The 72089-nt window shown below is 46.3% G+C and overlaps 1 long non-coding RNA gene across 2 annotated transcripts; it reads right to left on the reverse strand.

Moving 5' to 3' along the window:
• Positions 1-25803: 25803 nt before the first annotated feature.
• On the reverse strand, positions 25804-32046 carry LOC125525872. 2 transcript variants are annotated; one of them, XR_007291459.1, is made up of 4 exons: positions 31504-32046; positions 26441-30518; positions 26191-26348; positions 25804-26101 (listed from the first exon to the last, which is right to left on the reverse strand). It is a non-coding gene; the product is annotated as an uncharacterized LOC125525872 (long non-coding RNA). The 2 variants fall into 2 exon arrangements; XR_007291458.1 differs by having other exon boundaries at positions 26191-30518.
• Positions 32047-72089: the final 40043 nt, after the last annotated feature.

The raw sequence follows: 72089 nt of genomic DNA on the forward strand, positions 1-72089 counted from the left end.
GCCTTTGTTGGGCATGTCGAGAACGGTCTATATGTGATTAATTTTTCGGAGCGACCCACTAAGACCGCGACATGCCTAATGGCTAAAGTTGATGTAGGATGGCTTTGGCATCGCCGTCTAGCTCATGTCAACATGAGATCTTTGCAAAGTCTCCTCAAGGGGGACCATGTCCGTGGACTAACGAATGTTAGTTTTGCTAAAGATCGTGCTTGCAATGCTTGTACCGAAGGCTCACCCTCCCACGACTATCATTTACTCAAAGAGGCCTTTGGAGCTCCTTCACATGGATCTCTTTAGACCTCCATCCTTCGATAGTCTTGGGGGTAGGAAGTATTGCTTGGTGATTGTGGATGACTACTCAAGATACACTTGGGTGTATTTCTTCAAGAGGAAGAGCGAGACCCAACAAACCGTCATTGACTTTGCAAATGAAGCACAACGTCAACACAATGCAAAGATCTTGACAATAAGAAGTGACAACAGCACCGAGTTCAAGAACTACACCTTGGATGAGTTTCTTAGTGATGCGGGGATCAAGCATCAATATTCCCCACCTTACACCCCTCAACAAAACGGTGCTGCAGAGAGGAAGAACCGGACGTTGATGGATGCGGCAAGGACCATGATGGCGGAGTTCAAGTCTCCGTACAACTTTTGGGCCGAAGCCATCAACACCGCGTGTCATGCATCCAATCGGCTCTACCTCCGCAAGGGCTTGAACAAGACTCCATATGAGATACTCACCGGTAACAAGCCCAACCTCAAGTACTTTCGGGTGTTTGGGTGTAAGTGTTTCATTCTCAAGAAAGGTGTTCGGTTGTCTAAATTTGAGGCTAGAGCTTATGAGGGCATATTTGTTGGTTATGCTACAAACTCTCATGCTTACCGTGTCCTCAATAAATCCACGGGACTTATTGAGGAGACATGTAACGTGGAGTTTGATGAGAAGAACGACTCCCAAGTGGAGCAAAGTGGCACTTGTGATGTAGGTGATGAAATTCCTCCTCAAGCCATAAGAAGAATGGGTGTTGGCTTTATCCTATCCATTGAGGAACCCCTTGTGGCCGAAGGAGAAGGACAAAACTCCACTCAAGTGGAGCCATCACCAACCCAAGGCCCACATGCTTCAGAAGAACAACATGAAGACCCTCATCCTCAAGAACATGACCAAGGGCAAGATCATGCTCAAGACGGTGTTGACACATCAAGTGATGCCCAAGGTCAAGTTCTCTCCTCCGAGCAAGTTCAAGAACAAGAACAAGCTCAAGACGACGCTCAAGATGATCAAGTGACCACTCCTCGTCTCACCCCCGAGGAGGAATTGGAGCGTCGTGCCGCCAAGGTTGCTTCCAAGCTCTCCACCAAGGATCATCTCATGACGAATGTGCTTGGAAGCTTAAGAAAGGGGGTAAGCACTCGTAGACAATTAGCAAATTATTGTGAGCATCACGCGTTTGTCTCCTGTGTCGAACCCCACAAGGTCTATGAGGTGCTAGAAGATCCGGATTGGCTCAATGCCATGCATGAAGAACTCAACAACTTCGAGCGCAACAAAGTGTGGAGATTGGTGCCAAGACCGACGGGGAACCACAATGTCATTGGAACCAAGTGGATATTTAAGAACAAGGAAGATGCCCATGGGATTATCATTCGCAACAAGGCTCGTTTGGTAGCACAAGGCTACTCCCAAGTCGAGGGTATCGACTATGGTGAAACCTTTGCTCCCGTTGCTCGTCTTGAATCTATTCGCATGTTGATTGCTTATGCTTCTCATCATAACTTTAAGTTACAACAAATGGATGTGAAGAGTGCTTTTCTTAATGGTCCCATTAATGAATTGGTTTATGTCAAGCAACCCCCCGGGTTCAAGGATCCCTACTTTCCCGATCATGTGTATCAAATCGATAAGGCACTCTATGGCCTTAAACAAGCCCCACGTGCGTGGTATGACCACCTTACCAGTTGTTACAAGACCGTGGTTTTGAAGTTGGGCTAATCGACCCCACTCTTTTTACTAAGAAGGTCAAAGGGGAGTTGTTTGTGTGCCAATTATATGTTGATGATATCATCTTTGGTTCCCCTAACAAAGCTTTCAATGAGGAATTTGCCGCTCTCATGACCTCAAAGTTCGAGATGTCTTCCATGGGAGAGTTGAAGTTCTTTCTAGGGTTCAAAGTGAAGCAAAGAAGAGAAGGAACCTTCATCAATCAAGCCAAATATACTCAAGACATGCTCAAAATATTCAAGCTAAGTGATGTCAAGCCGACTTCCACTCCAATGCCCACCAAGTGCCAACTTGACATAGATCCCAATGGTAAAGCGGTGGATCAAAAGGTATATCGCTCCATGATAGGCTCCTTGCTTTACCTTTGTGCATCTAGACCGGATATCAAGTTGAGTGTGGGAATTTGTGCACGGTTTCAAGCCGCACCTAAGGAAATTCACTATGTGGCGGTCAAACGAATCTTTTGATATTTGGCTCATACCCCAAACTTTGGCTTATGGTACCCAAGAGGACCAAACTTCAAGCTTGTAGGGTATTCGGATTCCGATTGGGCGGGAGACAAAGTGGATAGGAAGTCCACTTCCGGAGGGTGCCAATTCCTTGGTTGCTCTTTGGTAAGTTGGTCTTCCAAAAAGCAAAGTTGTGTGTCTCTCTTGTCCACCGAAGCGGAGTATGTGGCGGCCGGTAGTTGTTGTGCACAACTCTTATGGATGAGGCAAACTTTAAAGGATTACGGTGTCATTTGTGACAAAGTGCCTCTTTGGTGTGACAATGAAAGTGCCATCAAGATCTCTCTCAACCCGGTGCAACACTTCAAGACGAAGCATATCGAGATCCGGTATCACTTCATCCGGGATCGCATTAGGCGAGGAGAGATCAAGCTCAACTATGTCAACACTCATGATAACCTTGCAGATATTTTCACGAAGCCCTTGGATGAAGCAAGATTTCGCGAGTTAAGGCATGAGCTAAATATTATTGATTCGAGCAATGTTGCTTGAACCCTTGCACACCCCACCATACTCAACGTGTTGTCTTGTTTAGATGTAGGCATGGACATAGGGGGAGTGTTGTTCTCTCAATGAACTCTCTCTCCCCCCATTATGCATAAATTGATCAAGTCTTTCACATTAGCCATGTTTGATGGTACTTGTGCTTCAAAGACGAGTTTTGGTCATGGACCCAAGGATAATTCTTCGCGGCGCCATACCAATTGACTCAAACATAGGTGGCTAAGGTCACCGCCCTCTCTTTGGAGAGGTGGTGTCTCATGGTTGTTTCGTTTTGTCGTGTGCCTTTCTGCCTTTGTGTGTGGTGTGGTATTGTGGTGTCGTGTTGCCTCGGAGTGTTTGTGCAAAGACCCCATTTTTCGTGTGCTTGAAATGTGCATCTTCTTGAGCCCATGATACTACCGCGGCTTGCCATGGTACTACCGCTTTGAGAGGCATGGTACTACCGTGCCATAGCACGGTACTACCGCTCAGGTGCGGTACTTCGGAAGTACCGCGCCGAGCGGTACTACCGCGATGGGGCACGGTATTACCGCGCCGTCGAGGGAGCGTGGGGGTTATGACTCAGGCAGGGGAGTTCCAACTCCCCATACCCATTCACTTGTCTCTCTCCCCACGTCTCTCTCTCTCTTGCTCAAGAACGGCGCCGGAGGCCCTCGCCGGATCGCCATCTTCGGCCACTCTACTCGGATTCCGACCGGTGGGATCGTTCCCCACCACTTCCTCTTGCCATGGACCAAGGTTTTTCCCCAAATCCCTCTTTTTCTTGGTTGTTCTCTCGCTTCTAGGTTTTTGGGGAGATGCTTGTTGTTCTTGAGATTTTAGGCCAAATCTATGCAAGAGTAGGATGTAGGAGAGTCGTGTTGCGTAGGAATCATACTTGATATGTTGTCTTGTGGTAGATTTGTCCAACCGTAGTACCGCCGCGGTTTCGCAGGCTTTTCTCAGATTTGAACTTGTTCGGATCTGACGCGGTGCGGTACTACCGTGTCTCATGTGCGGTACTACCGCTCGTGCGGTACTACCTCCCGTCAGGTGCGGTACTACCGCGCTAGCTCGTGCGGTACTACCGCTCATCAGACGCGGTACTACCACGCTAGCTGAGGCACTAAGCTCGTACTACCGCTCCTAGACCTGGTACTACCGTGACCTTACACGGTACTACCGTGTCTAAGAGCGGTACTACTATCTTAGTTCCGCAACACTTGGCAGTACTACCGTAGGGGTCAAATATCTCTCTAGGCAATTATCTTGTGTGCTTTCTGCATGTTTCTTTTGCTTTGTTGTGGTCTTTGCATTGATCCCTCTTGTTTGTCGTGGGTGTTTTGCGTCTTGTGTCTCAGGTGGTGGCTCTCGCCGTTCCAATCCCAGTCGTGACACTGGCTCCAAGCGTCTGCGCAACCCCCAAGATGAAGCCCCAGAGGGCTCCAATGCCCCCAAGCGCAATGTCAAGACCACTGCCAGCAAGCAAAAGGAACCTGCTAAGGGCATGGACGAGATTTCAGTCTCTGAGTATGTCGAACGCCGGAGGATCAATCCCTATGTGAATCCTCGGGCTATCCTCAGAGGCACCGAGTTGTTCTGGACCAAGCAACAGGCTCTCATCTATCTGGATGTGATCAAGAGCAAGCAGAATACCTTCGTGGATGTCAAGTGGATAGACATGCATCACATGCGGAAGGACAAGTTTCGTGACTATTTTAGAGAGGCTCTGGACTTGGTGGAGCAGTTTGCTATTGAGCTGGTGATCTCCTTTCACCTTGACTATGACCCTGAGCTTATCTGTCAGTTCTTTGCCTCAGTGTACTTTCATCCCGGGGATGAGCGGAGGATGACCTGGATGACCAACGGCCGTCAGCTGTCTGCTATATGGAAAGAGTTCATGGATCTGCTTCACATTCCTGATGACGGGCTTCACACCCCCGTTGGTGTTCGCCCCCACGCCAACTCTGAGTCTGCCAACAAGAACCAGCTTCAGCCTTTCCTTGTTGAGAAGGTGCTCCCCAATGGCAAGTCAACTTGGGTGTTGAGCTCCTTTCTGGATATCATGCATCACATCTTCCGCAACACTCTGTTCCCACGCATTGGCGACAAGGACAAGATCCATGCCTATCTAGTGGACATGTTGCTCCTGTGTGCAGAAGGCACGTTCATCTCAGACTCAGCCACTTGATGTCTCACACATCATGTGGTGTGAGCTTCGGTTTGCGGTGTTCACTCGCAAGGTACCTATCTATGGATCGTACCTGTTTCTGCTGCTCTCCACCACTTGGGAGAAGATGTACCCTGGTGATGAGTTCCTTGCTCCAGACTGGATTCGCCATGAGTCCATCAGCCTCCGCATCAAGCCCAACTGGGCCAACACCACTACCCGTGTTGAGGCCTCTTCTGCTAGGAGGGCTGCTAGTGAGGAGGAGGCTGCTGCTGAGAATATTGCCGAGGACCTTGCTGCTAGGTCCACCACACCTTCCTCTGAGCCTTCATGGGCCAAGAAGTTAAAGGACAAAATGAAGACTCTCTTCTGCATGCAGGCAAAGGGACAGTACAGGGCTCATGTGACAGACAAGGAGAGTCGCCGCCGTGACAATAAGGTTATGAGGCTCTTTGGATAGGATGTGTCTGGCGGGTCTGAGGACGTCATCACACCTGAGGCTGCCTGAATGTCAAAGCAGGGATACAAGTGGACCAGTTTAGAGGAAGACATCGAGGAGACCGTCCCCGCCGCTGAGTCTGACGAGGAGCATGAGGAGCAGTGGGACGACTTCTCTGCCTGAGCCACCCCGTGTGTAGGTGTCCTCTTTGCCTTTTTGGCGTCTCAATGCCAAAGGGGGAGAGAGAGTAGGGATTTGCGTCGTGTCGTGCTTGGTGTGTTTGTTTGCTTTGTCGTTTGGACCTCGTTTGCCTTGTTTTCTTTTGTTTGGTTTGTGCCTTTGAGACCTATCCTACATATGGTGTAAGACATATGCACTCTATTTATCTTAGTTAACTTATATTTGGGCTATCTTGTCTAGTGATAGATATGCCTTATCTCTATAATATAGGGGGAGCTTTGATCCTAGTATGTGTGTCGTGTAGTCCAAAGCACTCATCTAGGTGGCACACATCTAGGGGGAGCCCGTCTATATTCTAGAGAGGAGGGGTTTGCGGTTACTTAATATTATTTCCCTTGTGCAAATCCAGTATTGTCATCAATCCACCAAAAAGGGGGAGATTGTAAGGGCATATTTATCCCTAAGGTGTTTTGGTGATTTATCACAACGCGTTTGCGGACTAATCGTGTGCCTTGAGTATCCCAGACATTTCATCGCTAGGCACAAGACGGTTGGGTTTCTCTCGAAAACTGTTGAAGACGGCGTCTTTTCTACGTTTCTTTTTGGTGGATTTGAGTCGTAGGAAAGCCGTACTATTAAGAGGGGGTCCGCGTTGGAAAGGTTTGGGTGGAATCATCACGTACACATCTCCTTCTTGTCCCCTCCTTTTCCCTTGGAGCTTCCTCCACTTTCTCGCCTCCCTGGTTCTGGCTGCTGAGTTGGGTCGCGGTACTACTGCTCCAGGAGAGCGGTAGTACTATAGGCACCAGCGGTAGTACCGTGCTGCGGCGCGGTAGTACCGCAGGTGCCCACAGTAGTACCGCTCCCCTGGAGCTGAACTACCGCTGCCCACCAGGCTAGTACCGCTCCTTCGCGGTAGTAGGGGCGGATGTAATTTTTTACATCCACACCTACTGCGGTAGTACCGCTTTCGCTCCGCGGTAGTACCGCGCTATGCTGTCAGGCAGTAGTACCGCCCCTCGGCAGTACTACTGTGTCGGGTTTTTGCTTCTTCCGCTTCTTTGCGGAAGTAGGCACGGATGTTTCCTCCCCCCTGGCTAGGGGATTTCTGCCTTGCGGTAGTACCGCATGGAGGCGCGGTAGTACCGCGCTTGCGGAAGTACTGCCCTCAGCTCCTGCGCGTCAGATCTGACTTTGCTGTCGCTGGGGTTGCGGCAGTACTGCAGGCCAGTACGGTAGTACCGCATGGTCGTGCGGTAGTACCGCTTGGTAGCAAGCGGTAGTACCGCGCAACCCTACGGTAGTACTGCTGGCCTGGCGCGGTAGTACCGTTGGCCGCGGGCTGGTTGGTGGGTAACGGTTGGATCTTTGTCCTACACTATATAAGGGGTCCCCTTCTTCCCCATTGACCTATCTCTTCGAACCCTAAGCTCCATTTTCACCCCGATCTCACTCCCTAGCCAATCAAACTTATTGATTTGTTTGGGAATGGTTGAGAAGGCCTCGATCCACACTTCCACCAAGAGAAATTTGATTCCCCCCACTAATACCTTGCGGATCTTGTTACTCTTGGGTGTTTGAGCATCCTAGACGGTTGAGGTCACCGCGAAGCCATAGTCCATTGTGGTGAAGCTTCGTGGTGTCGTTGGGAGCCTCCAATTGAGTTGTGGAGATTGCCCCAACCTTGTTTGTAAAGGTTCGGTCGCCTCCTCCAAGGGCACCAATAGTGGAATCACGGCATCTCGCATTGTGTGAGGGCGTGAGGAGAATACGGTGGCCCTAGTGGCTTCTTGGGGAGCATTGTGCCTCCACGCCGCTCCAACGGAGACGTACTTCCTCTCAAAGGGAAGGAACTTCGGCAACACATCCTCGTCTCCACCATCTCCACTCTTGGTTATCTCGTGCCTTTACTTGTGCAAGCTTATTTGTTTCATATCACTTGCTTGCTTGTGTTCCTATCCTTGTTGCATCATATAGGTTGCTCACCTAGTTGCATATCTAGACAACCTACTTTGATGCAAAGTTTAAATTGTTAAAGAAAAGCTAAAAATTGTTAGTTGCCTATTCGCCCCCCCCCCCCTCTAGTCAACCATATCGATCCTTTCACATGTACATTATTTTGGACTTATTTCACACAAGAAGATAGCACATATATAATAATATGACAGGTTCATAGAACACAGAAGATAGCACATTTCACAGAACTTTCACCACGACAAATTCTTGCATACAAACGACAACAAGTTCACAGATTTTTCATCACGGCAAATTCATGCATACATAAGACACCAAGTGCATACATAAGACACCAAATTCAAGACAACCTTAAAAGTTTTTACCACAACACCAAGTTCATGCATACAAACGCCACCTAGTTCATACACTTCCAAACAAGAAGCTCACTTCCTCCTTCCTCTCTTCACGAGTGCTGCAAGTGTAGGCTCCTCCTCTTCGCTAGCCTCCTCCTCCTCTTCGTTGTATGCCTCCTCCTCCGCCTCAATGTTGGCCTTATATCTTTGCATTCCTGTTGGGATAAGCTGATGAGGATACTCCGGACTATGGAATTGTGTGTTCCATGTATTCTTTCTACCTTTCTTGCCTGGTGTCTTAGCTATGGCTTTGCCTTTCCTAGAGTGAGTATTGCCTTGTGTCGGTTGTGTAACCTGTGATGGTTGTGGAGCATCAACACCATACTCATGATCCTCTTGATGTGTTGCATCATACTCATGCTCCTCATGATGTGTTGGCTCCTCTTGATGTGTTGGCTCCTCTTCATGGACCTCCTCCTCCATGTCCTCATCGTTCTAGATATAACGCCGTCTATTAGCTTTGGCGGCGCGGGTACCAGGTGCATACACGTCACTGGACTGAGCACCATGGCAAGAAAGCATTGCTGCCATCTTATGGAACCGCTTCTTGAACTTCTGCAACAACACAAAATATGCTATGAGATGCAAATAAATAATCCGCAAAAAGAAACTTTTATAATATATTGGTCACACCTCCATCGTGCTACTAAGAGTCCTCTCAGATAATACACCACCAGGTGGATGACTCAGTGCAACATTGGCATCGTTGACGCATAGAACCAACTCTATGCCCTGCAATTCATGAACACACCAAACTTATGTATTTGAAAGAAGACAACATGATACAAGTTTGTTAGAATAGGTCAAATAGACTACCATTTCGTCATGCATCGGTGCATAGTCAACGTGAGCCCCTCTGGTGTCTCTCACAGCCGTGTTGAAGGTATGATAACCTTCTGCAGTCTCCAGGTCTTCAGACACCAACTCCGACCACTCCTCGTGAGTCCAACCAGACTTTAGCTTTAACCGGTAACGATCCGCATACCACACTTGATACTTCTGATATGCTGACTGATTGTGAGGTCTATTCTCTGATTGCACTAACGTGTCTCTTTGATTCCAAGTTTCTATCCACGCACGGTGTTTGTTTGCCCAATCCGATATATCCTGATTGTTCCTTCGATCGAACCTACAAATGATGCACGGGACAAAGCATTAGCAAACATAGACTTATTCAATGCTCTACTACATACTCAAGGCATGCTTGCTCACCGATGCAGAGATAGCATTTCCTCGTTGCTCTCCTCAATTGGAATACCTTGTCCTCTTCCAAATTGTCTTGCCACACGGTCTACAAAGTGCCACTCGACTGCGAAGAAGCATATCATTGGGCACCTCGCCCGCCAAAGATGGCTATCACGCGTGCACATCTCATTAAGATCATAGTCACGATTTTCCATATAAGGCAACCAATGTACCTACAAAACAAAGAGATACATTGTTAGATACAAGTTTCATTCTTGACTAAATTTGGTCTCATCGAACTTCTCTATACCTGCTCAGCAGTCAAGGTGTCCAGCTCGTTCATATAGCACTTGTATCGCACATGCGAGCTTCCTGTGTACACTGTCACTTGTTCCCAATAGTAAGCAAGCGTAGGGTGCCGATATGGATCATCATCATGCAGCCCGTCTGGATTACCCCGTGGGTTTGCCATGTTGGGGTTCTTGATATCGGGCCGTCCAACCGGGATCCGCTCCCACATCCACACGGATAGGCTTCAAACAAACCCAGCCAATGAGGATGTATCTCCCTTCCTGCGACACGCCAAGTCAAGCTGCAATCAAACAAACATGTTAGATATGGAGGCGCATGACAAATGCAAGTTAAATGCTTGCAAATATCTCTTACCTGACGATACAAATATGCTAGTGCGGCCGAACCCCAGCTATACTAGGTATCCCAGTTATTGAGTAGCTCCAGGAACATCCAGAGGGCCGAGTTCCCGGTTGCATCTGAGAAGACTACCTTGGTTAGTACATATCAAAGATAGGCCCGCGCGTACTGCTGCACAACCACGTCATTAGCACCCTGAGGACATGGATTGGTGTTTCCTCTAACCGCTTTTAGCCAAGAATGCCCCACTCTCGCGGTATTGGCCTTGCCTTCCTTAGGGGCGTCGGGCTGAACACCAATTAAAATGCCAGTCCATTCTCGCCAATTAACGGTACTGACACGACCGGTAACAGCTTGTCCGTTGATAGAAAGGCCGCTTATCATAGCCATGTCCTCAAGGGTCATTGTCATCTCCCCAAATGGAAGGTGGAACGAGTGAGTCTCCGGCCTCCAACGATCCACAAGTGCGGTCAGCGCCGCGTGGTTCACCGGCGGAGTGCGTCGCTTAAACTGCAACACGAATGGGAGAAGACCCAATCTCCGAATGTAAGGCTCGTACCGCGGGTCGTAAGTAAAGTCATCAGCGGAATGACCCCTCATGCGCATAGCAACTACAAGCTGCAAATAAAGTGATGTTTTAATCAATACAAGAACACAAATGAGAAACAACGAAAATTGATAAGTCTTGCTTCTTACATGTCCGTTCTCAATGGCACGAGCACGATGCTCCTTATCCCACTCATCGATTAATCCGTCATACCAAGGTCCATCACCATCCGCCATCCTACAAAACAAATCACAAACATCTATAAATACATGAACAATATCAAACAATACAATTTTCTTCTCCAAGTTATGCCATATGAACACACCATTCTTCTCAAACATAACCACATCATTTTTTTTCTTCTTCATATGCACACATAATTCTTCTCAAACATACCAACATCATCTCAATCAAATAAATTTGTCAAATAATATGGTGTCGCATATGCAAATACATATCATCTACAGTACCAAATTTCACCATGTCTTTTGCAAATAAAGTATGCCAACAATAGGATTATCTACACATAGAGACATCATATTTAAATTCAACTGTATTGTTATACCACATACACATATCATCTATCAAACCAAATTATCAAACAAGTCTTTTACATACAAAAATCATGTATTCATCACCCCTCTTAGTTCAAAAAAAATTCTTATGGACAACATATGCACAAAACGGAATTGATTTTGCCTACATGTTCAATTACACATCATCTACTGCCTACCAAATCATCTATCAACTGCAAACAATTTCCTAAAACAAAGAAACCATCTACTCATCTAACATCACCTAGTGTTGAATAAATTGGAGAGGACTCAACCCAAATAAATTGGAGGAGACGGGGGAGAATACCTCAAGGATGCTTAGGGGGCCCAGATCCACGAACTAGAGTGGAGGATGGAGTAGATCAGGTGAGGATTTGGTATGAGGGAGAAGAGGGGCGAAGGAGAGAAGCCCTCTGTTCGTGCGCCGCCCAAGAGGAAAAGAGATGGGTGGGTGGGCTCGGCCTGCGGGGGTTATCCACTTACCAGGGCCAGACGCCAGGGTCCTTGGCGTCTGGCCCCTTTGCCACGTCAGCAGGTCAACGGGCAGGCGGGCAGTGCGGGCTAGGGGCCAGATGTCAGGGTTCCTAGCGTCTGGTTCGCAATGGATGTTGGCGTTACCCAAAGAGATCAAAATTGAATTTATTTTTTTGAAACGAGGTCAAATCGAGATTTTGTTAGCCTTTTAGATCAGAATATTAATTTTGTCCCCCGACGCCCATGGGTATAGATAGACTATATTGAAAATACGACCATCATCGTATATAGGTACCTCGAGGGCTCCGTCTCGTGCTAGTCTGCCATTCTCCACCTCCAGTTCCTGCCACCTACCAACAACCTCGAGGGCTCCGTCTCACGCTCATCTGCCATTCATTCTCGATCTCCCCAGTTGCTACCATCTACTGCTCTAGCGACATGTCCAACGCTCTTGCGTCCTCCATCGGTGCCAGCGGCGGCGTGACCGCGTCGGCCATCGTTGCCCCGGTCGTCGGGTCCGGCTCGCACATCCTCCGCATCGACGGCTACTCCTGCACAAAGGGGATCGGCAACGGCACACACATCGCGTCCGAGACGTTCGTATGCATCTTTCTGAAGCTTGTTGACGTCGATGCCGATAAAGTGGAAGCCAAATACACGATTAGTCTGCTCGACCATGATGGGAATCCAAGGCCGCAATACGTCCGTGCGGGCCAGAATACCTTTTCGGGCAGAGACACTTCGACGCCGGGGGTTGGTCTCATCGAGAGGAGCGAGCTTGAAGGATGCGGTTACCTCAAGGACGACGCTTTCGTTATCAGGTGCGATATCATCGTGGTAAAGGATATCTTCACCAAGGCCATCCCGGTCTCCGAAGTTTTCCGTCCCGTCATGAAACGGGAGATGTGAAACGGCCGACGAGGGGATGGATTTTGTTCTTGAAGTCGCCGGAGATCAGGACTCGCTTGTCCATGCTTGCGCGCGTGCCATCTGATGAGTGCCGATGCTGAGTACCTTTCATGACTACCAATGTTTTTCTTGCCGTGATTACGACCTACCAGTGCCAAGTTCATTGCGATCTTCGTCTGTTATGGCGTCTCCAATGCTTTGCATTTGCTATAGTTGCTTGTGAGTCCTTTATATGAATCATCCTGTCCTGTGCTGGAGACGTTTGTAAACAAGGTGGCTTTATAGACTCACGCAGATTGCGCACTCTGTGGTGCAGCCATCCTAAACTGCTTAAATACCGGACAGAAACATTCTAAAAGAGGTTGTGATCCTTCATGAAATGCTTCATGAGATTCACGCGAAAAAACTAGACGGAGTTGTTTTCAAAGTGGATTTCGAGAGAGCGTACGATAAAGTCAAATGACCATTTCTTCAACAGGCCTTGCGTATGAAAAGTTTTGATCAGGACTGGCGACATCAGGTAGAATTTTTCACGCAAAAAGAGAGTGTTGGAATAAAGTGAATGATGACATAGGTCACTATTTCCAGACACATAAGGGCCTGAGACAAGGAGATCCGATATCATCTATTCTGTTCAACATAGTAGTTGACATATTGGCGATTCTAATAAGAAGGGCTAAGGATGCTGATCAGGTAGGTAGCCTGGTTCCTCATCTAGTTGATGGAGGTGTGTCTATCCTACAGTACGCCAATGATACTATCATCTTTATAGAGCATGACTTGGCAAAAACGAGAAACATGAAGTAGGTGTTATGCTTATTCGAACAATTGACCGGGTTAAAGATTAATTTTCATAAAAGTGAATTGTTCTGTTTTGGAAGAGCCAATGAGGAACAAGACGCTTACAAGCAATTGTTCGGGTGCGAATTGGGGGCTTTACCTTTTACGTATTTGGGTATACCAATTCACCATCGTAAGCTGACAAATATAGAATGGAAGTGCATCGAGGATCGATTTGAGAAAGAAACTGAGCTGCTGGAAGGGCAAGCTGATGTCATACGGAGGCCGATTAATTCTTATTAATTCGGTTCTCACGAGTATGCCCATGTTTCTCTTGTCCTTTTTCGAGATACCAGTTGGAGTTCAGAAAAGGCTGAATTTCTATCGATCCCGCTTCTTCTGGCAGAGTGGTGAACTGAAGCGAAAATACAGACTCGCCAAATGGGATATTATTTGTAGATCGAAAGACCAAGGGGGTCTGGATATTGAAAATCTTGAGGTAAAGAACAGATGCCTTCTTAGTAAGTGATTGTATAAGTTATCTGTTGAGACGAAGGTCACATGGGCGTAGATTCTACGTAGTAAGTACCTTCATTTAGGGGCGGAGCTGGACCCAAGGCCCAGGCCCGGGGCGTGGAATTCTTACTAGGCTATTATATATGTATGTTTTTTTATAGGCCCGGGGTGCAGCCCAGTAAATTGAAGGAGGCCCAAAGCGTCATGGGCTGTCTCACGTATGAGGAAACCTCCAACTCGGGCACGCACACAACAGGAGAGTAGGAGACCTCGCCCCCCACGAGCCACGATCTAATATAATAACTAACCTAAAGAAAAAAGTCTAACTCGCACATGACATGAGACGCCGGCCTGATGGGCCGTCTCACCTGAAACTGACGGACGCACGCACGACACGATTCTGTCAGGAGAAACCAGCGCTCGCGCGGCCGCCGCGGACCTAACTCCTACCGACGCACTCAAGATCAATCTCCAGACTCCAGACTCCAGCACTAGGCAGGCCACCGGCGCCGCCGTCCGTCGCCGTCCCGGCCACTGATGGACCGCCCTCCTGTGCGTCGTTTGTCCAATCTTCCGCATGGCGCACCTGGCTGCTTGCTGTCGCACCTTGGTATTGTTTTTGATGCTTTCCCAATTTCCCCTGATGCTTCCACTTCTATCGTGTTCCACAATGTCAGCGTATAAACTAGTCCCAACTTTGCAATAATGTGTGTATATGCGTGTATCCAGTCATATACCAAGGGTATTGTTGAACTCAATTTGATGTAATTGTCAATTTCATTTCATATATTGTAGAAAAACAAGATGAAGAGATTTCATATTGAGTGAGATGTATTTGCAAGTATTGATGATGATGATATTGTATATCAATTTGTATCATCTAGGTCTCGCAAAGGGCTTTTACCTCGTCGAAGTGGTAAGTTTTTATACTTGTAACAATGATAATTGTTTCACTTGACGTCGTTTATGCCTTCTCTTATGAAAATTTTCTTTTGATGTCTTGAAAGTGTTGGCTCTTCTTCCTCCGATGATGAGATTATGTGAGGTACTGGTGAAGCAAACCGGAGGCGTTGGCTCTTCTTTTGATTTGGTACTCTTTTTTTATCACATACCGTTTTTTGTAGTTTTTGACATGTTTTTAATTTTTTCATTGTATTGTTGGGCATTGAGTTTCAATTCTAAATTTATCGTGCAATTGAGCCATATTTTGTATGGGGTATCTTTTGTGGTAGCTAAGTGACTTATGGACGTTTAGTTTTTCCTTGCGGCGATTTTTTCTTGGGCCCGGGGCTTGCTCCAATCCTGGCTCCGCCACTGCCTTCATTTCAAAACTTTGTCCCAGGTGACAGTGAGGCCGACAGACTCGCCTTTCTGGAAAGGACTGATGAGAATTAAATCAGTTTTTTCAATAGGACAAAGTTTATAGTCGGAAATGGTACCACTACGAGGTTCTGGGAGGATACATGGCTAGGAGAAGCACCACTCGCGCTTCAATATCCTTCCCTTTATAGCATTGTTCAATGAAGAGACGCTTACATTGCGACAGTACTTCATTTCATCCCTCTCAATATTCACTTCGGGAGGACGCTAGCCGAAAACCATTGGGAAGCTTAGCTCCATCTTGTGGGTAGTCTGATGGATGTTCAGCTTTCTCAACGGCCCGATCAGTTGTGCTGGAAGCTTACTACGACCGGGGAGGACGATTAAATCCATGTATCTGGATGTTATCAATTCTAACTCCATTCCTACTTCGAAACATGTTTGGCAAGTCAAAGTATCTTTGAAAGTTAAAGTGTTTATGTGATTTGTACATAAACAAGTCATTTTTAACTAAGAACAACCTGGTAAAACGCAATTGGACGGGACCTACAAGATGTAGTTTTTGTGATCGGGTTGAATTCATCAAACACCTCTTTCTTGACTGCCCGTTGGCAAAAAAAATTATAGCCGACGGATCACATAGCCTTTAACATTACTCCTCCGAATACTGTCAGCACGTTATTTGGGATGTGGCTTGACGGGATAGATTTCGAAACAGCGAGACACATTCGCATAGGAGTATGTGCTTTATTTTGGGCAGTCTGGAACTGTAGAAATGATTTGGCATTTAACAGAACAGTAAATATTCATTTTTTGCAGGTTATCTTCCGAGACACTGCGTTGATCCGTATATGGTCGCTATTCACTCCGACGGAGGTCAGGAAGCGTTTGGTTACTGGATCTATCTGATGAGAGATGGTTGCACGGGCTATTTTCAACCGGTTTGGATGACGGTCATGTAATAGGATAGACAATTAGTTTTCCTATCTTTTTTATGCCAGCCGGTTTTGGCTTTACTTTTTTCGTCTGCTCTTTGTGAGCATTTTTTGTTCTTTTGTTTCAGACATCAAGACTTGTGTTGAACCTATTTGATTATTAATCTAGTTGGCCGTATGCATCGTTCTGATGCAAAGGCCGGGAAGCTCCCCCTTTTCGGAAAAAATGCCCCATTTCTGCATCCCGATCCATGCATAAACTTTTCTCTTTTTGGCTTTCCATATGTCATACGTGATAGCCAACGAAGTAGCGTCCAACCATGGATGGATCTTGAATATCCGATTCTGCAATAGGTGAAGGAGATAATAGGAGCACAACTCCGCTGATGGATCGATCAATGCCTCGGGTCTTCCCCGCCGCACCGCCGCAAAGAGGATAGGCGGGGAGAGCTTTATTCCATCTTTAAAGAGCCGCCATCGTCTCGCGTTCCTAAGTAGGACTCAAACCATAAATAAATAAATTAAAAACAAGTAGCAACCCAATTGGTTGACTTCAAAAGGTTCATGAATTTTTGGATTTTTTTATAAAAATTAAAAAGTTTATAAAATTTGAAGTTAAAAAAATTAAATAAGTTCAACAAATTTTAAAATAAATCATGAATTCTAAAAAGTTTACAAATTTTAATTTTTCAAAAAGTTCATGAACTAGGAAAGTTCCACAAACTTGAAGAAAAGAAAGAAAAAACAGATAAAGGAGAAAAAGGAAAATTATTTTAAAAATACAAAAAATCAAACAAAAAACGCAAAACCCTGCCTAGTTTTTTTTTGAGAAATCTCGTCACTTTATTATATAATAACAATGTTCATGGGTACACGGCGTTGGTCATGGGGAGTTCCCAACCAAACATGCCTACCAACTCCTAAATTATAAGCGAATTTGGCGAGATTATGAGCCTCGAAATTATGATTTCTACACTCGAAAACATAAACAACCGAATTGAAAAAACTTCTCCGAAGTGATATTTCATGTACAATGGCCGAGTGCGCCCCACCGGATCCTTCATTTATATCCTGTACCACTCCTTTGCAATCCGAGGCAATCATCATGTTTGTCACCTGAAGATCCTCTGCTAGTGCAAGAGCCTCCCTACATGCAAGTGTCTCCAGGGTTGTCAGATGTGTTATGCCATGATAAACAGCCGCTGAGGAGCCCAAATATGCTCCCGTGTGGTCTCGACACACCACTGAAACAGCCCCGCCACGTCTGTGGCGCCCAACAGCCCCGCCACGTCTGTGGCGCCCAACAGCCCCGTCCACATTGATCTTCATAACACCCACCGGTGATGGACGCCAGTTAGCTCTTCCTTGCGGTACTGCTGCATGTACTTGCCTCTCCTTTGGCTTCTCCAACTGCTACACCAGTTAGCTCTTCCTTGCGGTACTGCTGCATGTACTTGCCTCTCCTTTGGCTTCTCCAACTGCTACAGCTCATTGATGTACGAGGCGACAAACGAACTAGTTTGAAGTGGAGATTGAAAAATGCCTTCATGGATTGCCTCTTCTGGCGTACCAAATCGCCCACAACGTCACAATCATTCTGGTGAAAGACTGCTTATCAAGAACCTCATGCAGCCTAAACAGCCAGTTCTTAGCACTAGGCTCCTCGATCGCCGCCATGCGTGACACCAGGCCCGGTTCAGATAAAGCCCAGGTGTAGCGGGCTAACGTGCATGACACAAGGGCGTGCCGCCATGAATCAGGAGACCCGCAAAGCGGGCATGCATCACGTGCTGCCATATTCCTCTTGTTTAAAACATCCGTCGTTGGAAGAGAATGCCGGGCTAGTCGCCATAGAAAAATTCTGACCTTCGAAGGCACCGTCATGGCCCAAAGAGAGGACCAGTCCCGCTCTTCTCTATCATTGCTTGATGACCCACTCCTTCCTTCAAGCCAGTTTTCCCGAGAGATCTTTGTGTTGATCATAAACTTGTAGGCCGAGCTCACCATAAAGATTCCCTTCTTCTCCGGATGCCATGCCCAAAAATCCTCAATATTGCTAGTACATACCGGAATCCGCAGAATTGCCTCCGCATCAGTTGGCAAGAACACCGTTCGGACAAAAGAATATCGTTCCACGAACCTGTTGCTGGAAGGAGCAATTCCGGAACCAACTGCGGTGGGTCTTGGACCCGAGATACAATCGGCCGTAATGACCCCTCCTTGGGTATCCAGTTGTGATCCCATATGCTCGTGGTCTGACCGTTGCCAATCCTCTGGATTATACCCTGTTTAAGGATATCGCGCCCTTCCAGGATAGCTCGCCAGATTTGAGAAGGACGTGAACCCAGCTCTGTCGTGAGGAACTCCATATTTGGATAGTAAGACGCTTTGAGGATCCTTGCGCTCAACGAGGTAGGATCATGCATCACCCTCCATGCCTGTCTAGCTAATAGTGCCAGATTAAAAAGCTCAAGGTCTTTGAAACCCATACCTCCCAAGTATTTTGGCCTTACCTCCCAAGATATCCAAGCCGGTTTTCGTTGCCCCTCTTTGCAGCCCCACCAGAACTTGCGGATGATAGAATTTATATGTTCACATAGACCTCTGGGGAGCTTAAAACATGACATGGAATACACCGGAATGGCTTGTGCAACCGACTTGATTAGTACCTCCTTACCTCCAGCTGATAAGCACTTACCCATCCATCCTTTCACCTTATCCCACACCCTTTCACTCAAGTGTTTGAAGGTGCCGCAAAACCCTGCCTAGTAAACCGATAGGAACCATCGCACCAGTAGGCGGTGATAATGGGCCCGGTTGGCCAAGACCTCCTAATGGGAGAGCAATTAACTGAAGGTTAGCCCTTGTAGGGGACATCTAGGGGCCAGTTTCAGTTGCCCAGGAGCACGTCAATGGGTGCATCCACCGGCCGCCACATGTCATGTGTTTGGCGCTCTATTTGGATCTTGTTTTTTTATTATTGTACATGTTTTTGTGTTTTAGATAGACATTTTTGGGTTTATTCCTTTTTTCGGTTTTCCCATGGTCAAGATTTTTTTTGTGCAGATGTATTTTCATTGAAAATTTGTGCTTCCACGAAAAGCATAGATTTGCTTCGCATGAAGGCACATATTTTTTGTGCTTCTCGTCGAAGCATAGATTTGCTTCCGCTTGAAACACAACTGTGCTTCTCGGAATAGGAAAATATCTATGATTTCATAAGAAGCACAGATTTGCTTCCGCGAAGGAAAAAATGTGCTTCTCGGAAAAAACTGTGCTTCCAGAAGAAGCATATATTTTCTTCCACGAGTTATGCTTCTTGTAAAGAAAAAAGTATGTGCTTCCACAAGAATTACATATTTGCTTCTGAGGAAGTACAATTTTTTTGCTCCCATAAGAAGCACACGTGCTTCCACAAGAAGCACATGTTTTCTTCTGCGAGAAGCACAGCTGTACATCTCGAAAAGTAAAAAACAGTAATAAAAATACCGTAATCGTGCTTTCAGCTTTGTTTTTTTCTTCGGTTTCTTCATCATTCATTCTTTTATTGTTTGTCTTTTTTCTCGATTTCTGTTTTTGAGAAAAAAAGTTCATTCAAACCTATTTTCATGGGAGCTAGTTTCATAGATCTTACGCAAGAAATCCAATGATGAAAACAGTTCGGTACTAATTTGGATGCACGGTTCAAAAGGTAAAATTTAATAAACAAATAGAAAGAAAGAAAAACCTCCCAGATTGTGACAAGTGAGGCACATACAGTGCCTGACTTGTCAGCGCTTTAGAAGGTGGAATTGGCTTTTGCAAGGGATAACCCTTAACTGGGGATGTCGTCCTAATTGGCGCACTTAGCGCCCGAAATATTGCTGGCGCTCACGCGCCCCAGCGGGCCGCGGCCCAGCCAGCTCATTCCCTCGCTAGCTAACGTGGATTTCGTTCGCCCGCTCGCTCATCGCCAGCGGGTAGCATACTAGAGCACACACAAAAAAATTGATTCTTTATAGATTAAAATTCATGACTTATAAAAACGTTTATGGACTCTAGATAATATCATAAAAAATATAAAAAACTTTATGAATTAAAAAAACACTCACGATCTAAAAAAACCTTCATGAATTTGAAAAACTTCATGATTTGTTTTTTAAAATTCCATGACTATGAGAAATTAAAAAAAATTGAACTTGAAAAAAGTTCACAATTTTAAAAATTCCACGAACTTGAGAATAATTTTTTTTAAATCATTAATTTGAAATAAGTACATAAAATATAATAATAAGTCCGTGAATTCGAGATTTTTTAAAAAAATTGTAAAAACTTCAGGAACATCAGAAAATCAACTAATTGAAATAAAAATTTCACGAATTTAAAACTTAACCGTTGTTTTTTTTAAGTTCAAGTGTAGCAGAAAATTGACCAATTGAACTGACTTTAGAAAAGTTAAAAAAATAATAAAAGTTCACGAATTTGAAAAAATGTCACAAAAATTTGAAATAAAGTTCACTAATTGCATAATATTGCCAATATTAAAAACTTGCGAATTTGGAAAACATCACAATTTCATTTGTTAATAAAATAAAAGCATATTGTTTTTGAAAAAAAGTAAAATAAAGAAAATAGAAAATTTAAAGAAAAGAAAAACAAAAAACAAAATAAATATAAAGAAAAAAGAAAAACAATAAAATCAATGTGGAAAACCCACAAAAAACTGAGCTTGCCAAATTGGCTAAATAGGATTCGGCTTAGCTCACCAAATCATCAGGCACCAATAGAGCAAAATCACTAATTAAGGATTACTTTTTGCAAAGATCACTCCCAACTTTCAGGTTGCGACAAGTGGCGCATATTTTTTTTCCATAGATTTGTTTATTAAAAACACTTTATCTCTTAAACCGTGCGTCTAAATCTCGAACGGTTTTCACCATTAGATTTCTCGCGCTGAGATTTTCAAAACTAAATCCCATGTTGATAGATTTTGATGAACTTTTTCTCACCAGAAAACCAAACCGGGTGCACATTTTTTCTTTTCCGAAGAGGTATGACTGTGCCTCTTGCAGAAGCAAATTCGTGCTTCCACGTAAACCAAATTCATGCTGCTCGTGGAGGAAAAAAAAGAAAATAATTTTTTTTCCTTTTCCGAGAGGTACAACTATGCCTCTCGCGAAAGCAAATCCGTGCCCCATGCGAAGTAAAAAAAAACATGTTTCTTTTCTTTTCGGAGAGGCACGGCTGTGCCTCTTGTGGAAACAAATCCCTGAGAAATAAATTTGTGCCTCTCATGAAAGAAAAGAAATACGTTTTTTCTCTTTTGCGAGAGGCATGGCTATGCCTCTCACCTAAGCAAATCAGTGCCGCCCCGAAAAGTAAATCATGCCTCTCGTGAAAGGAAAAAAAATAAAACATGTTTTTTGGGCAAATTTTTTGTAGTCCATAACCTAAGAAAAACCGGGGAAAATTCAAAAATCCGTAAAAAATCATCTAAAAGCTGAAAATGCGTATGAAATTTTTAGAAAATTTTTCGGAAGAAACCCCCAAAGCGCGACACGTGACGGCGGCTGAGAGCGCAGCAAGTGACGCATTCCCAACCTATCTAAAGTGACCTTTGCGGGAGCTCCCAAAGGAGTACTCCCTCACTAAGGGCACACCCCCTGCGAACGAATGGGCGGACCCACTTAGGACAATATTGGTAGTGCGGTATATTTTCTGGTCCGTTTCTTTATGTGTGTTTTTTCTGTCCGTTTATTGACGGTTTTTGTTTTTTTGTACTTTCCATTTGTATTTTCATGAACATTGTTTTTTCAAAATTACAGACTTTTTTTTAAAATCATGAACTTCTCCAAATTCATGGACATTCTTGAATTCGTGAAGTTTTTGAAATTTGTGAATTTTTCCAAATTCATAAAAAAATTCAAACCCGCTAACCGTGTTCAAATATGTGAACCTTTTCAACTTCATGAACCTTTTTCACACCCGCAAACCTTGTTCAAATCTGCAAACTTTTCAAACGTGATCTAAGAAAACTCCACTGCCCAAATCACTCCGCCAGACGCCTGCGACGTCGTGACTCGTGAGTGCTTTCTTTGATCCACGCGCTCCCCGGTTCGGTGATTCAAGGTAATTAAACACCGGCGATTCGTATGCTATGCATGCATACGCCGCCCTCACACACGCAATTCATGATTTGGCTGTACGTCTGCACGCGCGGCCGCTCCAGAGCGTCTCCTCGATCGCCGCATGCGAGCCGCCCGACTGTTCGTGAGATGCGCTTGATTAATGCAAACTACCCACACCATCGCAGGAGCATATACTCCGTATATAACAACGCCACGAGCTCCCTCACGTCTCCCAATCTCCATCTCACGTTGCTGCCACATTCTACTCCAGCTAGCACCATGTCCAAGTCCAACACTTCCGCGTCTTCGGTAGGTGCAAGCCGAGGCGGGTCGTCGGTGTCCGCGTCGGCCATCGTGGCCCCTGTTGTCGAGTCCGGGTCGCACATCCTCCGCATCGACGGCTACTCCCGCACCAAGGGGCTCGGCAAGGGCGAATTCATGGCGTCCGAGACGTTCGCGGCCGGAGGCAGTCGTTGGTGTCTGCGTTACTACCCCGACGGAACCGACCCAAATGATTCAGATTCCGATTCTGCTGGTTCAGATTCCGATTCCGATTGTATGACCATCTTATTGCATCTTGTTCGGGGTGATGCCGATAAAGTGGAAGCTAAATACACTATCAGTTTGCTCGACCAAGATGGGAACCTGGTGCCATCGTACAGTGATACGGGCCAGGACACCTTTGAAGCCGGCAGCGATGACGGTTCGTGGGGCTTTGATCTCATCAAGAGGAGCGAGCTGGAGGAATCGGTCTACCTGAAGGATGATGTTTTCTTTGTCAGGTGTGATGTCACCGTGTTCAAAGAGAAGATGTTCACCAAGGCTGTTCCGGTTTCCGAAGTTTTTCGTGCTGTCATTAGGCAAGACTGATGTGACGGCTTACCTGCGTGCGCTAGGCCTTCTTTTACCTTTCATAATAGTCTTATTATGTTGTTTCAGACCAGCCGACTATACTGTAATGTACTCTAATGCTGCTCTTGCCATGGAATTGGAAATTAGTGCAACTTACCAACTGCCGAGTCTATTCTGTGATTTTCATTCATTAGATGCCCGTTAACTCCTTGTATTAATCGACCCGCCTTCCCTTGCTTCGCAAACAAAGCTATTCGATTTGAATATTGAAACACGTCCATGTTCGGCCTTGCTCAGAGCTCTCGATAACACACGAAGAACCGTTGATCAATCATGTTAAGGAGATATAGGAGCACGGCTTATTGTTACATACGTCGTGTAGTCGGTATTAGTCTTTTTTAATTCAACAAGAAGAGGCGCCATATATTCCAGCTTCACCCACACCGTACACAAAGGTTTATTACAACATCTTGAAGATTGGATCCACGTAATCTGCTGATTATAGGGCATTGGAGTCCTCTTTGAACCGAGCTTCATGAGCTAAGCCTGTTAATTATGCTAGGCATACAAGCCTGCTGAGCACAGTTATGGGCTGCAGCATTAAGATCTTTGGAGATATGGTACACTTTGGGTGACAGTAATGTTTTAAATAGCGAGCTATGGAAAATAGCGGCGAGCCTCCAAATCAGCTATAGCGGGCTATAATGGGTTATTTGTGAAGACGATTATTTAGCGGCACCCTATTGAAAAGGCCATGGGTGACAGGGGAATAGATGTTTCAAAGAAACTAGCTAAACTGGACCTGATCCCCGAATCTCCATGTTGAGTTCTGAGATTTCTACAAGCCGCCGCTTTCGCAAGCGTCAAGTTTTCTGTGAGGAAGGAGACATGTTGTACAGAAATCAAGGATGCCAAGCTTGCTGCCACCTGAAGCGCTTTTGCCTCAGCCTGCAATGGAGAAAAAACTGATTTGCATGTCCCTGTAGTGAAGATGTCGATCTTGTGTAGTCACTATTAGTCATGCATCTTAGGCGAAGCCAAAACAATGGTACTTCCTCTGATTCCAAATTAATTGACGCAACTTTAATACAACTTTATAATAGCGGTCTTTTTTCAATGACCAAACCGAGCAACGAACTAACTCCGACTCAACGCCGGATGAAGCCATGAACTAGCTGGATCGACTCAGCGCCGGATGAACTTTCCATGATCCTTAAGAACGACTGTAATGGTCCTAGCATTTCTCCTTTTTTGGCTCTCAATATGTCATGCCTGATAGTCAATGAAGGAGCGTCCAACCATGGATGGATGTGATTCCGCAATACGTTACAGAGATAATAGAGCAGGGCCCACCACTATATCTATCACTGCCTTGGGTCTTTCCCGTCCTGAACCGATGTGCGAAAAAATAATACTCCCTCAAAATAAGTGTCTGAAGTTATACTAAAGTTGAGATAATTATTTTGGGATCGAGGGACTATCATGTTAATCCAAAGACCTACAAACTCAAGTTTTTATTTCCAATCCTAGCCTCTTCCAATGCATAGGTGTTTAGATGGGGAGCTAGGTGCATTAAAAAATTTAGCAACTAAAGTCCCCAATGCATAGGTAAATAGTTTGTTGTTGCCAAGCTTCCTTCATTTAATTATTTAGCAACTAAACTTTTTCGTGCATAGGGCAAATTTCTTTCGTTTCAGTGTTTTGCATAGGTCCACGCTTGGCATTTGTTCTTCCTGGAGTGATCAAACTCCTCTATCTTGCCACATTAGATTTTTTTTGTCTATATCATATGCTTAGCACCTGTATATCATGGAGCACCGGAAAGTGTCATACCCACTAACTTATTTATCTCACATGCAAGTATGCATGCCACATCATCATACAACTATGGAAGAGATAAGGCCCACCTCAACATACAATCATGCATGGAAAAAGACCCACCACCGCATGCAATCATGCATGATGTTTGTTCATTATGTTATTCTACTTATATTCAATAAATATTTTAAAATTAAACATAATCAAATATAATAAATCGTATGTATTTTAAATTTTATTCAGATGTTCTAAATTTAAATATTTATATTCCATATAATCAAATCTCATTGAAATATATTGCAATCGATTCCTGCAGCAATGCATGAGACATCATTTAGTTTTCTAAAACACCAAGATGTGGCAAAGTATATCTATTTTATTTTATCTCTATTTTGGGTACTTTAACTAGTTTCTACACGAACACTTAAAGATTCATCTGGAGAAACTTAATCATTTTCTAACAAAAATACCACACATGGTGAGAAAGTTACTCTCATACTTCTTTTATGCCCTCCTGGCCTCATCTGCCAACACCCTCGATGGCGGCGTTGGGGGCCATTATGTAAATCCCTATAATCAAAGAAGGCATGTATGTGATGATGGAGTGATGCAGAATGGGATGACATCGCAATAGAAGATTTTATTGGGGGGTGGGGGGAGGGTTGGGGGGACAGAAAGACCGAAGGCAGAGGCATAGTTGGCGGGCGAGTGGGCATTAGAAGCAACAAGTCGGTAAAGATTCTTCTGTGTAGAATGCATGCATGTGTGTCACTGACCTGATGTGGAGGATGGTGCACTTGAGTGGAGAGAGAGGAGGACGATGTAATGGTGGTGGTGCTGCTGAAAGAGTCGAGGGGTGTGAGAATTCAAGTAGGTACTACTAGAGAGGACGGAACCGCAACTAATATTCACTAAAGGAGGAGAGTGTGAAGATGACTAGTAGTTGGGGCGCGCCCATGGCGCGCTGCCTGAGGGGCATATGGGTGGTGCCATGTAGATGAACGCCTTTTTCACTTTCCTTTCTGAATCTGGATAGCAGCACATGTACATGCAATTCTTGATAAACTTATTATATTGGAAAATCATGCGAGGAAGAAGCTGAAATGCCATGCCATCATAGGCAAGCATCGACAGGAGCATCTTGCTGTTTGGCAAGATAAACTACATCAATAGAAATTCCGTGGAAGTCGGCCCCGGCGGTGGCGGCAGGCCCTTGATGCTTCCGCGCGCTTGCCTCGTCCTCCATGCGCTTCATCACCCGGTGCGTGTAGCCGATGACTCGCCACATCCTTGCCAGCCTATACATACAACACATCAAGGAGCGATCGAGCACACTATAGTAACATGTACATTCGAAAGAGCTCCACAAGCTACCACAGTAGCTCACCATCGCGGACGGCAACGGCAACAACCCTCTTGAGACACGGGGCTGACGGAGGCGAGGGAGATGTTGAGCTTGGTCTGGAGGTCCCTGATGGCAGCCCTTGTCCTCTCGATGGCAAACGGCTTGGCACCGTTGGTGTCCTGGCTTCTCAACTTCCCTCCCTGCAAATGTGTTCCACTTCATATCTTTGGCATGGCTGGTTATGATGATTATACGAATTCTGAAAGAAGCGAGTGTGCTCGATTGAACGCACCCTGACTTCAGGCTCTCCAGCAAAACTTCACAGACGCCGTCTTGGTTGTCGCCGTCATCATTCTGAATATCCCCTCGGAGAAGTTCGTTGAACTGTCTATGTAAGATAACAATGATGAATGCTACAGTCTACCTTCTACTTATATTCTGTGAATCAGTTTTCTCAAATCAGATATCAAGCATTAGTCCTTAATTTTAGGCCACTTCATTTTGTTTCAGAGCTTCCATAGGAAAGAGCCAACAATTAGGAACAAAAGAAAATGCTGGTCAAAATAGGAAACCTGCTTCCGGTCCTTGTTTGCTGCAAGGACTTTTCCTCAACAAACATTTGTAACACTGGTTATAATTATTTCAGTTCCCAAATTTACAGTACCAATCGCACAGAAGTGTTGTTCCATGTCGCCGCCATCAGTTATGAGCATATGTTAGGGAGTGAAGTTATTAACATGCTGATCAACAGAGCATTTATGTTATAATACACGAATACAGCAAAATAAATAAATAGATGTGATAGCAGTATAGCATGGTTTTTCCAGAAACAGGAATGTGTCATCTCAAATTTTCAGCTTACAACAGAATACTACGTGTTTCGGACATTTGAGTATTATCACGCAATTTAAATAGCGAGTATCTAGTTCATATAAGATGTTAGAAGATATTACAAACCTGATCTACTGCATTATCAAGAATTTCAGATATAGCTGCACACCAAGAGAGAAGTATAAATATTTTACATGGTGGCATAACCGCATAAGTATCTTGAACACCAAACATAATAAAGAAGAAAAGCCATGAGAGTGCAACACCGTTTAGTTTTTCTACCTTCTTATCCAACAAACATTCCAATGTGAAGCATTTGATTTCTACTGAGTGGTCAAACTATAATCTTCCCCAAACAGAAATAGCAAGGGAGAAATGGATAACATGTGCTTTTATTATCAGTGCAACCAAGTTACTCAGATAAACCAGCAAGCAATTCATCTTATCTCCACTCAGGCCAAATATCATACCAAACCAGCAAGGTATTCATATTATCTCCCATCAGGTTAAATATGGTGACAAACCAGCAAGCAATGCATCTTGTAGTTACCTGGTACCCTCTGTTCACTACCAGAAAAACTTGCGTTGCCGACGGCCCCCGTTGGCATAGATGGGCATACCCCGACGGCCCAGCTAAAGCCGTCGGCATAGAAAGGCCGTCGGCGTATGTCCATCTATGCCAACGGGGGCCGTCGGCATAGATCAGCCGTCGGTGTTGCTTCAAATATGCCTACGGCAGCCGTCGGCATATCACGTGGGCCCGTCTACTCGGGCAGCGACGACCGTTTGACGGCGTCAGGCTACGCCGACGGGCTAACGGTGACCGTCGGCATAGCTATGCCGACGTCATCGATCCACAGCGCCGCCACGTCATCGATCCGCGTCGTTCGCCGGTCCCGTGGGGTGGCATATCTATGCCGACGTCCTTACCGTCGGCATAGGCCTGGCCCATGGATTTTGCCACATCATCGATCCCCGCCCTACGCCATGTCATCGATCCAAGGCTCTGCCGTTCCGTGGCCGTAGCTATGCCGACGGCTTTGCCGTAGGCATAGATTTCTAATAATATTTTAATATTTTATTTATTTTTTCTTTTTCTTTTTATTTTTTCCAAAACTAATTTCATTAACTTAAATGTACAGAAAACATATATCAATTACCCCCCACACGGGCCTTGCTTCCGTCGTGTCACGGAGAGGTTAGACGGGACGGGGTACCTGTGGGGGGTAGCAATGCCGCTAGGTGTTGCGGTGGGCCCTCCTACGGTTGTGGAAACGTGGTGGCAGGCGTAGGCACCCGACACGCGGCTCCGGGGTGTGCCCCCCTCCCCCCCTCATGGGTGTCGCTGTCGCCGTGCCCCGAAGGGGGAAACGGCCACGTCGGGCCGACGCGGAGGGAATCTTGGGTGGGTTGTGCCGGGACTGTGTTGGGGGGTGTAGCTATGGCTGGGCTATGACAACTAGGTGAAAAGGTCCACCGATCAAACTACGTCCATCAAAAGTCAAAGGGCTAGACCCGGCGGTCGTCTGTGTCATGGGTTAGACGGGACGAGGTACCTGGGGGGGAAGCAATGCCGCCAGGTGGTGCGGTGGGCCCTCTTACGGTTGTGGAAGCATGGTGGCAGGCGCAGGCACCCGACACGTGGCTCCGGGGAGCGCCCCCCTCACGAGCGTCGCTGCCGCCGTGTGCCGGGTGGCATTGGTGGATCTTTGGTGTTATGGAAAAGACGAGTCCTGAGCGGCATTGGTGGATCTTTGGTGTGATGAGGCTGGAGCCTGGGCGGCTACGAGAATCAAAAACAAGGCTAACGGAGGGAAGGAGGGAGTACATGCTCAGGGAAACCAAAACCACTTTCTCCACAAGACACTTAATGTATGACTAACCCCATTAAACATTCTTCTTCTATTTACCGTCACTTTCTTATGTATGACTAACCTCTGTTTGGTGGTCCAGGAGGAGAAACTGAAGCGACCGCTCTCACACATGGAGGCGTGGGAGATCGCCCATACGCGGAAGGACTCCAAGCCTGGCGAGCCCAAGTACTACGGCAAGAAGACCGCAGAGAGGAAGAAAGCCTACCTCGATGGGTCTAAGGTTACATCCTGACACACCTGACCCCATTGCGGCAGATTTGGATGATAGGGTGGTGGTGGGCATGGGGCCCAAGGAGCATGGTCGGGAGGCGGTTCTCGACGCTGTGATCACTCCTACTATCTCCTACACACAACTCTGTCGAATCGACCCGAGCCTGAGCTAGCACACGAGCACATCAATGACGAGTGCACAGTCATAGTCCCTTTTTCAGGAGCGACAATCTATAAGTATTTTCCCTCTTATCTTCATTTCTCACTTTATTTTCCGCATTTAGTAGGCCTACCTGGAGTACACACGCCAGGAGACCATGGCGTGGCACGAGAGCCTTTATGCATACCATGAGCAGAGGGATCGCCAGATGCAGCACGCTTTTCAGGAAATGGCGGCCGGCAGGTGTCCTCAATTGCAACTAGCACAATGTCCTCCAGCACAACCAAGGCTGCTGACCTTTGAGGAGTTTGTGGCACAGAACGCTGGTCCCTCACCGGTTAGTTCATCCCCAATCTATTCACCCGAAGCATATCATGCCTTTCAACACAGTCATGTATCCCGTTAATATGTCTTTTCAACATCTAGGGAACCGGTAGATCAACCGTTGGCGGTGGTCTTCGCAGCACTCCCGAGTCATGTAGCCCGACCACTCCGATCCAACTAAGCCGACGGTCGGGCCGTCGGCATAGCCCTGCCCCAGGAGTGCCCAGATGCTGACACGTGGCGCATCTATGCTGACAGTCTAGCCGTCGGCATAGTTTCAAACTAAGCCGACGGCCGGGCCATCGACATAGATGCGCCATGTAGTGAGCAGCCGTTGGTCAGCACTTGACGGCGGCTGCCGTTAGGCGGTAACGTTGCCGACGGCCAAGGCCGTCGGCATAGATGTATGGGCACCGTCGGGATAGGGCCTATGTCGATGGCGTCCCGAGCTACGCCGACAGATATGTTGCCGACGACCCTATGCTGACGAGGGCCGTCGACATAGGCCTGTCCCGACAGCCAATCAGGGCCGTCGGCATAGGGTGCGATTCCGGTAGTGGTTCTGACAAACTGAAGACTATCAAACAATTACATCTCCACCGCACCAAACCACATCAAAGAATGGATGGGCAAGGGCGCCAAACCTCTGAATGCTCACTTGTGGGAGGTCAGGTTGGTGTGGAAGAACTTGGGGTGCGCGTAGGCCGACACGGCTGTGCCGCAGTGCCTTGAACAACCGGAATTGTGCACCGCGCTACCCTTGTGCTCCCAGAGCACCGCCACCCGCAGCAACCGATTTAAAATGTTTTGATGTGCATGTGCGCATGTATCAATAACCAAGAATGAAGGAAGCCATGTAAGAAATGCATTGATCAGGTCAAATTCGATAACCTGGAAGCTATCGCAATCTACAAGATCTCCTGATGCAATTCTCTTCTCGTATTCCACCATTGGACCATCTCGTGGAACATCTACACAGTTTGGGACAGTAATCAGGTTAATTCAAATGCCTTCAACAGAAAATAAAAAGGGCTCCAAGCACAAAAATGTAATGAAAAATGAAACCTTTAATTGGATCAACTGATAACCAAATGAAATGGCATATGGAAGAGGCTTAAATATCATTGAGTGAGAAGAATTATATGCTAAATTTATAAATAACTGAGATGAATATTATAAACTGTTTGGAGCTAAGGCTCCAACTTAGCGAATAGTAGACGCGGGCTCCAAACCTATCCTATAAAAAAGACATCAAGCTAAGTAACTAAGCTAAAATTCTACCATTGATCCTCGGAAGTGCAAAACCTTTAATATAATAGTACGATGGTTTAGTTTTGCTTGGTCAGGTTTGCCTCTAAATCAATTTAACACCATGTAATGACCTAAAAATAGTCTAATGCTCTAGAGACTATTTCATTTGCTGGCAATGGAAGCTGGTTAAGTAGCATTCAAATTAAAGGGAGGAGGATGTGAGCATTAAGAAGGTGAGAACATATCCTCCAATTCAAAGATTCACTTATTTTCGTCAGCAGAGATATGTTTCTCAGCTTCTCCGAATTCCATGTGACATGAATGTATGATTAAATATCAAGAGACGAAACAACACATAAACCATACAGTGTCAATCAGGAGAAGATCATCCAAAAGAAAAATCAAAGAAAGAGAATAAAAGGAAAGTGAATAGCTAAAATCCAAGGACCAAACACTCAACAAATAGCCAAAATACCCCAACAAAAATCCAAAGGAGCAGCAAAAGCAAGAAGAAGAAACCAAATGAGAAATAGGAGATGTCAACCATATAATGGGTATGAAAGAAATTAGCCAACTACTACTTGCAGTCAATAACATATTGGATATCGGATATCATGTTGCTCTTGTAAAAAGTTGCTAATCTAGGATCAAGTCCATAGAATCAGCATTTTCCTTGGAAAACCGAAAGAGAAGTGTGGATCTTACCCGGCCAAGTGAAGGAGCCTTGACCTGGCCCCACTCTCTCATGACGCCGGTGAGGAACATGCCCCTAGGAAGCTCCAATTTCAACAATTAAACCATCAATTGCAAAAGTCAAATAACCCATGCTCGATTTTGAAGCTAGTCTAGACAACACATGGGTCCCCTATCTGCAGCGCATCTGAGCCCGGGCAAACAAAGCGGCGTTGGGATTTCGCGGAAACAATGGAGGCTCGGGACCGTAGAGACGAACCGTGGAACTCACAGATGGAGGGAGAGGGGCCCGCGTTAGCGTCGGCCTTTAGAAGCTACGGAAGTCGAGGGATTGACCACTGCCGCCAACGCTGGCTATGCCGCGGGTCATCACCATGCGGCGCAGATGAGGCATGGTGGAGACGAGCAACATGAGAAGGCGGCGGTTGTTCTCCCCTCCCGCTCGGTTCGATCTAGACGGCGGGACGCCGCGTCTCCGGGCTACCGCCTCGCTCGGGGAAGATGCCGCCGGAGGAAGATGCACACGAGAGAGAGATGAGAGGTTGCGTGTGGAGGCAGAGAACGTGGAGTGGGTTGGGCTGCGTACGTGCGTACCGAGGCCTTTTACTTCGATTTTTTTAAAACTATCACATTTTTAATAGCAAATTCGGAAACTATAGCATCCAATGCCAAAAAAAAAAAATCAAAACTAGCATCCCATCGGCCACCTGTGGGCCGAAAAGGTAGTTTTCGGCCTCCTCTTGGCCGAAAAGGACTTTTCGTCCACGCCTTGTTTGAAAAGGTGCGTACCTGTGCTGAAAAGACCTTTTTGGTCAGCAGTAGGCCGAAAAGTCCTTTTTGGTCAGCAGTAGGCCGAAAAGTCCCTTGGGCCCACCTTTTCACGTTAACGGTTGGCTGAAGTTGCATGGCTCCACTCTTCGGCTTACGGTAGGCCGAAATGTTTTTTTATTTTGGATTATAAATACTGTGCAATCATTGCCTATCTTAGGCATTACACTGGACTGCTTATCCATCTTCGTGTGAATGGGGTTTTATAGGTAGAGAGAAGAAAATGGCGGGAAAGAACGACTGTGGTATGGCGGGAAAGGGTTGACGAGAACATGTGACGGGAACTGGTTGGCGGGAAACGGGTGGCGGGAACATATGAAGGGAAACAGTTGGCGGGAAAATATTGAGGGGAAAGGGTTGCGCGAAAATATATATTTTCACTGTCTAAGATGGGCAATGGTTGCATAGTATTTATAAGCCAAAATGAAAAAGAATACATTTCGGCCTAACGTAAGCCGAAGAGTGGAGCCATGCAACTTCTCCACCCGTTAACGTGAAAAGGTGGGCCCAAGGGACTTTTGGGCCTACTCCTGACTAAAAAAAACTTTTCAGCCTACTACTGACCAAAAAGGTCTTTTCGGCCTACTACTGACCAAAAAGGTCTTTTCGGCCCAGGTACGCACCTCTTCGGTCAATGCATGGCCGAAAAGTCCTTTTTGGCCCACGCGTGGCCGACGGGGTGCTAGTTTTGATTTTTTTTTTCTCCACTGCATACTATCGTTTCCGAATTTGCTATAAAATACGTCATAGTTTTGAAAAAAAAAAATCTTTTACTTCGCTCATAAGATTTCTTTCTTTTTTCTCAAATTGTACGGCGTACGTTGGTTGGACGATGCATAGTAAAGCCTTGCCACATGGACAGCGCGAGAAGGCGCCCTTGATGCGCAGCTGAATGGTTTTAATGGCAGAACAAGAGTGGAATGGCTCAACAACACTTGGATCCGAATGGGAAGAGGGGTGAGGGGAAGAGGGTGCCAGACAACGAGAACTATAGTGGATACTTGTTGGCGTAATGAAGGGTGTGAAGGTGATAATAAAACATTATATGTTACTCGTAGAAAGGATGCTGGAGTACCCGCCTCTTGGAACTCGTCGAGGTCCGAGAGGGCCTCCAAGCAGTTCGTCCTGCAGTGGTGTGTCACGGTGTCCTCTCGGGGGCTCTGCGCGCCGTCCGATCTGCCCAGACGACGCACGTGCGGGCGACCCTCGTGGGCGGTCCATGACGGGTGGACTGCGGATGCTCCTTGTTCCACCATCATGGGGCGGTGCCGGTCTGCATCATCAAGTAGGGCTGGAAACTCTGAGCTATTGAGGTGCAATTGACAGATAAGAGACCTTCAATATGATAATAGAGAGACGGGAGAGTTATTCCAGAGCTGCGTGTGAATGAGAGAAACTTGGATTTTCCCTCACGTGATATGTAATATCAGAGTGCTCTCCTGGATCTTCACTGCTGGGAGGAGGTGTATTGGCAACAGCGTGGGCGTCTCTCATGGCTCCCGAAGGGTGATTATATCACATCTTATTTCTTTGCCATTGCTAATGGGAGGCGCAAGAGGCGTTCCATTTTTGTGCTCATCATTAATGGAGAGGTTGTGGCCGACCCAGTGATTATTTAGGGGCGTATCTTCTCTTTCTTTTTTAGTCTGTTGGCTGCCAAGCCTCCTTCTGGCTTTCGGATCGATCGTAATCTGTGGCCCCTGGCGGAGTGGGTTTCTGATTTAGATAATGATGCGCTTTTGGTTCCGCTGTCTTGTGAGGAAATTGACTTAGTGGTCTCGACCTCGAAAGCTAACACTGCCCCCGGCCCCGATGGGTTCTCGATTACCTTTTTTTTTCAAAAGTTCTAGCACGTTTTGAAGCATTTGGTCTATGCCATCATCATTGAATTTTGTTTGGGCACGGTGGACATTTCCAGGCTTAATTATGCAATCATTTCTCTCCTTCCTAAGGTTAAAGGTGCGGATTCCATTAGTCTTTTCAAACCAATCACGCTCATTTAATGATATTGCTAAGTTTCCTTCCAAAGGTGCTGCGATGCGTCTCTCTCCTGTGGCCCATAAGGTTATTGGCCAACAGTACTCTGCTTTTATCAAGGGCACTTCATTTTGGATGGTTTCCTCAACCTTCATGAGATTGTCCATGATCTCAAAGAAGTTAGAAATTGTAATGATGTGATCCTTAAGTTGGACTTTGAAAAGGCGCATGATTCGGTTAGTTGGTCTTTCCTTCATAATGTTCTTCTGGCCAAGGGTTTTGATGGTGCCTATGTTCATCGTATCATGCAGCTTGTTAATGGCGGGCACGGGGCTGTTTCTGTCAATGGGTCGGCTAGCCCTTTTTTCATAATGGTAGGGGCCTTAGGCAGGGTGACCCTATCTCTCCTCTGCTCTTTAATTTTGTCGTGGATGCCTTCTCTTGTATCCTTAACCGTGTGGCGGCTGGACACATTTCCCTGGTTGCTTCCCACCTTATTCCTCGTGCGTTTCACATCTTCAGTATGCGGATGATACTATCTTGGTAGAAAATTCTGATAGTTGCATTGTGAATCTTAAATTTCTCCTGCTTTGCTTCGAGAAGCTATCCGGGCTTTAGATCAATTTCTCCTAGAGTGAGGTATTGGTGATTGGCGTGCCTCCGGATGAGGTGCGACGTATGGCTGCCCTTCTCAACTATAGTCTAGGTTCTTTTCCTTGCAAATACCTTGGTATGCCTACATCGCCTCATAAACTCCTGACCAAGGATTTCTCCTTCTTGGTAACTGAAGTGGGCAATCGAGTTATGCCATGGAGGGGCAGGTACAGTTCTTCTATTGGTAAGGTTTGTCTTATTAATGCTTGTCTTTCTTCCCTGCCTATGTATCTCATGCGGGTTTTGATAAGCACGGGAGTGTCTTTTACTGGATTACCGTAGACAAGCCGAAAAAATAGACTTGTCAAATGGAATTTGATGTGTAGGCCGAAGGTTCTTGGGGGTCTAGGGATCCTCAACACCTCCATCATGAATAAATGTCTCATTCTTAAGTGGTCGTGGCGCATTCTGTCCTCCCACGCTGATGTGCTATGGTTTTGTATTCTCAAAGAAAAATACTTTCTTGTTTCTAGCCTCCTCATGGCCTCGACCCAGGTTAGTTCTGTTGTTTCCTAGTTCTAGAGGCAGCTGCTCAACGTGCATGACAATTTTAGGTCCTTGGCTAAGTTCTTTGTTGGTGATGGCTCTTCTATTAGGTTTTGGTTGGACTGTTGGACTGGGGAATGGCCCCCTGCAGCTGCCTTCCTGACTCTTTTTTCCTTTGTTGCGCCCCCCCTCAATCTCCATCTCGGAGCTTGCGGCCAGACAGTGGGATCTTGGTTTTTGCCGTGCCCTGTCTCATGTGGAGTTGGATGATTTGGCACCATCTTGTTGCTATCCTCCTTGTGCACTCGGAGTCCCGGGATGAGGTCTCCTGGCCCCATTCGGCTTCTGGTCGCTTTACTATCAAGTCTTATTACCGCGCCTTGTTGGTTGGCTCGACCGTCACTAGTTTTAAGGATGTCTGGAGCACAAGGGTGCCACCCAAGATTAAAATTTTCATGTGGCAGGCCATGCGAGGGCGCCTATCTGCCGCAGACCTAATCAAGAAAAGGCATGGGCCCTGCTTTGGTTGTTGTTCGCTCTGCGACTGTGTAGAAGACACTGATCATATTCTTTTTCGGTGCCCCCTTGCTAGGTTGTTCTGGGCTTGCACTAGAGATTCGTTGGATGTGTCCAGGCCCCCAATAGCTTTGGTGAGCTTCGAGCCCTCACTCCCTTCCTTGCTGGTTAGACAAAGAGGATGTTCTGGTTTGTTTTTTTGCCATGTGTTGGGTCCTTTGGATCACCAGAAATAAGTTTACTATCGAACACGTGTTCCGCAATGGGGCGGTTGGCTGCATCTTCAAATGTTCTACCTTTTTGCAGAATTGGAAATCTCCGATGTAAGGGCATATTTATCCCTACGGTGTTTTGGTGATTGATGACAATGCATTTGTGGACTAATCGGGTGCTTTGGTTTCTTTCAGATATTCATCCTTTGGCACGCAATGATTTTTTCCCCTCGGCGCTCTACTCAAGACGGTGTAGCTTCCTTCGTGACTTTGTTGGTGGACTAAGTTTCGTAGTAGTCACCGTACTATCAAGAGGGGATCTGTTTCGGTATGGTTTGGGTGGAATCAACACGTACACGTTCTTCTCTCTCCCACCGTTTTCTCTCCGTCTCTTTGGAGCTTCTCTCTTCTCCCTTTGTGGTTTTTCCTGGACCCAGCGGTAGTACCGGGCCACAGCGGTAGTACCGCTGAGGCTCACTAAGCGGCAGTACCGCTCCTCGGAGCGGTAGTACCGCTCCTCGGAGCAGTAGTACCGCTTTATGGCCTCAGCTGTAGTACCGCTGGCGGCTCCGTGTTCCTACCGCCTCGACTCGAGTGCGCATTTTCTCGTGTCGGGTTTTACGGCACTAGCTGCAGTATAGCGGTAGTACGGCTGAAAGCTCAGCAAGCGGTGGTGCCGCTCCTCGGAGCGGTAGTACCGCTGGTGGCCTCAGCCGCAGTACCGCTGTGGCTCCGTGTTCCTACCGCCTCGACTCTAGTGCGCATTTTCTCGTGTCGGGTTTTACGGTACTAGCTGCAGTAGTAGTGGCGGTAGTGCTGCTTGCGAGCGGTAGTACCGCCCTGCCTCCGTAGTAGTACCGCTCTGGGTCCCAGCCCCAGCCCCTTCTCCTGTAGCGCGGCAGTACCGCTGAGATGGAGCGGTAGTACCGCTTTGGAGCGGTAGTACCGCCCTGCCCCCGCGGTAGTACGCTCTCTGCGGCTGAGTGGGGTGAACGGGTGGATTCTCCCACTATAAAGGATGTCTTCTTCCCCCTTTGACCTACCTCTTCCACCCATTAAAGCCTCCATTATTGCTCCAAGCTCCATTTTCTTGCGCCCGATCTCACTCCCCTAGCCCAACCAACTTGTTGATTTCTAGGAGATGGTGGTGAGAAGGCCCCGATCTACACTTCACCGAAGAGATTTTTGATTCCCCACTCATCCTTAGCGGATCTTTGTTACTCTTGGGTGTTTGAGCACCCTAGACGGTTGAGGTCACCTCGGAGCCATATTCCATTGTGGTGAAGCTTCGTGGTCTTGTTGGGAGCCTCCGATAAAGTTGTGGAGTTTGCCCCAACCTTGTTTGTAAAGGTTCGGTCGCCGCCTTCAAGGGCACCAATAGTGGAATCACGGCATCTCGCATTGTGTGAGGGCGTGAGGAGAATACGGTGGCCCTAGTGGCTTCTTGGGGAGCATTGTGCCTCCACACCGCTCCAACGGAGACGTACTTCCCTTTAAAAGGAAGGAACTTCGGTAACACATCCTCGTCTTCACCGGATCCACTCTTGGTTATCTCTTACCTTCACTTGTGCATACTCTTTAGTGTTTGTTCCCTTGCTTGCTTGTGTGCTTGTTGTTGTTGTTGCATCATATAGGTTGCTCACCTAGCTGCACATCTAGACAACCTTCTTTGATGCAAAGTTTAATTTGATAAAGAAAAGCTAAAAATTGGTAGTTGCCTATTCACCCCCCCTCTAGTCAACCATATCGATCCTTTCAATTGGTATCAGAGCCACATCTCTTTATTAAGGACTTCACCGTCCAAAGAGTATGGTTAATACCGTAGACGGAGCGGAGGAACACTCCGGTGTGAATCCTATCTCGTCTACGGGCGATGGGGGAACTTTGGTCTCTCGTGAGGAGTTCAATGTAGCCTTGGAGACATTGAAAACCTCCATGACGACCGAAGTTGAAAACATGTTTACTAAATTTCTTGAGGGGCTCAAACTATCCACCGCACCGTTGAAAGTGGGGGATCCCACCAACAAGGTGTCGGATGCTATCCCCGACAAGGGGGAAGCTAGTAGTGAAAAGGCTCCTTCTTCTAGTGGCAAGAATGGCACCGGCATCTTTGCCCATGTGGAACCACCACTTGTGTATGGTGGACCGGTTCCTTCTACTCATTTGAATCATGCCGGTCCTCCTCCTAAGATTGTGAAAAATGAGGATTTTGATTCTTGGGTTTACCGCTTTAAACGTCATTTAAATCATGTGAACACTAACCTTTGGAGAATCATTGAAGAAGGTTTCTACCCACATGATCCAAGCAACTTCACTCCTCGAGAAGCCGCGGACAATCAATTCAATGAGAATGCTCTCTTCATCATTCAAGATGCAATTCCACCCGAAGACCTACCTCATCTTCGTCCCTTCGCCTTGGCCAAAGATGCATGGCATTGTGTCGTGTCTCTCTACCGGGGAAGCGCAAGCATTCAACGCTCCAACTATGAAGTGGTACAAGATGAGGCCGATGAGTTTGCAATGAAGGAAGATGAAGAACCTCGTGAGCTTTATCGGAGAGTCACCAAACTCGCGGTCTCACTACGAGATCACGGGAGCAAGGACACGGATGACAATTGGATCAAGCGCAAATTCCTCAAGGCAATGATGCCCTACCACAAGGCCATGTCCTCCGTCATCCGCCAAAGACCGGACTTCCACACTTTGACCTCAAGCGAGGTGTTGGATGAGTTTGTGGCCATGAACATTTTGGACAAGACCGCCGACAATGCGGTGCTCCGTTCTCAACGGGGAAAGAAGTCTAACCTTGCTTTGAAGGCCAAGCTCACCGTGGAAGAAGAAGAAGAGGAAGAGGAGGAGAGCAACCCCGAAGATACAAAGTATGCATATCATGAACACATGGCACTTGCTTCAAGGCAATTTTGGAGCAAGAAAAACTCGAGGAACAACTTTAGCAAAAACACCTCGAGTGGCACGAGGGGCAAGCAACGTGTAAGGACTTGCTACAATTGCGGCAACGTGAGTCATTTCGTTGCGGAATGCCCGTATGAGAAGAGGGAAGACAATGGTGGCAAACTCATTCGAAAGGACAAGGCCAAGTCGTTCCCCAACAAGAACAACTTCACCAAGAAGACTCCTCCCAAGGCCTTGGTTGTGCAAGAAGAGTACAATGAGGATGATGACGATGATGAAGATGATGAGTCGGTTGCCATGGCCTCCGTCGCCATTGCCACAACGTCACGAGTGTCTCTCTTCGACTCACCCAACGAGAGCATCAACGCCAAGTGCCTCATGGCGAAAGCCACCAACAAGGTAACCTCCAACATCAAAACTACCATCATTAATCATCCTTCCCCATCGGAGAGCATTAATGAAGTTGAGGGAGTTAATGTGGAGGCTAACGAGTTTGAGGCCTTTATGGGCAAACTCAAGGGAAAATCCAAGAAGCACTTTGTTGCTCTCTTGGAACAACTTGGCGAGGCCAATGACATGATCGAGGCCCACGAAGACACCATCTCAAAGATGGAAGGGCATAGTCATGACTATGCCGATGAGATTTCGGACCTTTCCAATGCTCTTGAGGAAGAGCGTGGTCTTCGTTTGGCTCTTGAGGAGTCATACAACGTTGATCATGCTAAGTTAGAGAAAGATTATGATCATGCCCTCGTTGTTTCTCGTGTGCTAAATTCCGAGAAGGCCAAACTCGGAGTTGATCTTGCTAGACTCAAAGAGGAGTTTGATATACTTGACAAGGCCCACAAGGCCTTGAAGGGTATTCACGCTAGTCTCAAGGAGTCTCATGATCAACTCCAAGTGAAGCTAACTAAGGAGAAATCAACTTTTCCTCATATGGTTTTAATTGATAATGCAAATGCTACTAACCCGTGTTGTGAGCATATACATCTTGTTGAGGAAAATGCTAAGTTGAAGGAGCAACTTGAGAGAGGCCTTGCGACTTGCATACAAGGCAAGAAGAACCTCAATGATCTCTTGATCAACCAAAAGGGAGGTGTGGCGAAGGAAGGGGTTGGGTACGTCTCCGACTCCAAAAAAAAGAAGAAGAATGACAAGACCAAACGACCTCCTCCCCTCATGCAAACCTTTGTGAGGGCGGGAGAAAGTGTCCCCGAGGAGAAGAAGAGGAACAAAGTCAAGAAGGGCAATGTCACCACACCCAACAAAGCCGGCGATTTTAATCCTTCTTATGTGTTGTGCCGTGCTAGTGATGGGCATGTTTATGCCAAATTTGTTGGTTCTCTTCATGAGCACGTTGAATGGTCTATTTGGGTTCCTAAGACCCTTGTTACTAACATCAAAGGACCCATTACAAAATGGGTACCTAAAACCAAGCATTGATCTCTTGCAGGTGTTTGCTTCCGGTGGTGGATCATGGTTGCTCGATAGCGGAGCTACAAATCATATGACCGGAAGCAAGGACTTGGTGGTGGACGTGCACAAGGTTCCATCTATGCCCACCAATGTCGAGTGGGGTGACGCCTCATTTTCTAAGGTATTGGGACTTGGCAAGGTGGTCATCTCTCATGATCTCACGATCGAGAAGGTCATGCTTGTTGAGTCCCTTGCATACAATTTACTTTCCGTTCGTCAGCTTGCAATCATGGGCTTTGCCACTTTCTTTGATATCGATACCGTGGCCCTCTTGTGGAGCAAGACTCTTAAAGTAGCCTTTGTTGGGCATGTCGAGAATGGTCTATATGTGATTAACTTTTCGGAGCGACCCACTAAGACCGCGACATGCCTAATGGCTAAAGTTGATGTGGGATGGCTTTGGCATCGCCGTCTAGCCCATGTCAATATGAGATCTTTGCAAAGTCTCCTAAAGGGGGACCATGTCCGTGGACTAACGAATGTTAGTTTTGCTAAAGATCCTGCTTGCAGTGCCTGTATCGAAGGAAAGCTACATGAGAAGGCTCACCCTCCCACGACTATCATTTATTCAAAGAGGCCTTTGGAGCTCCTTCACATGGATCTCTTTGGGCCTCCATCCTTCGATAGTATTGGAGGTAGAAAGTATTGCTTGGTGATTGTGGATGACTACTCAAGGTACACGTGGGTGTATTTCTTCAAGAGGAAGAGCGAGACCCAACAAACCGTCATTGACTTCGCCAATGAAGCACAACATCAACACAATGCAAATATCTTGACAATAAGAAGTGACAACGGCACCGAGTTCAAGAACTACACCTTGGATGAGTTTCTTAGTGATGAGGGAATCAAGCATCAATATTCCGCACCATGCACCCCTCAACAAAACGGTGTTGCGGAGAGGAAGAACCGGACGTTGATGGATGCGGAAAGGACCATGATGGCGGAGTTCAAGTCTCCGTACAACTTTTGGGCCGAAGCCATCAACACCGCATGTCATGCATCAAATCGGCTCTACCTCCGCAAGGGTTTGAACAAGACTCCTTATGAGATACTCACCGGTAACAAGCCCAACCTCAAGTACTTCCGGGTATTCGGGTGTAAGTGTTTCATTCTCAAGAAAGGTGTTCGGTTGTCTAAATTTGAGGCTAGAGCGTATGAGGGCATATTTGTTGGTTATGCTACAAACTCTCATGCTTACCGTGTCCTCAATAAATCCACGGGACTTATTGAGGAGACGTGTAACGTGGAGTTTGATGAGAATAACGGCTCCCAAGTGGAGCAAAGTGGCACTTGTGATGTAGGTGATGAAATTCCTCCTCAAGCCATAAGAAGAATGGGTGTTGGTTTCATCCTACCCATTGAGGAACCCCTTGTGGCCGAAGGAGAAGGACAATGCCCCACTCAAGTGGAGCCATCACCAACCCAAGGCCCACACACTTCCGAAGAACAAAGTGAAGGCCCTCAACCTCATGAACAAGACCTAGGGCAAGATCATACTCAAGACGGTGTTGACACACCAAGTGATGCCCAAGGTCAAGTCCTCTCCCTCGAGCAAGTTCAAGACCAAGAACAAGTTCATGACGACGCTCAAGATGATCAAGTAACCGCTCCTCAACTCACCAACGAGGAGGAATTAGAGCGTCGTGCCGCCAAAGTTGCTTCCAAGCTCTCCACCAAGGATCATCTCATGACGAACGTGCTTGGAAGCTTAAGAAAGGGGGTAAGCACTCGTAGACAATTAGCAAATTATTGTGAGCATCACGCGTTTGTCTCTTGCGTGGAACCTCACAAGGTCTATGAGGCGCTCAAAGATCCGGATTCGCTCAATGCCATGCATGAAGAACTCAACAACTTCGAGCGCAACAAAGTGTGGAGATTGGTGCCAAGGCCAACGGGGAACCACAATGTCATTGGAACCAAGTGGATATTCAAGAACAAGCAAGATGCCCATGGGATTATCATTCGCAACAAGGCTCGTTTGGTAGCACAAGGCTACTCCCAAGTCGAGGGTATCGACTACGGTGAAACCTTTGCTCCCGTTGCTCGTCTTGAATCCATTCGCATGTTGATTGCATATGCTTCTCATCATAACTTTAAGTTACATCAAATGGATGTGAAGAGTGCTTTTCTTAATGGTCCCATTAATGAATTAGTGTACGTCAAGCAACCCCCCGGGTTCGAGGATCCCTACTTTCCCGATCATGTGTATCAACTCGATAAGGCACTCTATGGCCTTAAACAAGCCCCACGTGCGTGGTATGACCACCTTACCGAGTTGTTACAAGACCGTGGGTTTGAAGTTGGGATAATCGACCCCACTCTTTTTACTAAGAAGGTCAAAGGGGAGTTGTTTGTGTGCCAATTATATGTTGATGATATTATCTTTGGTTCTCCTAACAAAGCTTTCAATGAGGAATTTGCCGCTCTCATGACCTCAAAGTTTGAGATGTCCTCCATGGGGGAGTTGAAGTTCTTTCTAGGGTTTGAAGTGAAGCAAAGAAGAGAAGGAACCTTCATCAATCAATCCAAATACACTCAAGACATGCTCAAGAGATTCAAGCTAAGTGACGTCAAGCCGGCTCCCACCCCAATGCCCACCAAGTGCCAACTTGATCTAGATCCCAATGGTAAAGTGGTGGATCAAAAGGTATACCGCTCCATGATTGCATCCTTGCTTTACCTTTGTGCATCTAGACCGGACATCATGTTGAGTGTGGGAATTTGTGCACGGTTTCAAGCCGCACCTAAGGAAAGTCACTATGTGGCTGTCAAACGAATCTTTCGATATTTGGCTCATACCCCAAACTTTGGCTTATGGTACCCAAGAGGATCAAACTTCAAGCTTGTAGGGTACTCGGATTCCGATTGGGCGGGAGACAAAGTGGATAGGAAGTCCACTTCCGGAGGATGTCAATTCCTTGGTTGCTCGTTGGTAAGTTGGTCTTCCAAAAAGCAAAGTTGTGTGTCTCTCTCGTCCACCGAAGCGGAGTATGTTGCGGCTGGTAGTTGTTGTGCACAACTCTTATGGATGAGGCAAACTTTAAAGGATTACGGTGTCACTTGTGACAAAGTGCCTCTTTGGTGTGACAATGAAAGTGCCATCAAGATTTCTCTCAACCCGGTGCAACACTTCAAGACGAAGCATATTGAGATTCGGTATCACTTCATCCGGGATCACATTAGGCGAGGAGAGATCGAGCTCAACTATGTCAACACTCATGACAATCTTGCAGATATTTTCACGAAGCCCTTGGATGAAGCAAGATTTCGCGAGTTAAGGCATGAGCTAAATATCATTGATTCGAGCAATGTTGCTTGAACCCGTGCACACCCTACCACGCTCAATTTGGTGTCTAGTTTAGGTGTAGGCATGGACATAGGGGGAGTGTTGTTCTCTCGATGAACTCTCCCTCCCCCCATTATGCATAAATTGATCAAGTCTTTCACTTTAGCCATTGCTGATGGCACGTGTGCTCAAAAGACGAGTTTTGGTCATGGGCCCAAGGTTAAAATCTTCGCGGCGCCATACCTCTTGACTCAAACATAGGTGGCTTCGGCCACCGCCCTCTCTTGAAGAGAGGTTTCTTGGCCTCTTGCTGATGTGTTCCTTTGCTTTTTGTTGCGGGTTTCTGTTTTTTTGAGCTAAGCCATGTAGTCTAGTTGCCGCGGTGTGCTGGGCGGTACTGCCGCTGCTGGCGAGCGGTACTACCGCTGATAAGCGGTACTGCTGCTGGTGATGGACGGTACTACCGTGTAAGTGGTACTACCGCCACACCAGAGCGGAACTACCGCCTATGAGCGGTACTACCGCGCCCCAGCGCGGTACTACCGCTGCGGGACGGGGGCTGAAGGTTTTTTATCGGGGCAGGGGGAGGTTTCTTCTCCCCCATACCCATTCGCTCGCCCCCTCGTGCCTCTCTCTCTCCAGCACCGTTCCGCCGCGGAAGGGCTCCGGTGGCTCTCCTCCTCCGGGGCGTTCCTCCCCATTTCCTTCGGTGGAGTTAATCCCCACCTCGTCCTCTTGCCATGGATGCCGGTATTGCCCACGTTCCTTCTCTCTTTTGGTCTTGCTTTTAGATCTTGTGCTTAGGGGCAATGCTGGTTGCATCTCTAGATTTTTGGCTAAATCTAGGCTTGAGTTGGTTGGAGAAGGCAACTAGATCTTCTAGATTGATGTTTGGCGGGAATATTTTTGAATTTGGTAGGCCGGTAGTGCCGGATCTGTCCACGGTAGTAGGAAACCACTGTCTCACCGCCTCGCGCGTTGAAACTGCTGTGTATCCGCCTCAAGCCGTACTACCGCTCCCCTTGGAGCGGTACTACCGCTTGGCCTAGGGCGGTACTACTGCTCCCTTTGGGGCGGTACTACCGTTTAGGGCGGTACTACCGCGCGCTGATCACGGTACTACCGCTGCATGCCAATTTCCATCATTTTCCTACCTTCCCTTGATCTTTTTGTTGTGTTTGTTGGCTTATGCTCGTTTCTTCTAGTTGTTTTGCCTCCGTTTTGTGTTTGGCTCCAGGTGATGACATACCCGAGCAACAAGGTCGCCGCATCAACCCCGGGCGTGCCACCTCCAAACGCTACCGGACCTCAGAGCCTGCCGGTGGTTCCTCGAGCACCCAACCGCCTCCAGCAAGTGCTTCTGCAACTGTTTCTCCACCTCCTCAGCACTCGAAGCGAGCCGCCAACAAGCCAAAAGGGAAGCCTGTGACTGAGATGACCAGCAAGGAGTTTTGGGAGAAGCGTCGCCGCAACCCCTATACGGTGGACCAAGAACCCACTTTGGTCAACCGTCCGTTCGGGAACCGCTTTCAGTTTGCCATCTACTTTGATGTGATCAAGGCCAAGAAGAATCTCTATGTTGATGTTCGCTTCATTGACACCGATGCTATGGAGAAGGATCCAGAGTACTTTGGAGAAGCCTTTCAGATGTGCACTCAGCTGAACATTCTCAGGATCATGCAGTTCAACAAGGATTTCGATGCGGATTTGTTGGCTCAATTCTTTGCCACCGTCCATCTTGGAACAGATAGCGACAGGACTCTGACTTGGATGACCAATGGCAAGCGGCTTTCTGTCAAGTGGGGGGCGTTCATGGAGTTACTTGACGTGGTGGATAACGGGCTTGAGACTCTTGTAGGTTTCCGTCCTCACCGCCATGCTACTTCCACCCACAAGCAAGCTCTTTGGCCCTACTGCACTGTGAAGGTTCACCCTGTCACCGAGAAGAAGACCTACGAGCTGTGTCCGTATCTAGACATTCTTCATCGCATATTCCATGAGACTCTCTTCCCTCGCATTGGGAATCTGGATCAGGTTCACTCCTACCTCGTGGACATGCTCCTTTTCTGTCAGCATGAGAAGGAAGAAAACACTGGAGAAAGCCTGGATATCTCTCATGTCATGTGGTCTGAACTTGTATCTGTCGTGTCTGAGCGCAAGTGTCCTATCTATGGTCCCTTCATCATGAGGCTCATTGAGAGGGCCTGGGCACAGACTTATCCCAGAGTGCTGCTAGAAACTGGAGAGTTGGTGTCACATGAGATCAAGCGCCTGAGGAAGAAGGACAACTGGTCAGCGCCTCACACAGGGGGTCCTTCTGCTACTGCTGCCACGGGGGGCCCGTCTGCTGCTGCTGCTGCTGCCATGGGAACTGAGGGTGAGGCTGCTCCTGATGCCCACGATGAGGACGCTAGCCACTCCAGTGCAGAACCATCTTGGGCCCAGAAGCTCAAGCGCAAGATGAAGAAGCTCTTCTGCATGGAGTCCCATGGTCAGTATATGACTCATGTGGCGGAGAAGAATGCCAGGACGCGTCACAAGGAGATCATGCGTCAGTTGGGAGCCACAGTTGTCAGTGGGTGTGAGGGACAGATCACTGAAGAGGAGGACTGGATTCATCAGAACTGTCACTGGACCGACTCCGATGCCGAGCACTGTTCAACCCACGATGAAGATGCAGAGATGTGATGTTCAGGACCTTCCTCGCCCATCACCTGGAATCTTCGTGTCCCTCTCTGCCCCTCCCTTTTTGGTGTCTCGATGCCAAAGGGGGAGAGAGTTTAGGGATTTGTGTTTGCGAATGTGTCTTTGTGTCGTTCGTTTGCTTTCTCGTTGTTTGGTTTTGTTTGGTTTTGTGCTTGTGAGACCTAAGTTCCAAACATATGGTGTAAGACATATGCTACCTGTGTTATCTTATTTATGTGCTATGCACCTCGGTATCTTATAGCTTGCATGCTTATCCTATCATATATATTGTTTTCATATATCTTGCTTAGGTTGTTGGTCTCTAAAATATAGGGGGAGCCGTGATCCTAGCATGTGTGCCGTGCAGTCCAAAGCACTTATCGAATGTGCACAACATCTAGGGGAGCCTGTCTATTTTTAGAGGCATGGGTTCTCTTGCATTCTATGTCTACTCTTTTCTATGCAAATCCCGTATTGTCATCAATCCACCAAAAAGGGGGAGATTGTAAGGGCATATTTATCCCTACGGTGTTTTGGTGATTGATGACAATGCATTTGCGGACTAATCGGGTGCTTTGGTTTCTTTCAGATATTCATCCTTTGGCACGCAATGATTTTTTCCCCTCGGCGCTCTACTCAAGACGGTGTAGCTTCCTTCGTGACTTTGTTGGTGGACTAAGTTTCGTAGTAGTCACCGTACTATCAAGAGGGGATCTGCTTCGGTATGGTTTGGGTGGAATCAACACGTACACGTTCTTCTCTCTCCCACCGTTTTCTCTCCGTCTCTATGGAGCTTCTCTCTTCTCCCTTTGTGGTTTTTCCTGGACCCAGCGGTAGTACCGGGCCACAGCGGTAGTACCGCTGAGGCTCACTAAGCGGCAGTACCGCTCCTCGGAGCGGTAGTACCGCTCCTCGGAGCAGTAGTACCGCTTTATGGCCTCAGCTGTAGTACCGCTGCGGCTCCGTGTTCCTACCGCCTCGACTCGAGTGCGCATTTTCTCGTGTCGGGTTTTACGGCACTAGCTGCAGTATAGCGGTAGTACAGCTGAAGCTCAGCAAGCGGTAGTACCGCTCCTCTGAGCGGTAGTACCGCTGGTGGCCTCAGCCGCAGTACCGCTGTGGCTCCGTGTTCCTACCGCCTCGACTCTAGTGCGCATTTTCTCGTGTCGGGTTTTACGGTACTAACTGCAGTAGTAGTGGCGGTAGTGCTGCTTGCGAGCGGTAGTACCGCCCTGCCTCCGCAGTAGTACCGCTCTGGGTCCCAGCCCCAGCCCCTTCTCCTGTAGCGCGGCAGTACCGCTGAGATGGAGCGGTAGTACCGCTTTGGAGCGGTAGTACCGCCCTGCCCCCGCGGTAGTACCGCTCTCTGCGGGGCTGAGTGGGGGGTAACGGGTGGATTGTTCCCCCACTATAAAAGGATGTCTTCTTCCCCCCTTTGACCTACCTCTTCCACCATTAAAGCTCCATTATTGCTCCAAGCTCCGTTTTCGCCCGATCTCACTCCCTAGCCAACCAAACTTGTTGATTTGCTCAGGAGTGGCTGAGAAGGCCCCGATCTACACTTCCACCGAGAGATTTTTGATTCCCCCACTCATCCTTAGTGGATTTTGTTACTCTTGGGTGTTTGAGCACCCTAGACGGTTGAGGTCACCTCGGAGCCATATTCCATTGTGGTGAAGCTTCGTGGTCTTGTTGGGAGCCTCCGATAAAGTTGTGGAGTTTGCCCCAACCTTGTTTGTAAAGGTTCGGTCGCCGCCTTCAAGGGCACCAATAGTGGAATCACGGCATCTCGCATTGTGTGAGGGCGTGAGGAGAATACGGTGGCCCTAGTGGCTTCTTGGGGAGCATTGTGCCTCCACACCGCTCCAACGGAGACGTACTTCCCTTCAAAAGGAAGGAACTTCGGTAACACATCCTCGTCTTCACCGGATCCACTCTTGGTTATCTCTTACCTTCACTTGTGCATGCTCTTTAGTGTTTGTTCCCTTGCTTGCTTGTGTGCTTGTTGTTGTTGCATCATATAGGTTGCTCACCTAGCTGCACATCTAGACAACCTTCTTTGATGCAAAGTTTAATTTGATAAAGAAAAGCTAAAAATTGGTAGTTGCCTATTCACCCCCCCCTCTAGTCAACCATATCGATCCTTTCATCCGAGTAAGGAGGGTGACATGGCAGCGGTGGAGCTTCTCATTTCCCGCGTACGTGCTATGGCTTCCAATCTTCTGGAAAGAGATCGTGCCAGCCTGCTGTAGTTGGTGCTCTACGTCGTCATCCTCCGTTTTCTTCAGTGGTCGTAGTTTGCTACTTTGCTTGGTTGGCCTGCGTGCCTATTTTGTCGATTGTGGTCTATCCTAGACTTCTGCTACTCTGTTATGTGTTTGTCTGGTGTTCGTACTTCTCTGTTACTCTTTGCCTTGTAGGCTTTATTAATTTAAAGTTGAGCCTGGGCCTTTCCTCTAAAATATCAGAGCTAAAAACGGACAAGAAAAATGAGATGAAGTGATGTCTCTTCGTAGAAAGACATATCTAACATTCTTAAGAAGTTGCTCCTCACTTCTACCTATTCTCTCAACATGCACACTATCCACATCATCTCTATGCCACATCATCAATCAGTTTTCAAAATCAGCCAATCACTCTTTTCCACCCAACGGTCATGGCCTAGAAAAGAATTTAACTAATTTTTATTGGCATGTAGACATGCATATCGTTGCTCAGTTTCCCTACTTACATTAACACCGAAGGCCAATGGTGTCAATTCGCAAACAAAAAAGAAAATCCCAACCTCTTCTCCTTCCCGCCCGCCCCGTCCCCTTCCCCTACAGGCTCCTAATTCCTTCATTCAGGTACCACAGCCGAACAGGCACTGCTCCATCTCTCCCCTTCGATCTATAAATGTTTGCCTGAAAAGCAAAAGCCCCATCATAGCGCTACTCCTCTTCGGATTGCCCCTCCTCCTCCCTAAAATCAAAGTGTATGGTCTCTTTTTGTTTCTCTAATGTTTATGCGGATGGTGACGCCTTCCTTTATATCTTGTTTGGCTACATATCATTTACAATCCATGGTGTTGATTAACTCCTTGATTGCCGGGGAATGGAGATCATGCCAGCTATTCATACTTTTGGGTGGGGCGGATCAAGCAAGGAAGGGTAAGGACTGATGTAATGAAGGATCGAGAGGAGGTAGGTGCATAGCTATTGGGGGGTGTCGAGGATGAGCTTGATTGCCTTCTCCGCAGGCTGGATCTGATGCCCACCATCAATCTCACCCCAGCGGTGGATGGAAACTGCCCTCCTCACAGCTACTATGTCTTCTCCTTCCTGCTCCTCTCTCTGGAACTTCTTCCCTTAGTTCTTTGTTTGTTGTCATGGGCCCCTAGCTAGACAGAGTTTAGAATGTTTGTACAAGTGATTAGAGGGCAGATCCACGTTGGCATGTGCAACTGTCTGGCGCAACACTGTCCGTTCGTCAAATTTGGATGACAATGACATATCGAGAATGAGCAACATGTATGCACACCCACACACATGAAAGAATGGATGTATTTGTTCAATGTCATACAAGAGAGAAAATGAGCCGAACATTATTTCTTTTTTGTATGGAGAGGAAGAAGTAGGGGGTCACGACCCTTGAGTCTGGGCTAGCCTATACAAGATTGTATATTGGGCCTTTGTTTCTGATTCATGTGATTTTATATCTACAGATTCTGTCAAATCAGTTCACACATCTATTTTTAGTTACATTATGAGGGTAAAAAGTAATGGATGTTATATCTTTTGACAGCAGCAAAACAGAAAAAAAACATTTTCTCCTCATATTCATCAACCTACTTTTTGTCCACATTTCTTTCTCTTATTATAGAGGCATGATGTTATGGACCTATCTGAATGTTTCATATGCAACTCACATATACAAGTTCAAGTGTTCTCTTTTATTTCTTTTAGAATTTCCTTATGAGACGACCTCACATGGTACAACGTTAACCATGCATGTAGCGTTTTACAAACTACACTATGACTTCCACCTAAAAGTAGTAATTATGTTGCCTAAATTTAGAATGGTTATCAGTAATGTGGCCGTATTTGTTTGTAATCAAGAAAAAACTCTCATTAGTACTATTTGGTTAGTTTCTACTTGCAACTGTGGCATACCAAATCCGTAATATGTTGTTCCTATCTATAGGGTAATCACTTTGATCCGTCTTTTTTTTATTTGTTACGCTGTTAGCGACTCTGAATTATCCCATGGTATGTCCGCATTGCTACAAAATTCCCGCAGCAACGCGCGGGGTACCATCTAGTAATTATATGATGATGTGACATATTTACAGGTTGAGATAAATAAGTTAGTTGGTATTACTTTATTAGGTAGATAGGATTCTTATATTCTTTCCTTACGGCAGAAGAACACATATTCACCTACACTCTCTACAAAAAATACATGGCCGCTTCGATTGACGCTATACCTAGATCTCAACCGTGATTCGTGACTGGAATCCTTTGATCCCCTCCAAGAATTTGACAAATATAGCACACATCATCCACTCGATTATTGACTAGTAGTAGCACACATCACACAAGTTCAAGTTAATTCAGACAGAATTTAACAATCGCCCGCCGCTCATAGTCACAGAACGGCATGAAATTTCTTGCCATGAAGTAACCATCATCACCGTTGTCCTGCTCATTGCCGCCCATGGTGATGCAATGTAATTATAAGATAATGATACAGATGATAATTATTAAAAGATGTACTTAACCATAAGCAATTACTGAATAAATACAATACGGTGAAATTGGGGGAGGGGGGCCAATGCCCCCTACACACTTGCTGACATTATAGTTCGCAAATCATATTTTTGTAATTTATCTAGATAAGTAAATATATTTGGTCCTTATTTAAGATAGACTCCATGCAAAGTTGTTTGATACTAATGTCTTTTTATGTTTTTTACTTGCAAAAAAAGTATAATACTAATTTCCTTTATTTTTATTTTTGTTGTTTCTTCCTTTAGGGTTAAACCACTCCCAAATTTTTATTGTTGGATCCATATTTTTAGGGTATATAACTTATTTTTTGAGAGTTAAATCAAATGTCAAAGTTTGACCCAATTATCTACTACCCCTATAAAAACACGAGAGGGCGGAGAACCAAATCATCCTACCCATCGAAACCTCCAATCTGATGGTCTACATCACTCCAGCATACTAAACGTGTTTTATACTTTAATTACCCACCATGCCATTACGGTAATTACTTACCCACCATTGTCATTGGGTTAACACCCCGTCCAAAAAAAAATCACCATCACGTCGCTGCCCCGATGGCGTGTGCAGTTTTCGCCCCACCTCTTCGCCAGATCCTCCCCGCCAGCCACCGCCCTCGACCTAGGCCTCCGTCTGCACGCCGCCGCCGGACCGCCCCGTCCACGCGCCACCGCCCGGACCGCCCCGTCCATGCGCCTCCGTCTACACGTCGCCGCCGAACCGCCCCGTCCACGCGCCACCGCCCGGACCGCCCCGTTCACACGCCGCCGCCCGGGCCGCCCCGTTCACGCGCCCGCCGCCCGGGCCGACCCATCCACGACGCCGTTGACACCGTTCTCTCCTCGCACGGCCGCCTACAAAGGTCCATCTTCAATTCCTTCACCGGGTCTGCATGGCTACTCCAGGATGCGTTGTTTGTCCTTCTCTTCATGTCTCCTTTTAATGTGGATGCCCATGTCGTCGGGATCGATAAGTCTGGCCGTGAGTCGGCCGGCCTGCCATACGTACGAATGATGTCCATACTCCCCCCATACCTGCTTCACGATCAACGAGATGTTTTCTGCTCTTTTTTTCAGAATCCCTGTTGTTATGCAGCTGGCCATTGCTAAAATTCGTTCTATCCATGTGCTGAAAGGAGCTGAGCTTAATTTACATATGTATCTGAAGGAGCACTAGCTAGAACTATGTATCTGACATGCATACACACAATGGTTGATTTCGTACCTGCTTACATTCTGCACCTTTTCACTAACAATAAATTAGCTATGATATTCTATTCAATTTTGTTATCAGGAACTACAGCTACGACATAGTATACAACAACTTGACAGGGCCGCCGCGTCCACGCGCCGCCAGGACACAGCCCACGCCTGACCTCCATGCTGTAGGTGCTTTACCCTCACATTCTTCCTGCTTGCTGTCGCAATTTTTGGTTTAATTGTACCATGTTCAATACCTTCTAATTTTTGTTGGTGTTTCTGCTGCTCTCAGTTCTAGGCATTGTTTGAGCCTGGTCAGATTAATCACCTACGTACATGAGCTAAGTTAAATATGGAGAATCGATCTGTTCTTCACCAGATGCAAATTCGTCGATGCTTGAGTTGGATCATGAATTTGCTTCAGTTGCATATTTTTGTAGTAGTATACTCCTTTCTGACAATCAAGTACTCCCTCCGTCTGAAAATACTTGTCATCAAAATGGATAAAAAGGGATGTATCTATACGTCTTGATACATCCCTTTTTATCCATTTTGATGACAAGTATTTACGGACGGAGGGAGTATATACTAATCGTATTGCCAGTATCATAGGTATATACTCCATATGGTACTATATACTCTGAGATTTGTTGTATACACCCTCATTTGTAAAATAATGTATGTATATACTTCTTCATAATTAGCATAGTGGGTTAAATAATTTTTGGTCTTCTAACTCTCTAGGATAATTAACATCTCTGTGGTGAGGCCTTTTCATTTTAAAATAACCTATTCATTTGATCAATACAACAACTCTCTTTTTAAATAGTGGTAGTTTCTATGAAGTTCTACTTATTTAATTCATTATTTTGGTGTCCAGATCCAATAGCCTTTCTGTTAATTAAAGCTTTGTTTATATCTTCTTCTAATAAATCAATTTATAGTGCAAATATATGTATTGCTCGACTTTCAGTCCTGCACTTTATCTATGTTGCTTGCTCCGAACTCTGTAGTCGCACATTGCACATGCTGTTCCAGCGTCTGGTTATTGCATTTGCTTCTTCACCTCTTTCTGTACTTTGTTGATTCTTCTTAATATTTGTGTTTTTCCTATAAGATGACGTAGAGTAATTCAGACAAAGTTCCACAAATGACTACGCATCGTTCGCCATTTACAGACATAACGAACTCGTCTACCATTGAGAATGAAAGTGTCACTACTAATAGTCAACAAGCAAAAAAGAATACATGGTATGCCCAACTGTCTGATGAGAAGAGAGCAACATTCCTCGAAAAACGTCGTATGTCCCGACAAAAAAAGAAGGCTCAGACTCTGAATATTGTTAGTGGTCAACTAGCACCTGAGGCACATGCTTCGTTAAGATCCAAGGAATGTACCCCTTTGAGCAACATAACCAACACACACACAAATGGTATGTTCATACTCTGCATATCATAATTATTGAATGACCATTTACTCATTTTGCTTATACGTCTGACTCCTGCATTATGTCAGATGCAAGATGTACAGGGGACTCCATGACTACCGTTCGACATTCCAAAGATGCTAATGTTGGGCGAAAAAGGAGTGCCCATAATTGGTATGCTCGACTAACAGATGAACAAAGAGCAGAACACTTACATAAGCTGCGGTTGGCTCGCCTGCAAAAAAAGCTGTAGCTGACAGTGTTACTGTCGAATTACCTCACAACTCGTACTCGTGATCTTCACCTGGTAATACCACCTTCAAATACTACTGTATTAATGACACATCTTCATCAGGGTTTATGAGTTTGTCTGCTCTTCTTCAAAATAGGTTCAGCCATTACGGTACAGATCTCCGAGGGTACTAGTCTTCCCGTGGCACGGCACAAAGCGACAACTGCAACCGGCGCTGCGAGTGTCAAACAGCGCCAACCATCTGCCGGGGAAGCATCACCTGGTCAGAGCGCCAACATTTGTTTTTAGTTCATACTTGCAATGTCACATAAATTGTGGACTGAAGCTGGAATGCTTATCATCCCACAAGTTTCTACATCAACTGCAGGTATCACACATTATGCTGGGACACACGCTGGTTGGAGAGCCAAAGACAAAGGAGGACGATTCTAATGATTGGTTGCACAGGAATCCAACTTACGTACGGGGAGCGAGGTTGGCTGAACACAATAGTAACGTCTTACGGACTGGATCAAGGTTGGCTGAACACAATAGTAACGTCTTACAGGCAGGAGGAGAGCACGGACAACATGACTTTGTGCCCACGAGTTTTATCTTCAGTCCGTCCATTGAACCACAAGGTATGCTGAAACTTACCAGCAATTATTCATTCTGTTATATTACAGCACAATGTCCTTTCGACATGACATGGAGACTTCTACATTACGTTATTAGATTCAGCTGCCCGCTACGAGAAGGAGCGCATTCGTAAGAGAACGAAATACTCGGAAATGAGCACGAACCAGAGAGATGCTTTATTATATCGGGTTCGCGAGTACAAGAAAAGAAAGTGGACGACTTGTGCCTCATCCGACAAGTACGACCATGCTGGTAAGACATCTGGATTCATATGCCAGTCACCATGCACACCTGCCATACAAAACAACCATCTATGTATTTAACCGTCTGATTGAATTGCATAGTATGGTTTGATGGGGATCTTAAACGCATAAGCCGCTTGATATTCACACTGAGAATGCTATTATACATTTGACAACTTTGTCTACTCTCTTGGGTTGGTTTTCCTATGTCTTCCAGGAGTCAGCAACATTGACGAGGACTCTGATGTAGCCGGAATTTTCGAGCCAATGAGACCGGATGCTCAAATTGAAGGTGTGTTGTCTTCCCTCCCATAATGGTACCCACATTTATTATATTTAGCTGATTCAATCATTGTGTTCCCATAGAAAACATGGGCACCTCCCAGGAGGGAGAGACTGTGTATGATGATGATGAGGAGGAGAGTAGCCGCTTCAGCGCACAAGGTTACTTATACCATGAGATTATAATTCATTACTGTTGTGAGTCACTATTCTTTGCGACCCCGGATTTAATTCTTGCTCGTGACTTTCCAGGTAATGACTTCGAATCTACAGAGTGACAACTGATGGTTCGTATATGCTTTTGAGACTCATGATCCTTATGACTATGTCTACCACAATATACCCACCAAGCATCATGTTTTGAAGCGAGTAAAAGATTGTATCCATTGTGGAGCAATTAGGTTCCAGTACGAAGGTCCAGCCTTCTGTTGCAGAAAAGGTAAGGTCAAGGTATTTATCCCAGAGGTTCCTCAAGAGCTGCAACGATTATTTTCAAGTCAGGTAGATGAGGATGCAAAGTACTTTAGGCAGCACATTCAATATTTCAACTCCCACTTCTCCTTCACAAGCCTTGGAGTTACCCTGGACAAATGGGTCAACACCGCAGCAAGAACCGGTGTATACACCTTCCGTGCTCATGGTCAGTTGTACCATCGTCTAGACCATCTTGTACCAGGTGATCACGGACCCAGGCATTTGCAGCTGTACATTTATGATACAGATGAAGCCTTAGAACATAGGGTGAAGCGCTCTCCAGATCTAGATATCAACCTCATACGGAAGATTCTGCGTATACTGGAGAACAACCCATATGTCGAGGCTTTTAAGAGCCTTGGTTCAGTTCCATACCTAGCGGAATATAAAATTACACTAAACACAAATATAAAATTGGACCAACGGAGGTACAATGCCCCTACAGCTTCACAGGTGGCTGCAATGTGGGTTGGAGGTACTAACCCTCAACACACTTTTGAGAGAAGTGTTATTGTGCATGCAAAAGGGGACCATCCTTTGTACATTAGAGCCTACTATGGATGCTATGATCCTTTAGCGTACCCATTATTTAACCCAGCTATAGAGACAGAATGGAACCGTTGCCTGCCATATGAGGGACCAACACCGGCTCAGGCAGGCAATGACGATGACGACGACAACCAAAACGATGAACGAGAAGCAGGTAATGGTATCATAACAATTGGTGACCCATCCATGAATTCCTCTAATCTTTAGTAGTAGCATTATTCATAATTCTTTGCCGCAACCATCTTGTAGATGACAACGAAGAACAAGATGATGATGAAGCCACTGAGTCTAAAAAATATGTTAGTGCGAGGGAGTATTATTGTTTCAAGTTGCAGATCAGGGAAGGAATTTTTAACATCCTATTGTTTGGGGGGCGTCTTCTGAAGGAAATATGCCCTAGAGGCAATAATAAAGTTATTATTTATTTCCTTATTTCATGATAAATGTTTATTATTCATGCTAGAATTGTATTAACTGGAAACATAATACATGTGTGAATACATAGACAAACAAAGTGTCACTAGTATGCCTCTACTTGACTAGCTCGTTAATCAAAGATGGTTATGTTTCCTAACCATGAACAAATGAGTTGTTATTTGATTAACGGGATCACATCATTAAGAGAATGATCTGATTGACATGACCCATTCCATTAGCTTAGCACCCGATCGTTTAGTATGTTGCTATTGCTTTCTTCATGACTTATACATGTTCCTATTGACTATGAGATTATGCAACTCCCGTTTGCCGGAGGAACACTTTGGGTGCTACCAAACGTCACAACGTAACTGGGTGATTATAAAGGAGTATTACAGGTGTCTCCAAAGGTAGATGTTGGGTTGGCGTATTTCGAGATTAGGATTTGTCACTCCGATTGTCAGAGAGGTATCTCTGGGCCCTCTCGGTAATGCACATCACATAAGCCTTGCAAGCATTGTAACTAATATGTTAGTTGCGGGATGATGTATTACAGAACGAGTAAAGAGACTTGCCGGTAACGAGATTGAACTAGGTATTGGATACCGACGATCGAATCTCGGGCAAGTAACATACCGATGACAAAGGGAACAACGTATGTTGTTATGCGGTCTGACCGATAAAGATCTTCGTAGAATATGTAGGAGCCAATATGGGCATCCAGGTCCCGCTATTGGTTATTGACCAGAGACATGTCTCGTTCATGTCTACATTGTTCTCGAACCTGTAGGGTCCGCACGCTTAAGGTTACGATGACAGTTATATTATGAGTTTAAGCATTTTGATGTACCGAAGGTTGTTCAGAGTCCCGGATGTGATCACGGACATGACGAGGAGTCTCGAAATGGTCGAGACGTAAAGATTGATATATTGGAAGCCTATATTTGGATATCGGAAGTGTTCCGGGTGAAATCGGGATTTTACCGGAGTACCGGGAGGGTTACCGGAACCCCCCGGGAGCTATATGGGCCATAGTGGGCCTTAGTGGAAAAGAGAAGGGGCTGCCCTTGATGGGCTGCGCGCCTCCCCCCTTCCCCTAGTCCTATTAGGACTAGGAGAGGTGGCCGGCCCCTCCTCCTCTTTTCCCCCTCCGCGAATCCTATTCCAACTAGGATTGGGGGGGGGGGAATCCTACTCCCAGAGGGAGTAGGACTCTCCTGGCGCACCAAGCTTGGCCGGCCAGCCTCCCCCCTCTACTCCTTTATATACGGAGGCAGGGGGCACCTCTAGACACACAAGTTGATCCACGTGATCTATTCCTTAGCCGTGTGCGGTGCCCCCTGCCACCATATACCTCGATAATACTGTAGCGGAGTTTAGGCGAAGCCCTGCTGCTGTAGTTCATCAAGATCGTCACCACGCCGTCGTGCTGACGAAACTCTACCCCGACACTTTGCTGGATCGGAGTCCGGGGATCATCATCGAGCTGAACGTGTGCTCGAACTCGGAGGTGCCGTAGTTTCGGTGCTTGATCGGTTGGATCGTGAAGACGTATGACTACTTCCTCTACGTCGTGTCATCGCTTCCGCAGTCGGTCTGCGTTGGGTACGTAGACAACACTTTCCCCCTCGTTGCTATGCATCACATGATCTTGCGTGTGCGTAGGAAATTTTTTGAAATTACTACGAAACCCAACATCTTCTCCAACAGTGGCTTGTTGACATGTACATCAAAATGAAGACTATAAGGCTTGATTTCTACTCGAAGCCTCAGAATCAAAAACTCATACGTGCTGAGCTATACTAGGTAACAAAAATCTCCCCAGTCTCATCAACATACTATGACAACTTGACACACACCGGTATGTTAGTGAATAACTATAATTAAACGTGAACCAAATATGAGCCTAATGTATAGTCTTGTTGGTTATCGGCATGCTTGTATTCTAAAAGCAAGAACCAATTATGAGCCTTATTCATTTGTTTCATAGGGTGTTGTTGACACCATTGCTTCTGGAGAGGCGCCTGCTGCTCATATTGGAAAAAGAATCGTGCTCCCTCGAACTTTTCCAGGAGGTGATCGAGACATGTAGCGAAGATTCCTTGATGCGATAGCCATTGTTCAGAGATACGGGAAGCCTAATTACTTAATCACTATGACTTGCAACCCTTACTGGGAGGAGATAACTTCCAGACTTGCACCCGGACAAACACCACAAGACCGTCCTGACCTGGTGGCCAGAGTATGCAGGGCCAAGATGCGGAGTCTGAAAGATCTTATGATAAAAAAGAAGTAATTTGGTCCGGTTGCGGCGTATGCTCATGTTACCGAGTTCCAAAAAAGGGGTATGCCGCATGAGCACTTCCTGCTGATCATGGCCTCAGATAGTAAGCTGACAAATCCAGACGCCTATGATAGGGTAATCTCGGCAGAGATCCCTAGCCGTGACAAGTACCCTGTGTTGCATGGACTGGTTATCAAGCATATACTCCACGGCCCATGTGGCACTCTCCAGAAGAATTGTCCTTGCATGATAGATGGAAATTGTTGTTTTTGTTACCCTCAACAGTTTTCCCCTGCAACACAACAAGGAAAGGACTCATACCCTATATATAGGAGACGAGATGATGGCCGCCGAGTTAAAGTTAGGAATGTAGTGTTGGACAACAGATGGGTTGTCCCGTAGAACCCCGGACTGCTTATGAGATATAATTGTCACATTAATATTGAAGCTTGCTCGAGCATAAAACCAGTCAAATATTTGTACAAGTACATATACAAGGGGCATGATCGTGCTTCCTTCTCAGTTGACCCGGCGGCAAATGATGGTGTTGTGATAAATGAGATTCGGCAATACAGGGATGCAAGGTTTGTAACACCCCCAGAGTCTATGTACAGGGTATGTGCTTTCCGTATGTTTGGTGTCTCTCCTGCTGTGTTGCAACTACAACTGCATTTGCCCAACATGCATACTGTTGCATTCAACGGTACTGATAACCTAGAGGATGTTATGAACCGACCGTCCTCTTCCCAAACCATGCTCACAGAATACTTTAGGATGAATGAGGTGGACCCTTATGCACGAAACTTCTTGTATAAAGAGTTCCCAGAATTCTTTCGATGGATTAAGGGTAAGAAAAAGTGGCAGAAAAGAAGCCAAAGGGGGCGCGGGCAAGTTGGAAGGATTGTTTATGCACATGCTGCTGATGGTGAAAGGTAATTTCTGAGAGTGCTTCTGAATCATAGAAGTGGTGCCACTTCATATGAGGATTTGAGAACTGTAAATGGAAGGCTCTGCTCGACTTTCAGGGAAGCATGTGAGCTCATGGGCCTAATAGAGACTGACAAATCTCTTGACGACTGCTTGACCGAGTCTGCTACTTTCCAGATGCCATGTGCTCTAAGAAGGCTTTTTGCAACTATTCTTGTATTCTGTGAGGCGACCAACATCCGTGCATTGTGGGAGAAGCACCTGGAGTCAAGGTCTGAGGATTACCGTCGTACCCAGTCCAACCAGGCTGCGCTGGAACAGATGGTCCTTAGAGACATCTGGGATTTGGTGCATTCGATGGGCACAGATATTAAAAGCTATGGCCTCCCAGAGCTGGTTGAGACCGGTGATGTTTCCGGCGACCTCCTAAGGGAGGTTCGAGAGGAGTTGTCGGTCGGTGTGAATCAAGAGCATTTAGATCTGTATACATCCCTGAACATTGAGCAGAGGGCTGGGTTTGAGGAAATCTTGGATCACGTGGTGAACAATAGGAAATAGGTTTTCTTTGTTGATGGTCCTGGTGGCACGGATAAGACTTATCTCCACAAGGCGCTTCTCGCTAAAGTGCGTTCATTGGGTAAAATAGCTATTGCAACCACGACATCCGGAATAGCCGCATCAATCATGCCCGGTGGACGTACCGCCCACTCCAGGTTCAAAATTCTGGTTAAGCTCATGGATAATAGCATCTGCAGCTTCACCAAGAAGAGTGGTACTGTGGAGTTGCTTCGGAGAGCATCTCTCATAATTTGGGATGAGGTTGCCGTGACGAAGTGTCAAGCAGTTGAGGCACTTGATAGCTCACTATAGGATATCATGGGATGTGTTATGCCATTTGGGGGGAAGGTTGTGGTGTTTGGAGGGGATTTTAGGCAGGTCCTTCTCGTGGTCCCGCGTGGGACAAGAGCAGAAATCACTGACGCCACGCTGCAAAGATCATATCTATGGGAGAGAATTAGACAAATACGCCTCCCGCGTAATATGAGAGCACAGACTGACCCGTGGTTCTCCAAATACCTCTTGAGAATTGGCAATGGAATGGAGGAGACGATCGGTGATGATTATGTGCGTCTGCCTGATGACATTGTGATAGGTTAGACACCTGGTGACGCACCAGTCATGAAGCTTATTGAACACGTGTTCCCATCTCTTCATGAGAACGCATCATCCGGTGCCTACATGAGCACACGTGCTATTCTTTCTACCAAGAATGAGCACGTGGACAACCTAAATGCAAAGATGATTGACAGATTTCCCGGCCAAGAAAAGGTATACTATAGCTTTGATTCTGTCGATGATGATACACGCAATAACTACCCAATTGACTATCTGAACAACCTCACTCCAAATGGCTTGCCTCCCCATATTTTGAAAGTTAAAATTAATTGTCCTGTCATTCTGCTCCGAAATCTCGAACCTAATAATGGACTTTGCAATGGAACGAGATTGATGATTAGAGCTTTCCAAAATAACGCAATCGACGCGGAGATTGTTGGTGGACAACATGCTGGAAAGAGAGTGTTCATCCCTAGGATCCCAATGGCACCCTCGGAGGATATTTCACTTCTTTCAAGTTGAAGAGGAAGCAATTCCCTATTCGTCTGAGTTTTGCAATGACCATAAACAAAGCCCAGGGGCAAACCATCCCAACTGTTGGCATTTACCTTCCGGAGCCTGTATTATCTCACGGTCAGCTTTATGTTGCACTGTCAAGGGGTGTTTCAAGGCAGACAACTCGGGTTCTGGCAAAGCCAAATAAAGAAATAGATCAAACTGGTAAAAGCACCAAAACATTGTGTATAGAGATGTCTTGGAGGGATGAAGCAGGTTTGTCATCCATAAATATTGCTGTGGATTTCTACTATTGGGCGTGTATTTATAATGTTTCTTAGAACTAACATCATATGTTTCTAAATGCAGATTTTCGTCAGTACACATCCTGTTGGCAGGATACAGAAGCCATCTTCTGTAAGTTGCATTGCGAAACATTTTATCGTTCAAAGTTAGCTCTTAACTATTTGTTGGTGTACCTAGCAGTCTCATTTATTCATGGTTGAAAACCTTTGTTGTGATCACACATGCTCCATCCTACATGATTATCATTCCTGAATTAATCATTAACTATCCTGTTATGACGAACGCTTGTCTCAGTAACACTTATTATTTGCTCTAGCAGCATTGCCAGGTTGTTTTTTTATATGCAAATTTGTACTTTCGCTCTTGTCAGTCCAACATTTTTTAAATCTACCTCTACATACATATTTAAAAGGTTCATCTTATCTTATGTCCAGTTTGCACTATACAGAGCAGTTGCACACATGACTCCTTGGGGAAGTTTAGAATTTTTGAATTCATATTGCTGGAGTGTAGATGGAAGTTTCAGTGTGATATGGTGCTTCTAATTACTGTATTGGACTGACAAGACCTGACCGTCTGTGTTGCGACTAATGAAGATGTACATCATGTGGTGGGGAGATGCACAAGAGTTCAAGCATTGTGTATGACTATTATAATTTCTCGGCACTACAAGATCTGCAGCATTTTACCTATTCTGGTCCTCATTGGCTTCTTTGTGATGACATTATTTTTTAGAAAGCCCAGGCTTCTATTGATTCCTCTGTTCAGTTCTTTTTTATAGGAGAAGGTTAATTTTTCAGATTTGTCCCTGCTTGCGTGCAGGGGACTTTGTTTTCTTATTTAAGAATTATGGTTAATATTTAATTTCATTAGCAGAGAAACTTTGTTATATAAATGTACATGTATCGATGTAGTAAGTATTGGAGTATTGCTCTTTTCCTCTGTCAGAAGAGAATAACCCCAAAGAAAGACGATTACCCCCAGCACGACATTTGTATCTACATATTTTACATATATATTGTTCGAGCATGATTTTGAGGCTCTGGCTAGCATCCTGATTGCCAATTTTGGTACATTATTGCCAATTTCTCCAAGCCAGACCTGATATCAGCCAAGTGATGGAGAAATGTGCTCCAGATGTCATCCTGGTGGAGAAAACAGTTTCGCGGGGCATACAGGAGCTTCTACTGAAACAAGGTGTCACTCTGGTGCTTCATATGAAGCTCGACCGGCTGCAGAGAATTGCACGCTGCTCTGGATCTCCTATAGTCTTCTATCTCTAAATAAAAAAGGCTATATATGCAAAGGCAGGCTTGTTTGTCTTTTCTTGATTTGTAATATTTTCTGGTGCAACCAAACTATCTTTATATACATATTATTTTCACATATATACTTGTATATTAGTCGAGACGTGTATTTACACGTGCACGCTTACTAGTAAGGACTAATAAATCAGAACGGAGGTAGTAGCTAGTGAGCAAATAAATAAAGTCATGTGGCTACAAACTCAGATGGCACAAAAGGCGAGAGCCAAGAGCACATCCGTGGTGCAATTGTGCTGGACACCCCTGGTAAGCCTTTTGTGCAAGAGGGGAGGGCGATGGGTCATGGGTCATCGGGTAGTTACCAGAAAGAATAAGCTGAGAATACAGTTCACTCCACGTTCTTACTGATGAATGCATGTACACCGTATACCTACAGGTCACTAAATATTGTAGTCTCCCCCGGATGATTCGGCACGTAATTGAACACGCCGGCGATTCGTATGCTAGGCATGCATGCGGCGACCACACTGGCACACACGGTATACGCGTGCGCCCGCGCGTTTCCTCGATCGCGCACGACCAGCCGCCGGACTGTTCGTGTGATGCAGTCGAGTAACGCAAAGAACCTGCTCGTCTAGCATCCGTCATCTTCTATCCCATTGCTACTACCACTACCATGGGAACGGACGAACTGCACAATTCTGGAACTCGTCGTGGCTCAATGGCTTCCGCCCCCATGACATTGCACCGGGCCTCTTCCATCTTTCTCGCAAGAAAAACTCCTCAGTCCGGCAAGCCATGACCAACAATCTTTGGATCGCAAATATTGACGTCACCAACGGTCTGTCCCTCGCGTAGATTGAGCAATTTGCTGACCTTTGGGAAAAGGTTTCAACGGTGGCCCTCGAGGATGAAGTGGAAGACTCGATTATATGGAAGTTTTCTAAGGACGGAACGTACTCAGCTTTCTCGGCTTACAAGGCGCAATTCGAAGGCCTCACCTCCTCTGATCTTGTCCAGTCAGTGTGGAGTGTGTGGGCTCCGCTGAGGTGCAAATTCTTTGCTTGGCTGGTTCTTCAAAATAGGGTCTGGACATCAGACCGCTTGATCCGTCGTGGGTGGCCCAACTGCGGCTTGTGTCCTCTCTGCAAGCAAGTGCAGGAGTCCGCGGCCCACCTTCTCTTCCAATGCCGCTTCTCTTTGCGCATCTGGAATGACATTCTCCCGTGGCTCGGAATGCACCACATCTCTACTTCTTCTTGGTCGGCGAGCGCTTCGGTCAAAGGATGGTGGAACGATAATCTTTAGATTCGTCTCGGCTCGCCCAAAGCCCTTGCCTCATTGATGATGCTTATCTCATGGGAGATTTGGTCCGAGCACAACGCGAGAGTCTTTCGCAACGTTGCAGTCCCTCCGGTGGTAATCATTAACAAGATCAAGCAAGAGGTGTCGCTTTGGGCTTTGGCAGGTGCCAAGCACTTGGGTATTGTAACGCCGCGAGAGTAATCCTTTACCTTTTGCCGCTTGCGGCTTTGTCTGAAACCTTCTTCTTAATCAATGAAATGGCAAATCTTTTGCCTCGTTTAAAAAAAAATAAAATACTACCACTACCAACACCATGTCCAACCCTTTTGCGCCTTCCGCCAGTGCTACCCGCCTGACCGCGTCGACCATCGTTGCCGCAGTGGTCGGGTCCGGGTCGCACGTCCTCCGCGTCGAAGGCTACTCCCACACCAAGGGCCTCCGCAACGGCAAATTCGTGGCGTCCGAGAGTTTCGCCGTCGGAGGGCATCGCTGGTGTCTGCAATACTACCCGGACAGCTCCACCTCCGACAACTCCGATTCGGTAACCATCTCAATGAATCTCGTTAGCCGTAATCTCGATTATGTGGTAGCCACATACACAATCAGTTTGCTGGATCAAGAGGGGAACCCATGGCCGTCGTGCACCTGCACCTTCCGGGTTCCGGCGGCACACGTTCACGATCGGGAAACAAGCTTCGAGCGGCTTTGATCTGGTCATCCGGAGAAGCGACCTGGAGGGATCCTGTTACCTGAAGGACGATGCTTTCAGTGTCGCGTGCGATGTGACCGTGGTCAAAAAGATCATCACCAAGGGCATCCCTGCGTCTGAAGCTCGTCGTTGGTTCGTCAAAAAGGAGAAATGAAATGGCTCCTCTCAGTCGATTAAGGGATGGATTTTGCTGTTTAAGTCGCCAGAGATCAAGACCATGGACTCGCTTGTCCAGATACCTGCGTGCTGCTGTTAGATGCGTGCCAATGCTGACTGACAGGGCCTCATTTTATCTTTCATGCCTATTGTAGTGTTTCAGAGCTGTCGATATATTGTACTCCCTCCGTTCCAAAATATAGTGCGCCCGCACTTTTTGAGATTCAACTTTGACCATAAATTTAACCAACGAGACCAACTGTGGCGGGAGAAAAAATTATATAATTGAAAACTTTTTTCGAATACGAATTCACTGATATAATTTTTGCCCCAGCCGCAATCGGTCTTGATAGTTAAATTTACAGTCAAAGTTGAAGCACGTGGATAGAAGAAGCACTACATTGTGGAATGGGGGGAGTATGGCCAACTACGGCAGTCTAGTTTGTGTACGTTCCTGCAGGATGGATGTTAGTTGGAATCTGGCCGGCTTTAATGATTTACTGCCTTTCATCTATTCGTGGCCGGGCCAATTCTCCCGTGTTTACTAGTTTGCCTGTGGGACGATATATATGCTGGTCTCGAGAGACAATTCATACATGCATTCCTGATCATGTACTCCATTTCAACTAATGGAAACCCGGCAAAAACCAACTCAAAAACCGACCCAAAACCGTAGCACGACAAAACACGTCGAGAGCGCTAAAAATGCACTATCTAACGCCTAACTATTTTGTGTCTGTCATACTGCTGAATAGTTTTATATCTAGAGATATCACTCACATTTAATTTTGCCTAGACACGCATAAAATATTTGCAGCCATGACAGTTTTAGCGCGCTATAGCTAATAGTGCGGAACAATTCCACATACACTACATAGATGTAGTTCTCCAAAGTAAGGCATAAAGTACCCGAAAATACACAAGAGTGCTCGTCCGCGCCTGCACACGGTACCATGTGCCGTTCTTTTCTTGTAGATCCAACACAACATAGATTAATGGACCTGAGATAGATTTAATATTGCACTGAATTGACCATACGGCATCCGTAACGTCGTCTGTGTAATGCTGGCACATGCGGCCAGCTCCGTCTTGTGCCCGCGGCCTAGTTCAAGTGCATGGTTTTGTCCTCGTCATGTGCCGTCCTATTAGCGCAACTGATAACTGATATGTGAACTATTTTTAGTTTGCTGACAATTTTTAAATATATGAACATTTTCTGAATTTGTGAATATATTTTGAATCCACTGTGAACATTTATTGAATTCATGAACACTTATTGAATTAGTGAACAACTTTTGAATTTACCGCGAACCTTTATCGAATTCATTAATATTTTTTGAACTTGCTGCGAACATTTTTTGAGTTCTCAAACATTTTTGAACTTGTGAACAATATTCGAATTTGCGAACATTTGTTTTGAATTGTTTCTAGAATACTTGAACATATTTTGAATTCATAAAATATTTTTAAATTTGCCACGAACTTATTTTGTATTCGCGGGCATTTTTTGACATCACGAACATTATTTGATTTCACCATGAACATATTTTGAATTTGCATACATTTTCCAAATTTGTATGTTTTTCAAAAACGAAGATGACCCCCGGCCTCTGCATCGATCAATGCATACAACCATTTTTGGTATTATTCAACTAAGACTGACAACATGAATACAAGGATCAACCCAAAGCCACCCATCCGTCGAGCAACACCTACACTCTTGATAATTTGTGCAAACCGCATGAACACACACTATCTAATCTGGTAGCATCACGCATCTGCCGTGCATCGGGCCGAGAGCACCACCTGGCCTGGCCGACCCGCAGTGCGCACTGCATGTGCACGCTCTAGATCCGCCATCGCCATCTTCCACCATCCCATCTTTAGGAGCGATCAATGCATTCACCTTGGCTGACCGTACTGCCGTCGATGCCACCACGGCTTCAGACAACACCACCGCCCTTCGCTCGTCCATCAAGACGCATCCGCCGCCGAGACTCTGCTGCACCATGCCGCCAAGCCCGCCGTCGTTGACGCGATAGATACAACGCCACACCACCCCCTGATCCAGATCGCCGCCAACACTAGCCCAACGGTGTCCACCATCCACATAGCTCCCAAGATGGCGCCTTCAAGAAGGGAACGACACTGAAGGTGTCGTCGCCGCCCACCGCAGTTAGGGCTTTCGCCCGGGAGACAGATGGCATACTGGAAGTAGATGCAGATCTGACGTGCATCTCCACGGAGAAGAAAATGGCGCCCTCGGGCGTCGCTGCCGCTGCGGCAGAAAGGCCGGGTAGGGATTTCTCCCAATCTGAATACCCACCTCCTGCTCAAACCACATCGAGGATCGGCAAGTCTTGTGACCCAGATCCGCAAGGAGAGGCAAACCAAGCAGGGGATGAAGGCTAGTAGGTGTCCTGATCCATATCAGGCACCTCCGTGCGAAACCGATCGCGGGGCACCTGCAGTGTCCCGAACAACCGGAAGGATCGGACGGAACGGCTAGATCCGATCCAGGAGCTCACCCTGGATCGCCACACACACGTTGACCCAAGTGGAGGCGCGGAGCTCCTCCGAACGGCCGGGCTGATCAAGCGGATCCGATCCAGGCGCCCACCACCGAGCGCGACAGCAAGCTCCCTGTCGCCACCTTCATTGGTTGTGTCCTGGGCTTGCCTGGTGCCAGCCTTTGGCGGCGGCGAAGAAGGAAAGGGAAGCCGGGGAGGCTAGGCTTTGCGCTATCTTCCAAATCTGTGAACATTTTTTTGAATTTGCTACAAACAAGTTTTTAATTCGCGAACATTTCTGAATTTGTGAACACTAGTCAAATTCATGAATATTTGTTTTGAATACTTGAATTTTTCAAGAATCCTTTAACATATTTTGAATCCGTGAACATTATTTTTGAATGCTTGAATATATTTTGTATTCACGGACATTTTTTTTTGAATAGTTGAACATTTTTCAAGAATACTTGCACATATTTTGAATTCACGGACATTTCTTGAATTTGCCGTGAAGAAATTTCGTATTCGCGGACACAGGTGGACGTTCAAGAGGTTCATGCCCAACACGGACCTGTGTGATTCAGAAAAGAATCAATCGAAGTTTTTTTTGCTTAATTAACTATGATTGCACGACATGAAGGCGTGGTGTGCCGTGACGGCATCGATATCAAACGGCGCAGGCACCGTATGCGAATGTTTGACCCTGCGTACCAACCTCCTACTCTATACGATGGCATTCAATACATCATCCGACGCGTCCTTGTTCGACTGGTACACATAGCGGGAGCAGGCGAGCTCGTCCGCCACATCGCCGCTCTCGTAAAGTACCTTGTTACAAAACATTATGTTTGTTTAGGCTATAGGAACATGACCAATCGGTGTATAATTAACTGGCTTGATTTAGCTTGTACTCATACAGTATTGAATGGAAAACCATCAACGCCTGGGAAAGACTGAAATTTACTTGATAGTTAATTGTAGACATACTTAGTCATATGAATCAACTTGTGTTGTACTAGAAAAATAGAGATCGATGTTGCCCAAATACATACCTATACAATATCAAATCCAGCGCCTCCGACCACAGTGATAGTCATAACAGCTGGTCAGAGTGTAGGCAGGCATGCGACCAAGTCATGGTCAAGTTTGCTCAACTAAGCATGGATGGATCCATGCTTCCAAAAATCTGCTTGTACCTGTGCCCTAGCGTAGCCATGCATAAGGGCTGATGAGAAGGCTTGATTACGCCCTATCCTAGATGTGGGCGGCGGAGGCGGCAACAGATCGTGGAACGAACGACGCGGAACAGAGCGCATGCGGTTATTGCGCATGGTCATCAATCAATCAGTGATTCCATTGATGCGTCCATCACGGGAAACTAATGCCATTTGGGCTAATTGTCTTGAGCTTTGGGCTAGCCAGCAATGCTGGACTAAGGCTGGTCATAGTTGGGAGTAACTTATACTAGTGTTTTGCATATGACACTAGTTTAACTTACTACCTTCATAATGCAAAGTAATATAGTAATAATATCATAAATGACTTCATTTATTAGCTTGTAGACTCATCCTTTTTCGGAAAGTACTCCCTCTGTTTTTATTTAGTTCGCGTATTAGCTTTGGTCAAAGTCAAGCTTTATAAACTTTGACTAATTTTATAAACAAAAATATTAACATATACGATAACAAATCAACATTATTAGATTTATTATTGAATGTACTTTCACATAGTATAAATTTGTTATGGTAAATTTTTATATTATTTTCTATAAATTTGGTCAAACTTTACGAAGTTTGACTTCAGTCAACTCTAATATGCGGAGTAAATAAAAACGGAGGGAGTACTATGTTACAGTAACATATTATGTTACTCTAAACACCTCTCTCCTCATTAACTACATGCCACATAAGCAAAATTTTCTTGAAATGCGCTATGTTACTATCTAAGTTACTCCCACTATGACTAGCATAATAATGGAAACTAAACAAAGATTATACATTAGACTAGTACTGGCCACCTCTAAAAATCCATCGGGGGGGGGGGGTGCCCCCCCCCCGAGCCACGACGCAAAGTTGTGCCGAAGCTGACAAAGGCTTCGACCCTGATGTCGGGGCCCATGGCGGCGTCCTAATACGAATGTCACACCCGCAGGCATGTCGCCTCTGACGTTCGAGAGAAGCAAAGCTTTCGCTTGACGCCTCCCACACCCCATGATGTAGGAGCAATCCAAACTCACCACGACAGGGAGACCTCCACATAATACCGGGTACTCTAGATCCAAATCGTGAACTAAGGGCTAGGCCACCATCACCTGCGACAACTTTGCCAGGACCACCCACCACACCGCACCTCATCACCTAGATGATCGACTCACCCTGCCAACATCAGCCTCAATGTAGCTCATCAGAGAGCCAACCATGAAGCCCACCACCCAGGCCCCCGAGTACTGACTGCCTCCTAGGGCCGTCGCCCCGGGATCTATATACGACCATGAGTACTGCCCGCCCCAAGCATGCCGCCACTAAGCATCGAAGGAACGAGCGGTAAGGCCACTCCTTGCCCACCCCTGGACAAACACCAACCCTGTGGTCAGACCATGATAAACATATAAATCAGTATACCACTGGCTCACCCTGCCCCGATGGGCAAAGGGTAAGCACCCCAACAATCGGGTGAGGGGATGGATTTGCAGCCTGAGGGTAATCCACACCCCTTGGTGGCTGTTGAGGGAGTCATGGACTAAGGGGTCCTCGGGCATCTGGCCTGTTAGCCATGGGCTGGACTGATGGGCTGTGAAGATACGAAGACCGAAGACTGCACCCGTGTCTGGATGGGACTTTCCTTGGCGTGTGATACGTCTCCATCGTATCTACTTTTCCAAACACTTTTTCCCTTGTTTTGGACTCTAACTTGCATGATTTGAATGGAGCTAACCCGGACTGACGCTGGTTTCAGCAGAATTGCCATGGTGTTATTTTTGTGCAGAAAAAAGTTCTCAGAATGACCTGAAAATCAACGGAGAATTATTTTGGAATATATAAAAAATACTGGAAGAAAGATCCAATAACTTGCCAATGATATCTAGTGGGCACTACGAACTCCAGGCATACTGTACTTGACCACCCTACTTTGCTTTGTCCCTATTAGGCGACGTCAGGGGGCCCACCACCTATCCACGAGGGTGGGGCACGCCCTACCCCCCGGGCGCGCCCCCCTGCCTCGTGGGCCCCCTGACGCTCCACCGACCTCAACCTTGACTTCATATATTCACTTTCGGGGAGAAAAATTCAGGGAGAAGGATTCATTGCGTTTTACGATACGGAGCCGCACCAAGCCCTAAACTCTCTCGGGAGGGCTTATCTGGAGTCCGTTCGGGACTCCGGAGAGGGGAATCCGTCGCCATCGTCATCATCAACCTTCCTTCATCACCAATTTCATGATGCTCACCACCGTGCGTGAGTAATTCCATCGTAGCTAGGCTTGCTGGGTGGTGATGGGTTGGATGAGATTTATCATGTAATCGAGTTAGTTTTGTTAGGGTTTGATCCCTAGTATCTACTATGTTCTGAGATTGATGTTGCTCTGACTTTGCTATGCTTAATGCTTGTCACTAGGGCCCGAGTGCCATGATTTCAGATCTGAACCTATTATGTTTTCATCAATATATGAGAGTTCTTGATCCTATCTTGCAAGTCTATAGTCACCTATTATGTGTTATGATCCGTTAACCCCGAAGTGACAATAATCGGGATACTTACCGGTGATGACCGTAGTTTGAGGAGTTCATGTATTCACTATGTGTTAATGCTTTGGTCCGGTACTCTATTAAAAGGAGGCCTTAATATCCCTTAGTTTCCAATAGGACCCCTGATGACCCACAAGTATAGGGGATCTATCGTAGTCCTTTTGATAAGTAAGAGTGTCAAACCCAATGAGGAGCAGAAGGAAATGATAAGCGGGTTTCAGCAAGGTATTCTCTGCAAGCACTGAAATTATCGGTAACAGATAGTTTTGTGATAAGCTAATTTGTAATGAGTAACAAGTGTAAATAAAGTGTAGCAAGATGGCCCAATCCTTTTTGTAGCAAAGGACAAGCCTGGAAAATTTCTTATATGAAGGAAAGCTCTCCCGAGGACACTTGGGAATTATCGTCAAGCTAGTTTTCATCACGATCATATGATTCACGTTCTGTACTTTGATAATTTGATATGATGGTGGACCGGTGCTTGGGTGCCGTCCTTACTTGGACAGACATCCCACTTATG

The sequence above is a fragment of the Triticum urartu genome, chromosome 7, assembly GCF_003073215.2.
Source record: "Triticum urartu cultivar G1812 chromosome 7, Tu2.1, whole genome shotgun sequence".
In the NCBI taxonomy this organism is placed as follows: Eukaryota; Viridiplantae; Streptophyta; class Magnoliopsida; order Poales; family Poaceae; genus Triticum; species Triticum urartu.